General features: G+C 56.8%; 4 protein-coding genes and 1 long non-coding RNA gene across 5 annotated transcripts in view; 2 read left to right on the top strand and 3 right to left on the bottom strand.

The window, feature by feature from the left end:
- Positions 1–498: 498 nt before the first annotated feature.
- On the top strand, positions 499–6,504 carry POLR2C (RNA polymerase II subunit C). Its single transcript, XM_037041642.1, has 9 exons — positions 499–648; positions 817–866; positions 2,002–2,070; positions 2,190–2,242; positions 3,501–3,629; positions 4,049–4,100; positions 4,324–4,492; positions 4,615–4,689; positions 5,260–6,504. The coding sequence occupies exons 1-9, from the start codon at positions 563–565 to the stop codon at positions 5,402–5,404; spliced, it is 828 nt and encodes a 275-aa protein (XP_036897537.1). The 5' UTR covers positions 499–562; the 3' UTR covers positions 5,405–6,504.
- A 95-nt stretch (positions 6,505–6,599) lies between these two features.
- Positions 6,600–19,189, bottom strand: DOK4 (docking protein 4). The gene is made up of 9 exons (XM_037041641.1): positions 19,071–19,189; positions 13,763–14,020; positions 9,812–9,919; positions 9,549–9,663; positions 9,153–9,272; positions 8,870–9,059; positions 8,024–8,162; positions 7,715–7,838; positions 6,600–7,600 (listed from the first exon to the last, which is right to left on the bottom strand). Exons 2-9 carry the CDS (start codon positions 13,826–13,828, stop codon positions 7,482–7,484), a joined length of 981 nt encoding a protein of 326 aa, XP_036897536.1. The 5' UTR covers positions 13,829–14,020; positions 19,071–19,189; the 3' UTR covers positions 6,600–7,481.
- On the bottom strand, positions 6,600–27,910 carry LOC118983939 (uncharacterized). Its single transcript, XR_005065821.1, has 3 exons — positions 27,898–27,910; positions 20,218–20,222; positions 6,600–6,833 (listed from the first exon to the last, which is right to left on the bottom strand). It is a non-coding gene; the product is annotated as an uncharacterized LOC118983939 (long non-coding RNA).
- A 7,905-nt stretch (positions 27,911–35,815) lies between these two features.
- On the bottom strand, positions 35,816–54,840 carry CCDC102A (coiled-coil domain containing 102A). Its single transcript, XM_037041640.1, has 9 exons — positions 54,271–54,840; positions 47,978–48,719; positions 45,641–45,867; positions 43,071–43,179; positions 41,101–41,217; positions 40,538–40,747; positions 39,501–39,671; positions 38,446–38,549; positions 35,816–36,348 (listed from the first exon to the last, which is right to left on the bottom strand). The coding sequence occupies exons 2-9, from the start codon at positions 48,566–48,568 to the stop codon at positions 36,219–36,221; spliced, it is 1,659 nt and encodes a 552-aa protein (XP_036897535.1). The 5' UTR covers positions 48,569–48,719; positions 54,271–54,840; the 3' UTR covers positions 35,816–36,218.
- A 4,595-nt stretch (positions 54,841–59,435) lies between these two features.
- ADGRG5 (adhesion G protein-coupled receptor G5) overlaps positions 59,436–60,948 on the top strand; it is a 15,582-nt gene continuing 14,069 nt past the window's right edge. The window contains exon 1 of the mRNA XM_037041639.1: positions 59,436–59,595. The gene's annotated coding sequence lies outside the window, so the exon portion shown is untranslated. The remainder of the gene's footprint in view (positions 59,596–60,948) is intronic.

Genomic DNA, 60,948 nt, shown 5'->3' with positions numbered 1-60,948 from the left:
GCCCAAGTCTCTCGGACAATTTTTACTTCTTTAATTATTATTTTTTTGATTTTTAGAGGGGGGAGAGAGAAACATCGACTCATTGATCCACTTATTTGTGCATTCGTTGGTTCCTTCTTGCATGTTCCCTGACTGAGGATGGAATCCTCATCTTTGACTTATTATTTGGATGACACTCAAACCAACTGAGCTACCTGGCCAGGGCATTTTTGGTTATTTTTTGATATTACAAATTGCTGCAGTAATCTTCCCTGTAAATGTATCTTTGCTTACAACTTAAGTATTTCTGCAATATGAATTCGAGGGAATGCTGTTGCTGAATCAAGTGTGTGTGCATATTTTGCAAAATCGCCATCCAAGGTGCTTGAACCCGGTGCATTTAAATCAAGGGGCGGATAGAAAACGGCGGGCCTGGTGCAGTCCCGGCCTCCGGGCAGCAGGTGGCGCTGTAGGGGCATCTTCGAGGAGGCGGCGGGGACCGAGCTGCCTGAGTTCCGGTAACTTCTGGTGCCGCGGTGCGCCGTAGGGCAGACGCTGGAGTCCGCTCAGAAGGTGATTCGCCATGCCCTACGCCAACCAGCCTACCGTCCGAATCACGGAGCTTACCGACGAGAATGTCAAATTCATCATCGAGAATACGGACCTAGCGTAAGGCTGCTGAGGGGAGCGGCTGGTGGCTGGAGCCCCGAGGGCCGGGCGGGGAGGGGGTCGTGTCTGCCGGCCCCCGTTTCCTGACTTTCACTTAGGGAACCGGGAGGCGCGGGATCGTCCTGTCGAGGCTGCGGTGACCTCAGCCGTTTGGTTTTAATCCTCTAGGGTGGCCAATTCTATTCGGAGGGTCTTCATCGCTGAGGTGCCCATAATAGGTAAGCGACCCCCGCCTTCTCGTTGCCAGGCTACCAGTACCCTCCTAGACTCACCCCCAGCCCCCCGACCACACACACCTGGGACTTAGGCCTCCAGCCCTTGGTTTGGGCGAGGGGTGAGGGCCTAGAGAAAACACCAGGGCCACTTCTGGCCATGTCCCTGGCCTAACCGTTCCATGCTTCCGGGCCTCCGTTTCATCCAGAGTACAATGAGGGAGTTGTACTTGACCGTGTAGCTCTGATATTCCGAATCGAAATGTCACCTTTCCCACAAAGTCAGTTCTGCCAATAATTGAGAACCTGCTACACTCCAGGCCACAGCTGGGAATGCAGAAGTTAAAACACCTGAAGACCCTGCCCCAGGAGTTTCCAGAGCTTGAGGGAGAGACAGGACACACAAAAACGTAACACAAGGCGCAGTGTGGCAAGTGTCTTAAGAGAAGTCTGGGCAGCTTTTTTGAGGGAGGGGCTCTACCCGTGTCATGGATGCTCAGAGGGTTGTAGCCTGCGCCAGACGGTGTAAGGGCACACCAGGGCAGGGACAGAGAGGGGCAGAGACAGGAAAGGTTGGCTCTTGGTCCTTACTTGATTTGGGTCGCGGAGGCAGTAGGAGGCATGGAGCAAAGCACGATGGGGCCTGGCTCTGTCTGGTCCTTCTCTGACCTGTTTCTAGCATCCAACCCTCATTGGGCAGGTGGGCTCCAAGGCCATTTGCTTACGTGAAGATGTGATGAATGAATATGTGTTTAAGTCAAATGTATGTGAGCATGCAGTCCTTCTTGTCCCAATAGCTCATTGCTGGAAGGGATTGGATTTTATACGTAGTATGCCTTGCCGGTTAAAGGTATGCCATAAACGTTGGTTGATTGAGTGACGATAGTATTAAGTAAGTCACTGTTTTCTTCTGTACAGGGAACCCCCTGCATGAAACCCTCCTGGGGGTGGGGTTGTAGTTCTTGCTCAAATGCAGATTCCTGGGTCCCAGTCTAGAGCTGTGCGAGTCAGAAGCAGGAAGCCTGGCCAGGCCCCCGTGGGTCAGGAACCTCAGGTGGCTCCTGACCCTGGAGAGCTGCTGCTCCCAGTCTTCCCGTGAATTTGGTGGCTCAGCTGCCTGTCTGCCTCCTTCGCTTTTTAGCCATCGACTGGGTTCAGATCGATGCCAACTCCTCAGTCCTTCACGACGAGTTCATCGCTCACAGGCTTGGTGAGTGCCGGGTTTGGGAAGGCGAAAGGGTTGGCGAGGAACCCTCCTCACTCCCACGGGGACTTCTAGGTTGGCCTGGCCACTTGGCCTTCTTCAGAGTGCCTCTCTGTGTCTTCCAGGATTGATCCCCCTCACTAGCGATGACATCGTGGACAAGCTGCAGTACTCCCGGGTATGCTGGGTGACCCGGTGGGCTGTGGGGCGGGCAAGGCAGGAAATCAGAGGGGATTTCCTGCTCTCCTGCTTCTAGTCCTTAGGAAGACAATGTGGAGAGAGTGTCCGGGCCCGAGGCCAGCACTGTCTTCGCTTCTGAGGGGCCTCAGATCAGTCAGTCTCACGGGGCGTCAGGAAGTCTTGGTAGTCCGTGCCACAAGAGGGGCGGACACCGGAGTGCCCGTTCATGCCAGCCAGGGGCTGCCCCTCTTCAGAGTCTGGTCTGTTCAGGCGCTGCTTTCTAGAACATCTCTTCCTGGTGACAGGGGCCTAGGACGCTGCAGGGAGTCAACAGAAGGTTGGGGGTGGGGGAGGACAGGACAGGGGTGAGAACTGTCCCTGGAGCAGCGCCCGAGGGACTAGGGTGCTGGCATCTGCCGGTTTGTGGCTCACCCCATAGGCGCACCAGGGTGCATTTTCCTCACTGCTGTGAAGGGAGAGCAGTTTGCTTGACTACATTGTAGTAGCTTCTTACCAGGGCCTGGGGCGTTTTAAGAACAGCAAACTGGGGGCGACTGCTGAAGCTGAGGGATGGTCTCGCGGTGGCAGTCTCTCTCTCACACGTTTCTTGGCTTTTGTGAATGTATGCAGTTTTTCATAATGGAACATTTTTTAAGTTTATTTATTTTTAGAGAAGGGAGAGAGAGAGGGAGAGAAACATCAATGTGTGGTTGCCTCTCGTGCGCCCTGCACTGGGGAACCCCGCCCACAACCCAAGCATGTGCCCTGACTGGGAATCGAACTGGTGACCCTTTGGTTCACAGATTGGCATCCAATCCACTGAGCAACACCAGCCAGGGCCTAGACATTTTTTTTAAAGAAAAGGTCAATAGCCTAGAATGTGAACGGTACTTTTTTCTATAGTTCCCTTTATTTTGTCTTAAGTGGTGATTACGTTCCCAAACCCGTCCACTTAGCCTGTGGGAGGCTGCGCTGAGCATCACGGTGGTGCTGTGGGGAGGAGTGCTCCCAGGGCCAGGCTGAGATGGGTGTGGAGGGATGTGTGGGTGTCGGCGCCCCTGGGTTGCCCCTGGGTTGCACTTTCCACTGGGAAGTGCCTGCACCTAAGAGGGCTACCAGAGCAACACAGCTCCCGAGAGCCTGGAGGCTGGCTGGCCCTCGCACACAAAAGGAACCGGAAGGAACAGGATCCAAAGTGGGTAGCTCGGGTCTGCTGGCTCTCCATGGACTCACTGCTGCTTGTCTTCTGGCCTTAGGACTGTACATGCGAGGAGTTCTGCCCCGAATGCTCTGTGGAGTTCACTCTCGACGTGCGGTGCAATGAAGACCAGACTCGTCACGTCACGTCTCGAGACCTCATCTCCAACAGCCCCAGGGTCATTCCGGTCAGTGTTAAGGACGACCTCCCTGCCAGGACCGTGGTTCTACCTGCAAGTGGGCCAGACAGGGTGGACCCGTACGAGACACTGTCCTTCCCCAGGCCACCCTCTGGTGCACAGAAGTGCCAATCTGCACCCGTCGGGGGAGGGCAGAGCTGTGTTGGTTCTGTGTCCTCTCTTGCCCCAGGACCCATGTAGGAGGCCATGGTGCTGTTGGGGCCGAGCAGGCTGCCACAGAGCTGCGAAGTAGGGGTGGGAGGGTCACCAGCACAGACTGGGTCCTAGTAGGCACTTCTGCCACCTCATTCCCAGGCACCCTGTCCCTGGTTTGGCAGGTTGTGACCTGCAAGTCCTGGAAAGTCATTTCCAGAAGTGGTACCTGGGAGATGAACAGATAATAAAGGTCTGTCTTTGGGCTCCTCCAGGTGACATCCCGGAACCGAGATAATGACCCCAATGATTACGTGGAGCAGGATGGTAAGGGGCTGGAGTGCGTGTGCGTCTGCCCGAGCCGCCGCTTCGAGGGCCAGCAGGGAGGCAGAGACCCGACCCAGGCTCCTTTGCCTGCCGCCCAGTCTCCTCCCAGCTGGCCTTTGATCCAATTTTCCAGATGTCTGTGATCTTCCAGTGGCACCCCGGGTCAAAACTGGGAGGGCCGTGCCTCTCCCGGCCATTGACTGACTCCCACATCTCCCCGCAGACATTCTCATTGTGAAGCTGCGGAAGGGCCAGGAGCTGAGACTGCGAGCCTACGCCAAAAAGGGCTTTGGCAAGGAGCATGCGAAGTGGAACCCGACTGCAGGGGTGGCTTTCGAATACGATCCTGACAATGCCCTGAGGCACACGGTGTACCCCAAGCCAGAGGAGTGGTGGGTCCCAGCTGGGAGTGGAGGCGGGCCATTAGGATGGGTGGGGTGGGCAGCCACCCTGTGTGCAAAGGGGCCCTGGAAGCAGCAGTAGCGACCCTTTGCTGCCCTGTGCTTGACCCCAGGCCAAAGAGCGAGTACTCGGAGCTGGATGAGGATGAGTCACAGGCGCCCTATGACCCCAACGGCAAGCCCGAGAGGTAAGAGGCTGCCTGGTTCGGGAAGGGGAAGTGTGTGAGAGCCTGTCGCTTGGGTGCAGGCTCTGAGTCAGGGAGATGCTTTCCCTGTTCCCAGTTCCCATGGGCTGAGGCGGGGTTGATGACCACCGAGCCTCCCCTGTGCACACACCCCTTCAGTCACCTGGGAAAGGGGGACCTCCAGTTACTCAAGCCCTCCAGATTCTGGGTTTCAACCTCCAAAGAAGGGGTCAACCTGGGGCCAGAAAGTGACTTGTCTTCTAGTGATGTCCACGGAGATGCTGGCCCCTGCGACCCTTCCTGTGTGTGTTCCACTTTCTCAGTGTGGGGTGCAGCTGCAGGGAAGGGTTTGGGGGTTTCACTGACTGGAGTGACCCGGGGCTGGCTCTGCGGTGGCGGCAGCCTCTGAGGTCCTGTGACTACCGCTGTTACTAAGGTGGGGGAGGTCATCCCCGGGCGGGATGAGGTCCAGTGTGGGGGGAGTCAAGACGCCGAAGGGAGGGAGGGTGGCCACGGCCGAAGCTCCGGCAGCCTGCCCCTTGGGGCGGGCTCTCACCGACCCTCGCCTCTCAGGTTTTACTACAACGTGGAGTCCTGTGGCTCCCTGCGCCCTGAAACCATCGTGCTCTCCGCCCTCTCTGGACTGAAGAAGAAGCTGAGTGACTTACAGACGCAGCTGAGCCACGAGATTCAGAGCGACGTCCTCACCATAAACTAGCCGCAGCTCGCCTGCGCTGGCGCGGAGGGATTCGAGCTGCATCGCAGGTCTGTCTGCAGACGCCTTGCTTCCGGGCCTGGGCAGCGGTCACTTACACTCCTCGGCGGCCCTCTGTACCCTCCAGAGAGGCAGCGGTGGGGAAGGCAGGAGGCCCATCCCGGCCTCGCTTGGTTACAGAGACCACTGGGGTGACGCTGGTGTCCCAGGCAGGACAGTCTTTTCTTGGACATTGAGCATGCCTGGCCTGGCCTGCTGATTGCCAGTCCTCTCCCCGGAACCCAGACCCCCTCCCCCGTTGCCAAACCTGCCTGTAGGGGTCGCACTGCTTCCCTGTTGTAAACCACTGAGTTGGACCCTCCTCTGGTCATTTCAGGTTTGGGTTTTTTGTCCAAAAGTTGGCATTTTCACAGCCGTACCTAAGGTTTCTGGTGTGAGGGGTGAGTGTGAGAACTCCCACTCAGGCTGCCTACAAACCCAGGGCCCACCTGCTGACACTTCACTGGGACTCCCGAGTGTCCCTAACTTGAGAACGGTGTTAGACCCTGGTTGCATGCCCCCCTCCCCCACCCTACAATAAACCTTGTATTTCACTCTCTGCCCCTGAGTTAGGGCTTTGCTGCCAGTGATCCCATCATTTAGTTTGGGGGTGGACAGGGGAGGGGGAGTGCAAGGGCCTGTGTCCTGCAGGGAGGAGCAGAGGCAAAGCAGTTAATTAGGCAGCCTGGGAGGAGGGGGTCTGGAGAAAACCGGCAATACAGTCCAGAAAGGAAGTGATATTTATTAACAGTAGAGTTTTTATTTTTGGCAATAAAGAGCACAACATAATCTCCTTCATGCGTCATCGTGCCACCAGCTGAGCCTGCCAGCTCTGCCTGCCTCTCCGAGGCCCTGGACCAGGCTCTCTTCAGGCTAGCTCATTCCTCCCGATGGTCAACCTCCGGGTCAGCTTCGGAGTGGAGCTGGCTGCGGCCCCTCCCCGGCTCCAGGGCTCTGCTGGAGGGGCCACTTGCGTTATCCTCCTCCTGCCACACCTTGGGTGGCGGTTATTTACATCAGGTAACAAGGTCTGTTCCCACAAATCAGAACCCTAAAGTACTTATTAAAAAAACAAAACAAAAAACATACACGCAACCATAGGTTTGATGTGGATAGAAAGATAGCCCTTCTGCCCAGTAGTCAATAAATACCAGCACTAGAAAATCAATTGCTTTAATTGCATTTCAGCGGAGAGCCTCAGCACCATGTGGGGAGGGGGGGCGGGGAAGGGCTGGTTTCTGAGTGCTTTCTGGCCAGAGGTGGCCAGATGCAGAGAGGGGCACCTGTGCTGGGGCACTGCCCGTCCCAGGTCAGTGGTGGGGGGCAGCAGGAGGGCTCCCCACAGCAGGCCTGCTGCAGCCTTCCCTCCTAGGCTGGCCTGGGGCCTGGCCCCCTCCCCTGGCTAAGGTCATGGCATTTGCCCCCACAGGGCAGGCTTCTCGGCCTCCAAAACAGGAAGGAGCCTGGGCAGACATTTTCAAACCAGACTCACCTGAGGTGTCAACCAGATGTCACCAAGTGGCACAGTGTAGGTTTGGACCCTCCCTGGGCCACTCTAGCCCCAGAGGACCTAAGAAGCTGCCTGCCACCTTAGCCCTTGGGTGGCCCGGGCAAAGCTGGCCCAGAGTTCCTACTGCCTCCCTCTGGCCTGGGCAGCTCACACGAGTCCTGGCAGCAGGAGGGCTGTGCCACTAAGGACATTCAAAACCAGCCTTGACTGCGGCCTGGTCATGGGATTAAAAACTGTGGGGTGGCAGGGAGGGACAGGGGGAATCTCATTAATATAGAATATGTCATAAGCCATATATATTAAAATCATGAACAGTATATAGTCCTGTGGTAGCTCCAGCCTCACACATGCTCAGGTGGTGTGGCCAGCCCGTGGCCTTGGTCCGGCCTCACCCACCGGGGCAAGGGAGGGACAGCAGGCTCCCTTTCTCCAGGCTCTTGGCCAGCAGCCCCTGAGGCCACCCTCAGCACACTGCGGTCGCCCCTGCAGCTGGGCAGCCCCAGTCGTCGTCCATGCTCGCTAGCCCTCCTGTCACTGGGCTGGCGTCTTGGCCTCACTGCCATCCCCCTGGCTGGGCTTTGGCTTTAGCAGGATGAATCGGTTGAGGAGGTCCGTTTCTGAGCTGGCCTGGGCTGCCCCACATGCCTCACCTGTGGACACACAGGCAGGCTCAGGACTCCAGTCCAGGGGGAGAGACCCCTGCCCGGAAGGCCCCATCTCCCACGGCAGCACAGCAGGTGGCTACAGGCACGGCAGGGACTCACCGGTGTAGCTGGAAGCCTCGGTGATGTTCTGGGAGCCTGTGATGTGGTGCCAGTAGGCACTGCGGGGCAGCATGGTGGTGGGCGTGCAGGGGTAGGAGTAATGTTCCGTGCCCTTGTTCAGCAGCTGTGGGCCAGAGGAGGGTCCCTCCTATCAGCCCTGGGGGTGTGACCTACCCCAGCAGCCCAGCCCAAGACCCTGCCTGCAGCCCCCACCTGTGCACACTAGGTGGAGACAACCTGGTGCGCTCCAGGCACGCTGCCTGCCCACCAGCCTCCCCTGCACCCAGACCAGGGTGCCCACAGCCTCACCCTCACGTTCTTCTCCATTTCTAGTAGGACCCGCTTGTGCTGCTCGGCAATGGCCAGGGTGGCACTGTGGACCCTCTGGTAAATCTGTTCCCCTTCCTGCGTCTGGAAGGTGTAGAGCCCTTCGCCAGCATCACACATCCTGGGGACACAAGTAGCAAGGTGGTGGGGACTCCACCCCGCACATGCAAGCACCTGATGGGACTCCCCTGTACACCGGGCCCTTCGGGAAACAGGCTGGGCTGCCGCCTGGGGGCTGACCACACACAGCGTGAACCGACTGGCAGCCTTTTCCGTGGGCCAGATGACGATCCACAGGAATCAGCCCATTCAGTTTTCTCTACCACCTCTTCAGTCCCTGCACTTAGTTTCCTCATTAGTCGGGGTTTCCCAAACCATGTGACAATGAGGAAACAGGCATACAGAAGGTGTAAGTCACTTCACCAAGGTCACAGGGAGGATCACAGAGAACTCAGGTCTAGGCAAGCTGGCTCCTGAGTTCGCGCTGCAGGTACCCAGCCCTCCTCACGGCCCCGTGAGGTAGGTGCTTTTCTCATCTCCTCTGTGACAGATGAGGTAACCGAGACTCTGGCCCACAGCCCCAGAGTCAGTCCGGGCCAGGGCCTGCATCTGATGTGAGGCCAAGCACTCCGGTTTCCGTAAGCCGCCTCCTTGACCTGCCTGCCCGCAGCCTCCATGTGTTCATCTGTAAAGTGGGAACGCTATGTTCCCTTTTGGGTTGCTACGCTGATGGATGCCTTAAGCGCTCAGCACAGTGTCTGAGGCAGGTGAGTGGCAGCCATTGTCATGGCCATGTTGGGACAGGGGCGGTGGGCAGGAGGGTCTTACCGGCCAGCTTCGAAGGTGAAGCGTGTGGCGTCCCGGCCGTAGCGGCGCAGTGAGCAGAGAGGCCACGAGACGAGCTTCACGCGGGGGTTGTGCATGTCCCAGAGGTAGATGTTCTCGTGGGTGATCTGCAGCTTGCACTCGCCATACACGTCCAGGTTGGGGCAGGGTAACAGGAAGACGTTAAAGCGATCTGCAGGGGGTAAGGACAGAGGAGCCAGCCTGGAGCTTCCTGTAGGGAGGCCTTCGCCCCCGCTCCCCGCCCTCTCCCAGCACCAGGCCTCACCTGTCTGCTCGCACTGCACCCCCGGGGCCAGGAGGTCCGGCTCTCCCAGACTGATGTCGTTGAGCCTGGAGCCCAGACACTCCACAGACAGGGTCTTGTACCACTCCTCCGCCTCCAGCTCTGGAGGAAACAGCACCTCGTCACACCACCAGCTCAGGGCCTCCAGCAGCCCACCGCGTCTGCTCAGCCCGAGCTGCCCCACCGCACGAGGCAGGGAGGGCAGGGCCAGCGAATCCTGCCTGTCGGCCCCGCCTGATCCTGGCAGCCTGCGTGGTCAGAGGCACCCCCAACCATCCTACCAGCCAGGCCTGCCCTGCTCTGCCTCCCCGCACTGGACCGCCAAACCACGGCTGGCCCAGGGGCGCTGGATGGAGGCCTGCAGCCCCTGGGCCTCACCTGAGTCGCAGGTGAAGGTACGGGCTGAGTCATCGGTGAATATGATGGCCACCGCCTGCCTCTTGGTCTCCTTGGGGAGCCGCGTGACACACTTCACATTGCTGATCTCAGTCACCTGGGACGGCATCCACAAAGGACTCAGCCAGGTGGCAGCACCTCCCTCAGCACCCTCCCACAGTTTGCCACCCCCCAGCGGGTGCTCTTGGACCCCAGGACTCCTCCCTGCTTACAGGTTAGGGGAGCTAGGGCCCGGGCCCCCTAACCTTGGGGCAGCCTCGGAGGCACACTGACTTCTCATCCGGGTACTTCTCCAGCCGCTGGGGCCCCTTGCTGGAGGATTTTCGGAACACCAGCCAGCACCGGCGGTAGATCTGTGGGGCAAGAGCGCAGGGGATCAGGGTTCCCTGGCCTGCTTGCTAGCCACCCAACAGGGCCCTGCAATTACCCCTGCCTACCGCAGGGGGCAGCACCACACAGTCTTGAGGGAGGCCCCAGCCCAGGGGAAAACCTGGCGACAGCTGACTGCAGCATGACAACCCCTGGGGGAGTTCCCCTCCTCAGACTGTCACTTCTTGGCTGGCTCTGGCAGGCTGCTTCACAGAGGGTGAGCTCCATGTACAGCGAGCTCAGCTCTGAGTGTACAGTTGGCCCTTGAACCACACAGGTTTGAAACACGGGGTCCACTTATACAATACATGGTTGGGTTGGGTTTTTTTCCAATAAATATACAGCCCACCTTCTGTATCCCAGGTTTCACAGGGTTTTCCCCCATCCTCACCCAAGGACATGCTTATTGAATTCAGAAAGAGAGGAAGGGAGGGAGGGAGAGGGAGAGAAACATCAACGTGAGAGAGAAACATGGATCAGAACTGAACCCGCAACCCAGGCATGTGCCCTGCCAGGGAATCAAACCGGCCACCTCTCGGTATATGAGGATGATGCTCCAACTGTGGGCCCCCTGGCCAGGGCTCTGAGGGATTTTTTTAAATCTGTGGTTGGGCATCTGTGGATGTGGAGGGTCTGCTGTCTGCATTGTTCTTATGCCATTTTACAGAAGGGACTTGAGCACCCGTGGATTTTAGTATCTCCGGGGCCATGGAACCAACCTCCTGCAGACACCGAGGGACGACTGAGGAGTCCAAAGACGTTCTACAGTAAGGGAAAGGGGGCCCAGCGCCCCTAACCCCCACATCGCTCAACTGTGACGTAAGTAGCCAACACTGACCAGGTGCCCCTTATTTGTCCTTTTTGGTATCAGCGCTCCACACAGTTAATCTCGGGGTCACTTGAGGTCAGTTCTGTCCCGTCCACTTTATAGATAAGGAAACTGAGGCACCAAAAAGTGAAGTAACAGCTAATGAACGGTTGAGTCCGTCTCCCAAACAGGCTGTCTAGGTCTAGAGCCAAACCTCAGAGCCCCCTGCTCACAGAGTCCCGCCCAGGGCTCCAGAAGCACCAGCGGCCCAGAGGGAGCGTCCTGAGGACACAGGTTGGACCCTTCTCCGCTCCCGGCCTGCGCAGCACCGCAGCCTGGGTCTCAGAGCCACCGGGGCTCCATGTGGGCAACCCCTGCTCCTGACTCCAGGCGCTTCCCTCACCCTCCTATCATTCTCCAACCACCTTGGGGTGCAGGGGGCTGGGGTGAGTTGCCTGTTCCATTTGGGAAACCGGAACCAAGAACCTGGGGTCACCCCAGAGCACAGTGCCTTCCCTGGCCAGATTCCGTCCTCATCCAGCCACTGCCAGTGACCCTGTGCCCACCACCACCCAAATCCGCTACAGCTCCCTGGACTCCTCCCCAGGGTCAAAGTGCTGGGGAGGGAGCAGATCATCCCCTAGGGCTCCAGGGGCAAACTGGTGGGTCAGACCACTTGAGGGGTGGCCCTGGCTGCCTGGCCAGGCTGCAGACTCTTCCTTCCACGCCCCCCACCCCCACCTCAGGCTCTCACCCAGCCCCAAGTCTGGCTAGCATGCGCTGCCCCTCTTGGTGGGCACTCCAGGGCCCACAGACCCCTATCCCCCAGAAGTCTCTGGGACTCCTCACACTGGCAAACAGTGGGGACACCAAGGAGTGGCCCAAGGCCGAGGAGGCGAGGGGGCTTCTGGGCCATAGCCCCGCCCCACCGTCAACCCTGTTCTGCTATGCAGGCACAGGTCCTTGGCAGGCAGAGTCCCAGCGTGTAGGGGGCCTGGACAGCCTGCATCCCATGGTCCTGGCTCAGCCCCTGGCCTATCTACCTAAACGGCAGCAGGCCTCAGCTCTCAGCCAGGAGCTCCTTTAGGGCAACCCAGTAATTTTATTCTCAGAATCCTCACTCACATCCTGGGAGCCTCGTTAACAGAGCTCTGAATGACCATATGACAGGCTGTGAATGAATGGACGGATGGATGCGTGACCCAGATATGCCCTGCCAGGTTGGGCTCCACGCTGCTGCGTCAGGGGCGAAAGGCCTGGGGGGGCCTCAGCACCGGGGTTGCCTGGTTACAGGGATACACACACACTCGCAGAGCCCCAGGGAGCCCCTGTGCTGGAGGGCCCTCCTTCCCCACTTCTCACAGGTCTTTCTTTAATCACTCCTTTGGAAACTGGCCACAGCTCTGCCCGGGAGGAAGGCCCTGGCAGGTTGGGGGTGGGCTCCTGATCCCTTCAGCCCCTCCCCCTCCGCTCAGTGGGTGAGACGTAATGGCTGTCCTGGGGGTGATCGCAGACCCTGGAATCAGGTCTGACTGGGGAAGCTGAATTCCCTGAGGCGGGGCGCGGGGCCTCAGACTAGGCCTGGCCATGTGCCGGGCTTCCCACGCCCCTTCCCCTGGCTGTGCCCACCTTGGAGGTCCCCCATCTGCCAGGACAGGCCTCAGACTAGGCCCACTGGCTGCCCCAGGTGGCTTGCCTTCCAGATAAGCTTTGTCCTGGGCAGGGCCTCAGCCCAGCTGGCCCCTGGGGACCTTCCAGGTCAGAGCCCATAGGAATGAGGAGCCACACAAGGAGCTGGGCCCCCCCACTTGGCCCCCCACCGCAGCTCAGCCTGTCTGTGCTCCCTCGGGGTAAAAGCAGAGCAGCCAAAGGCCACTGGAGCCCAGTCTTCTGGGCTGGGGCCCAGGATGGGACACAGATCCAAATTCAGATGAGGCTGCAAACATGCCCACCCCCACGGGGCCCTCAGGTAGGAGGGGGGACCCCTCTCCAAGGTAACACTGTTCCGTCCTGCACACAGGCGGCACCCAGGCCGGGGAGCTGGTATGGAGCCCTGCTCCTCCCCCACCCCGCTCAGGCACAGCCAGCAAGCCTTGAGCAGTCTGATCCCACCCGAAACCCATCAGGGCCACGGGGGAGGGACAAAGGGAAGGACCAGGGACGGGGTAAAACACTAGACTTGGGCCACCTCAGTCACCAGGGTTTCTTTCCTTCCTGCTGGGAGGGGACAGCCTCCAGGCCCCTCAGTGGAGGTGGGGAGGGTGGGCAGAGAGACCGGAACTGCCCTAGCTCTTGGACAATTCTACCAAGATCATTAAGTTGGTCCCTGAGGTCCCCACGTATGCCTTGTGGGGGGGGTCTTCACCAGCAGGGGGCAGAAGAGGGTGCACACCCAGGTGTGTCTGGGGCTCCATCTTCAAGCCCCAGCTCCAGGCCCAGCACGGAGCACAGGGGGAGCAACTCGGAGCCGGGCCCCAAGTTCTCATTCATAAACCACAGACCATCGGCCGCTGCACCCCTCACACCCCCACGCACCCCCACAACCAGCCAGTCTCCTTTTCAAACACTTCTTTAACCGCGAAAGCACCAACCAAAGAGAAATAAATACCTGTACACAGAAAGCAATGGGAAGCGGGGGTCGAGAAGGCACTTCAAAGAGGCCAGGAGAGGGGAGGGGAGACCTGGGGAGGCAGAACAAGAGGAGCAGAGGGGCCATGAGAAGGGGTCTCCGCTAGGCGCTCCAGGCCCCTGTCAGTGCCCTGGTGACAAGTTCAACAATAGCCAAGGAGCCTGGGCTGCCACCACTGGCCCAGCCGCTGGAATGCCAGCCAGTCCTGCTGGGGTGGGGGCTGCCGCAGGCAGGGCCAGGCCCAGGCACATGCCAGGCAGCCTGCCGGCCAGGGGCCTGGCAACCACAAGTGCACGATGCCGGCCTGCCAGCCGTGCAGCCCAACCTGTCAGGTTCCAGACCGAGTCCTCGGTGCCCGGGCCTCGGCAGGGCCCCGGGAGAGTGGCTCACCCCAAGCTTCCTGCTCTTCATCCTCACATAGCCTTGCTTGACGATGTCGTTGAAATTGGTCGCCATGGTTTCCCCACCTTCTCTTGGGCTCAGGGCCTGGCCGAGGCGAGGAGAGGGATACCCAGGTGGCCTCCGTGTCGGGCTCCTCAGATCACCTGTTCGAGATCCTCCTGTGGGGCTTCCTCGCAGAGGCTGAGCCGGCGCTGCTCACCTCGCCCGCCTCAGCATTGTTCTAGCAGCTCCTTCGCCCGGCGCCTGCTGGAAATAAAAATGACAGGGAGATTAGACAGTGACATCTTTCTCTTCCCTGGCTGTCTCGCTCTTTTTTCCTTCCTCTTCCCACACTCCTCCCTCCCCTCCTCCCCCTCCTCCCGCCCTTCTTCCTTCCCTTCTCTCCCCACCCCTGGACGACAGAACCATTTAGGAAAAACGAGGTGGAGGCAGCCGGGAGGAAAATGGTCCAGCCCAGTCCCCTCCCTCACGGCTGGAGCTGGCCGTTAACCCCTTACTGGGAGGATGGGCGCTGGCACCAAGTCGGAGGAAGAGGTGTCGGGCCTGATCTCCTGTTTCTACTTCGGGGCAGACTTAGGACACTTTGTTCCCTCTATGAGCAGGAGCCCCGCAGAAGCCTCCCAGAGACGGAGGGGTCCCCAGGAGATGGCACAGAGGTTAGGAACAGTTCGCTTTGTCAGTCTCGGCAGATGCCGCCCCACCCCCAGCCCCCAGTCCTGCTACCCACCCCATCCTATGCCAGTTCTCTCCAGCCCCAGGCAGGAAGCTGAAAGTATCACCTCCAGCCCACTGAGGCCCTGCTCCAGGCTCCTGGAGCTCTTTAGCAGTTCCTCTGGGTGTTGCTTCTTGGGTGGGAGGGCAGAGTCCAGCGGGGCGGGCCCCCAGATAAGACTGAGGAGTGTGCGGCCGGCTGGAGGTGGCCCCTGTAGCAGCAGATGCCTCGCCCTGGCCCTGGCGCTAGGGTGGCGCTGGGCCAGGCCATGCAGTGCCCCCACGTCCTGAGGGCGGCAAGACTTGATTACAGGGAGAACTAGCAGTCACCTGGGCCTGGGACCGAGGGCACAGCCAGATGGGCAGGAGGGATGCCAAGGGGAAGTTCACGTGGGGCGGGAAATGCGAGTGCCAACAAGGTCCACCCAGAGTCAGATCATGAATCAGCAGATAATAAAGACGCAGATTTGGGAGCAAGGGGGTTGGGGTCTCAGTGATGACCCAGTTCAACACCCATATTACAGATGAAAAATTAAGGCTGCCCAGAAAGGCTCAGCAGCATGGTCACACAGGTGACACACGGACAGCCAGGGACAAACGAGAAGTTCCTGAGCAGGGGATGGACGCAGGCCTGGGGGCGGAATGTCCCACGGACACCTCTGGCTGCTTGCCCCCACCTAAGCCCTTTCCTCGGTTTAGGCTCAGGACAAGGCTGTGCCAGCGGCAGGCACCCGCCCCCCGGCCCCGTATCCCCAGGATTGCTGGGGGGGAATGAGCGGCATTTCTGGGGTCAGCTGGGCATCGGCGCTGCCGGAGCAAAGCCTGGGGCAGGTGCGCTGCTGGGTCTGCCAGCAGCTTGGCACTCATCAGTCTCATGGAGGCCTGTCTGTTGAGTCCCCAACAAGGAAACAGATGGGACTAGCCCAGCGGGCACACGCAAACAAGGGGAGCAAAGAGGGGCACACCCCCTACCCAACTGATGCCCTGACAGCCTCCCTGCCCCTTTACCCCCTCAATCCCAGCCCCCTGGGATCCAGGCCCCCACCCCATGGGACACTCAAGTTGCCTGCCTTCCTCCTACAAAGTCCAGTTTGGGGTCCCCTCCCTCGCACTGGCCCCCAGCAGCCCTGCCACCCTGGGCTCTGGCAGCCAGAGATGGGGTAATTCTCCCAGCTGTCTCCACCACCTGCCCCAGGGGCTGCCTTGCCCCGGAAGCAAGGCCCAGCTCCACAAATTTCCCCTTAAGACGGTAGCAGGCTGGCCGCTGACTTTGGGGCCACAGCAAGAAGGCCCCTCTCAGGACACACCTGTGAGAGGACCCCAGGACCCTGGGTCCATTCAAGGGTGGACCTGATTGGGGAGCAGCCAGGAGTGTCAATTCAGCTGGCCAGGTAGTTTGGGTAAGCCACTTAATATCCCCATGCCTCGGTTTCCCCATTAGTAAAAAACAAACAAACAAAAAAAAAAAACCAGACCACCACAACCCAGCGGGCCTCCCTTCCTGGTTCCACCAGCTCCCTTCCCAGTGGCACCCCCCCAGGGACCCAGCTCTCAGGAGCACCCCTGCTGTGTCTGTCGATAGGTCCACCCCCATCCCAGAGCCCAGACCCTAGAATTAGCCCCACACAAATACACCAGCAGAAAAGCAAACTTCCCTGGCCAGCTGAGGGCCTGCCAGCTCACTCTGGCCCTGCGTCCCATACGCAGCTCCTAGCAACTCTTAGTGAGGTCTGCAAGAGCAAGACCCTGCTTGCAACCCCAAATGGTGCAGTAAAGGGGACCAGGGAGGCAGGGGGGAAAGGGGATGGGCCAACAATGGAACCACAAACTTGACAGGCAGTGGGATCAGGTGGGGCTGCAGTTGGGGGGGGGGGGGGGGGCCTGGAACCAGCCCAGCCCCCGGAAGGCCTGCCCTTGTGCTAAGCTAGAGAGGTGGCCCCAGGCTGAGCCTCGCAGGCCCAGTGGGCACAGAGGGGAATAGCAGGGCTCAGCGGGCCAGGAACCGGGCTGAGTCAGCCCTGACCCTACCATCATGGCCCAGGCCATGTTCCCCTTGGCTCCTGAACCACCACCAGCTCTGCCTCCCACCAGCCTGCAGCAGGAATGACAGCCCCACTCAATTCAAGAGGACCTGAGGTCTCGGGTCTGTGAGCTCAGCTCTGAGCACCCAGAGAAGCCAAGCAGGGTGACCAGCAGCCCCTTCCACCCTGCAGGGGGAAATGAGGGCCTCCCATTTTTTCTCCCAGCCTGGCACCCCCGTCGCTGAGGCCCTCAACCAGAGACAGAGCCAGTCCCAGGCCAGGCCATCATGGGCTCCTTCACAGACAGAGCAGGACTGAACTGCTGCTCCTCTTCCCCCGACCCCCATCCCCAGGGCGGGGGCAGAGGGACTCCCTGGTGCCCAGCTGCGGGGAGGGGAAGGGCCCTCCTGCCCACCTGCCCTACGGGGCAGCCGCATTAAGCGCTCCCTCCCTGCACCTGGATTCTGCCTGGAGGCTTTGGCTCCAGAACAAACGCTACTCGCTGCTGCGGGCAGCCAATGGCTGAGCAGAAGCAGCTGCCTGCCTGGCGGAGCCTCCCCGCCCCCTGACAGATCAGATCTGATCAGGGCTTCAGGGACATCCCTACCTGGACACCTGGCTCCCTGTTGTCTCACTATCTCCGCCCCACAGAGAAGATCCCATGGGCAGGATTCTCCCTGGCACTGAGGACATTGCCCTCCACCTGTGGTCTGGCCTTCTCTCCCCCAGTGTGACTATTACGGGGTCCAGGAGCGGTCCCCACCCCCACCTGTGCAAATCCCCGCAACTGGGCAGAGAGAAACTGGAATGAGGGGCAGCTGAACAGCTCCTGCCTTCTGGGCCCTTAAGTCAGGAAAGCGGTGCTGTGTCTCCATGCCACGGCCACTCTGCTCGCTCCACTCCCCACCCACCTGCTCAGTGCACCTGGCCACGGCCACGCTGGCTCGCTGGCTTTTCTTCTTTCTCCAGGGGCCTAACTCCTTCCCACGCAGCACTGCTGCCGCTGTTCCCTGCCTACAGCACGGTTCCCTCAGATGGCCCCAAGGGTCTTTCTGCCACTTCACTCGGGTCTCATCGCAAAGGTCACCTCTTCAGAGGCTTTCCCTGACCACCCTGGCCAAAGGAGCCCCGCCATCAGCCTGAATGACAAGCTCCGGTCTCATGGTCCTCGCCACACACGTCACTAGAGGATTTGTCCCTTCATCAGTCCATTAGCTACGCAGGGGCTCAGTCTCCTAGAACGCCCTAGAAGGTAGGCTCCTGGGTGCTAGGCCTTGTCTGTCTAGGTAACCGCGCCATCTGGGGACCCAGAATGGCGCCTCATAGAGGGCGGGAGCTCGCTGTTTGGGGACCGAAAGCATAATTCTCTCCAGGATTTGTCCACAACCTTTCGCCCACTCACTGCCACCTGGCCGGACTAGGCTCAGCTCCCAGAGGTGCAATTTCCAGAGGTGTGTGAGCAGGGTGGGCCCCACTCTCGGGACCCTGGGCGTTCCCAGTGCCCCTCCATAGCCAATACTGTTATTCCTGCAGGACCCACAGGGCCCCAGGCCTGCAGTTTGGTTCAGAGCTGCCGGGGCGAGGGGCGGGGTGGGGGGGGAGGGGGGACAGTGCCGACGCTGTGTCCAGGCGTGCTGAGCGGCTTTCCCCACTCCTCCCCCCAACCCCTTCTGCCGCCTCCCCCAGGGTTGTTGGGTGAGGCCATGTCCAGCCCCACTGCCCTGCCCCAGAGGGAAGGGCTAGAAGTAGCCAGCTTCCAGGCACAGAGACCCAAGCACCCGGCCAGGAGGGGGCACAGCTCACGTCCCTCTGAAAGGAGCGAGAAAAGAATCCTCGCCAAACAAGTCCAGCCTGGGATGGCTGCCGCCGTCACCCTGCTGGCCCCTCGCTGCCTGACAGTCGGACCCTTACAGCCCAAACCCTCCCTGCAAGTGGCCTGGCAGCGGCTGCTTGGGACAGGCGGGCTGCACAGAGGTTCTGCTCCGTTCACATCGCCCAGATGCCCAGACTCCTCTCCTGTCCCTTTGCAGGGGCGGAAAGCATTGAACTGGAAGCGGGGCACCCTGGGGAGAAGCTGGACGGACCAGGACTGGGGGAGAAAGGTTCAAGGGCAGCAGTTTAAGTTACAGGGTGGGGACCATTTGCAGATGAGGGTGGGCAGTAGGGGCAGGCGGGGTAGAGAAAACAGTCTCTTGGGATTTGGTAGTACTGAGAGAGCAGGAAAGTGGGGACGGCGTGGGATGGGTTGTGCCCCTCGGTGACGGCAGGCCCAGGAGCAGGGAGCACAGGGCCCTGGGCTTTCTTGGATGGATATATGTGGGGTAGCGCTGAGGTGGGGCTGCGACTCGGGCCCCTCTGTGGTCGGAGAGCTCGGGGGTTCTAGGTTCTAGGGCCTGGGCTGGCTTTGGGGAGCAGGTCCCGCCCCCCGCCGCCCCCTCCCCCCTCAGCCCCCCTGACCCCGAGTAGAAAGGGCCCCGGGCTTGGAGAGTTCTCAGGCTGGAGTTACCCTAGGTCTCCCGGGCTCGGCCTACAGTCCCCTTTCCCATCTCATGCCCCCTAGTTACCTGGGAGCCAAGGCCCGGCCGGGGTCTTTTGCAAGGCGGGAGGCGGGCCAGACTCCTACACGCGTCACTGCGAGGCTGGCGGTGGCAGTGGCGGCGGAGTGGCGGCGGCGCCGGGCTCCGGGTGGGGACCGCCAGGGAGGTGCGGCCGCCGGGCTCCAGCTCCAGCGGGGACTGGGGTGCACTCCCCTGTCCCGCCCCCCTCACCCCGCCCCGCCCCGCCCTGCCACCACCTGGCGCCCGGCCCCTGCCGTATTCCTCCGAGCTGCGGGACCCGCACGCCACCAGCCTCACCTGGTGCGCCTCCTCGACCCCTTCAGATTACCCACTGTACCCCACTCAGCCCGACCGCCCTACCTGAGCCCCAAACCCCAATTTTACATCTCTTCTCAGCCCTTGAAAACTGAACCCCACATCGGCTCCTAGCCCCCAATCTCAACTCCCATCTTCTGCAGGAATCACACCCACCCACTCCTGCCCTTCCCCTAGAACCCTTAGTGACCTCCTTAGGGATCCCCCAAACTGCCCCCCACCACACCCACACACATGCTAGGTAGCACATGTGCTCCTCCATCCATCGGCTCCCCAGAAGTCTGCCAGCCTCTCTTTCCCTTCCCCAGCCTCCCCACCCTCAGAATCTGTTCTCTGTCCCCTTGAGACTTTGCCCTCAAGTCCAAACCCCATTCTCCTCCGCCATCCCCAGCACACACACTTACCTCACTGCCCCTGAGGCCACTGCAGGTGCTGGGTCACTGTCCCAGGGTATCACACTGCACAGGCCTCCTCTGCTGTGCCAGGCAGGGAGGAGGCGGCCTCCCCCTCTGGTTTCCCCCCACACACACCTTCTCAGACCGGTGGCTCTCACAGTGCCCTCCTGGGCCGGGGCGTCACCTTCACCTTGATATTTGTTAGAAAGGCAAACTCCCTGCCCTGCCCCAGCCCAGACCTCTGAAATCGGACTCTGGGAGGAGCACTGGAGATTTGTGTTTAAAAGCCCCCAGGTGTTTCTGACACCCACCCCCCACTGTTTTAGACCAAACATAGAGAACACAACCGTGGCCCAGGCTGCTCAGGGGACGGGCCTGATGGAGCAAGGGACGGAGAATCTCAGCCCTCATCCAGGGAGTCCAGCCCTGTGCCACCCAGTCACGGGGTCTGGGCCTTGCCTGGTGGGCTTAGGGAGTTTATTCTGGGGTGGATGCTTCTCTTCCCCTGAAAATTTTCTGGATGGTCCCAGGATGGTCGCTCTGACCACAAAGGGAGCCCCAGGGACTGCTGGGGATTTCCTGCCCAGGGCCTGAGAAACCAGCCCCACACCCATCCTAGCCCCTGCAGGCCAAGCTGGCCTGGGTCTCGAGACCTCCTGACCTCCCATGCCTCTTCCAAACTTGACCCCACCTGCTTTGCTTCAAACCACAGCCCATAAAACCCCTAGCAGTCGATTCATCAATGCAAATTATTTTCGCCACCAGAAAGCTCTGGAGGAGTTTTGGCAAAACAAAAACAAAAACGTTCTCAATAAAAAGTCATCTTTTCTAGATGTGTTTCCCAAACTTCTTCATTCTCTCATTTTCATATTATTGCTCAATCCACTCTCAGTCTGTACTATAGCCACCTAAATATTTTTTTTAAAATGTGGTGTTGGTTTTTTTAAAAAATATTTTATTTATTTATCTTTTTAGAGGGGAAGGGAAGGAGAGAGGAAAGAAACATCAATATATGGTTGCTTCTCGTGCATCCCCTGCAGGGAACTGGCCCCTGCCGGAAACTGGCCTGCAACCCAAGCATGTGCCCTGACTGAGAATCAAACCGCAATCGTCTGGTTCACAGGCCCGTGCTCAATCCACCTAAATATTTTTAAATTAAACTTTTTGGGATATTTGTATTGTAGATTCCCCGGCAGTTATAAGGTATAATGCAGAGAGATCCAGTGTACCCTGGAAAACCACAGTAGGCTATCAGAGCCCCAGACGCTGACATTGAAACGGTCACGATATTGAACGTTTCCACCACCACAAAGCTGCCTGCCGTTGGCCATTTATATCCATGGTCACTTCCCTCCTTTTCTCACCCTTCCGTTACCCGTGGCAACCACTAATCTGCTCTCCATTGCTATACTTTGGCCATTTATAACTATTTGGTCATTGGTAACATTTTCCAGAATGTGATAAAATTGCAATCATCAGTGTGTCATCTTTAGAGATTGGCTTTTTTATACTCCTCATAATTCTTTGGGGATTCATCCAAGTTGTCACGTGCATCAACAGTTTGTTCTTTTCCTTGCCGAGTAGTATTCCCTGGGATGGATGTACCACAGTGTGTTTATTTGCACAGCCCTCCAAGGACACCTGGGTTGTTTGCAGTTTGGGGTCATTGTGAGTAATGCTGCTATAAACACCCATGTATAGGATTTTATGTGAACCTAAGTCTTGCTTGTTCTGGGGTAAGTGCCTGGGAGCATAGTCCCTGGCAATTGCATGTTTAGTTAACAAACTGCTGAACTGGTTTCCAGAGTGGCTGGACCATTGTTCCCATCGGCTGGCAATGTACGAGTGATCCAGGTTCTCTGCATCCTCACCAGCATCTGTTACCATCACTGCTTTTTCTTAGCCGTCCCGATAAGTGTGTAGTGCTCTCTCTTAGTGGTTGTGATTGGCACATCCCTGATGGCTGATGGGGCTGAACACCTTTTCGGATGCTAATTTGCCGTCTTTATATCTTCTTCAGGGAAACTTGTTCATGTCTTTGCCCCTGTCCCAGTTTGATTATTTGCTTTTTTTACTCTTGAGTTTTGAAAATAGTTTAAAGATATATTCTAGATATTATTCCTTTTTTTGGATACATGGTTTATGAATATTTTCTCCCAGTCCATAGCTTGTCTTTTCAACCACCTAACAAGGTCTGCTACAAAACACAAGATTTTCACGTCCCTGAAGTCCAGATCATCCATTTTTCCTTCTGTGGGCTGTGTCTTCGGTACCACGTGCAGGAATTCTTTGCCTAGCCCTTGATCCTGAAGATATTTTCCTATGTTTTATCCTAAAAGTCCTATAGTTTTATATTTTGCCTTTTCAAGTCTGTGATCCATTTTGAGATCAACTTTGTAAGAAGTATGAGGTGGGAGGCTTAGGTTATAATGTTTTGTTTTGTCTCTGGATATGCAATTATTCTGGCACCGTTGGTTGAAAAGTCTCCCTTTCTTCCACTGAAATGTTTTGGCAGCTTTGTCCAAAATCAGTTGGGTTTATTTTGGGTTCTCTGTTCTGTTCCATGGATTTATGTGTCTGCCCCTCTGCTAAAAGTACACAGTCTTGATTTCTGTAGCTGTGTAAGTTGTGAAATCAGGCCAACTGATCCCTTATCTATACCTATAGAAAAGTTTCATGGGATTCTGGTGGAAATTACATTAGGCTTGTTTATCAGTTTGGGGAGAATCAACATTTTCACTGTGCTGAGTCTTTCCATCCAAGAACACACAGTATGTCTCCATTTATTGGGATCTTCGGTTTCTTTCATTAGCAATATGGAGGTTCATGCAAATCTTACACATATTTTGTTAGATTTACACCTAAGATTTTATTTAATTAACTTTGGCAATTTTAAATGCTATTATATTTTTAAATTTTACTATGCATGTGTTCATTGCTAGTGTGTAGAAATAAATGTTCTTGTGTGTTTACTTTGTACTTTGCAACCTTGCTGAATCCACTTATTAGTTCTAAGAGTTTGTGAATTTGCAAGTAGACTCCTTGAGGTTTTCTTCACCAATAATCATGTCATCTGTGCATGGGGACAGTTTGATTTCCTCCTTCCCTATTCATATCTTTCATTTCCTTTTCTTGCCTTATTGCACTGGCTAGAACTTTCAGCAGTATGTTCAAAAAGAGTAGTGAGAGCTAGTATACTTGCCTTGTTCTTGATCATAGTGGGAAAGCATTCAATTTTTGAGTGAACGTTCTACAAATATCAATTAGACCCTATTAACTGATGGTGTTGTTGAGTTCTTCCTTATTTTCTCATAAGTCATCTACTTCCATCAATAGTTCAGAGAGAGAAGTTGATGTTTTCAACCATTATTGTAAATTTGTCCCTTTCTCCTTCAGCTCTACCAGTTTTTGTTTCACACATATTGTAGTTACGGTGTTTGGTGCATTCACATTCAGGATTACTGTGTCTTCTTGGTAGACTGGCCTTTCCATTATTATAGTTCCCTTTTTGTCTCTGTAATTTTCTTATCTCTAAAGTCTAGTCACTCCTGCTTTTCTTTAGTGCTAGATTGGTGCTTGCATGATGTGTCTTTTTCCATTCTTTGATTTTCAAACTTTGATTATATCTGAAGTGAGTCTCTTAGAGATAGTGTGTAGTTTTTTTAATGTCACTTTTGACCTAGTCTGCTAATATCGTTTTATTAATCTATTTAGACCATTTGCATTTAATATCATTTTTGACATGTCAGAACTTCAATCTCCCTTTTAGTTTTTGTTTTCTGTTTGTTCTCCATTTTTCATTTCTGCGTTTTCTTTTTCCTGCCTTCTTGTGAGTTACCTAAATATTTCTTGGAGTTCTATTTGATGACCTATTATGTTTTGGAGTGAATCTTTTTGTATAGGTTTTTTGTGGTTGCACTAGGTATTACCAGTGTCTTTATAAATTCTCACAGTCTATTGACATGATAATTTTGCCAGCTTAAGTGAAGTAGAGAAATCTTACTTCCTTTTAGGTCTCTTTATGCTCCCAAACTTATAACTGTCTTTAAGATTTGCTCTATATAAATTTAGAACCACATCAGAGAGTATAATAATTTTTGGTTTAATATAATAATTTTAATATAATAATAATTCTTGCTTTAACCATCAAGCATAATTTAGAAAATTTAAGAGGAGAAGAAAAGCTTATGGTATTTTAAAAAAGATTTTATTTATCCATTTTTTAGAGAGAAGGAAAGGGAGGGACAAAGAGAGGGAGGAAAACACCACTGTGTGGGAGACACCGATAGGATGCCTCTTACACGCCCCTAACCAGGGACCTGGCCCGCAACCCAGGCATGCGACCTGACTCAAATAAAACTGGTGACCTCTCAGTTTGCAGGCTGGCACTCAACCCCCCGAGCCACACCAGCCTGGGCACCTATGCTATTTAACCATATTTTTGCTTCCCATGTTCTTTCATTCCTTCTAATGTTCCTTCATCCCTTCTAAGGGTTCCTTCTTTGACAGTTTCCTTTGCAGAATTTCTTTTAGTCACTTTTTTAGGGTAGGTATAAATTTTCTTAATTTTCCTTCATCTGAAAGTTTCTAGTTTGGCCCTTCACTCCTGAAGGTCATTTTCACTGGGCATAGGATTCAGGGCTGATAGTTCTTGGCTGTTAGCACTTTAAAAACATTTGCCACTTGCTTCTGGCCTCTGTGTTTTCTGATAGGAAGTCTACTGTCCTTCAAGTTGCTTTTCCCCTATATGGAAGGTGTTGTGTTTCTGGTTGCTTTCAAGATTTCTTTCTTTATCGTTAGCTCTCAGAACTTTAATTATGATACATTTTGAAGTGTATCTTTTTTGGGTTGTCTTCTTTGGAATTGATTGAATTCAAGCTTCTTGAACCTGTAGGTTTACTTCCCTTACCAAATTTGAGAAGTTTCCAGATATTACATCAAGTACTTTTTTAGCCCTACCCTCTTTCTCCTCTCCTTCAAGAATTCTGATGATACACCTGGCTGGTGTAGCTCAGTGGATTGAGCGCGGGCCTGCAGACCAAATAACCACGGTTCGATTCCCAGTCTGGGCACATGCCTGGGTTGCAGGCCAGTTCCCAGCGGGGGACACATGAGAGGCAACCATACATTGGTCTTTCCCTCTCTCCTTCCCTTCCCCTCTAAAGATAAATAAATGAAATCTTTTTAAAAAAGAGGAGTTCTGGCGGGGGGAAAAAGGAGTTCTGATGACACAAACGTTAGATCTTTTGCTATTGTCTCACAAGTCCCTGAAGCTCTGTTCCTTTTTTCCCCAGTCTACTTTCTCTCTGTTGTTCAAATGAGGCAACTTCCTTTGTGCCAGCTTCCAGTTCACTGATTCCTTCCTCTGCCTCCTTTATTCTGTGGTTGAACTCACCCACTGAGCTTTTAATTTCAGCTATTGTGTTTTTCGGTTCTAACATTCCATTTGGGCCTCCTCCGACCTCTCGTGTGTTTGCCAAGTCTCTCTGTGCTTCATGTGCTTTGAGCACATTTGTAATTGCTCACCGAAGCATTTTAACCACGACCGGTTTAAAATCTTTGTCAGAGAATCCTAACATCTCGAGCATCTCAGTGTTGGGATCCACCGATTGTCTCTTTTTCATTCAGTTTGAGGTCTTTTGGGTTCTTCATATAAGTGATTTTTCAAAATCCAGGCCTTTCCATATAGCAAGACTCTAGACCTGGTTTTAAGACTTCCATTTGAGCGGGTGTTCTCTGGTACTGCTGCAGCGGTGGGGGAAAAGGTGGGGGGTACCACCTGGCTACATCCAGGGGGAGAAAGACGGCCAGGTTTCCTATTTAGCCTCTGTTGACACATCGTAGGGGCAGCCCCGTTCCTATTGGGCAGGGATGTTCTCTACTGACTCTATAGCGGGCATGGCCTCATTACTGCTGAGCGATGGCAAAAGTCCTGCCTGACTTGCCATTAGACCTCCTCAGACCCCTGTCCTATCGCAGTATTTCCCAAACCCCAACCACTCCAGCCACGTCACGAATTCTGCCAGATTCAAGCACCTCCTGAGCTATTATTTGCTCGATACATGTCTTTAAAGAATCACCTCACATTCTTCTATTTGTCTCGAGAACAAATTGCATAAATAAAATACCTTGAAAATAACGTAAGTGCATGCATGACATGCGTGCTGGCTAGTACTGCTTGCCTGCAAAGCTCTGAGGCTTTGATTAAAAAGGAGTTCAGCAAGCGTTAGAGGGGTGCTAAGCCCACACCACCACCCGTCTGAGACTCTCTCCGTAACAACTGTCAGAGGGTGAAAAGAAGACTGAGTATGGAATTGCTTTCTCGTGTCGATTAGGAGCGTCTTGTGGAGCGGGACCCACATTGTTCTACCGACCGTGGTGTGGGCATGAGTCCGTACTTGGGGAAACGCTGTTCTAATCTGCGGAACCTCACGGCAGCAATCTGGAGTAGAAATCACAATTTTCTCCCATTTCACAGGGAGAAAAGCTGAGGCCAGTAAGTAAAAGAGTCTGTCCAAGATGATGCAGCCACGCTAGTGCGTGAAGAGGAGACCATGGAGTCTCTGTTTCTTGGCACCTTGACACCTAGGACACAGACAGGGGTCTGAGTCCATGTCAGTGCCTCAGGGGGGCCCCCGGCAAGGTCCTCACTGCCCCTCGCCTCTCCATCTGTGCAGGCTTGACAGAGCCAGAGCTGGAAGAGGCCCCAGAATCCCTGGTAAAGACTCCCAGGCAATCCTGCCACAGCCATCAGGTTAGTGAGTTCTTTTCAACATTGTGGGTGAGAAGCTGGTGCTCGGGAGAGCCCGGGGCCCCTCTGCTGCACGGGAGTGCTGAGCCTGGGCCAGTTTGTCAGTTAAGATGAAGCCCCGAAGGGCTTCCCTCCCCCAGCCCAACAGTGACACAAAACAGCCTCCCGGAACCTTCACATCAAAGGCACTGACCAGTGACCAGGAGGCGGGTGGGGAGGAAGGAGATGGGGCCCTCTCGCTCCCCCTGTTTCCTCCAAAGGAGGCTGAGAAAGGGGAGATTTCCAATGCAGGCCAGCAGCAGGGAGGTCTCAGGAAGGAGGGGACATCCTAGTCCCACCTCCCAGTGTATGGTTCTCTCTGGCGCTTGTCTCTGGGCTGCAGGGCAGAGCACAAGGGTGATGTGCCTGCAGCAGGTCTGGCAAGTGTTCCCTGGGCGGGCAGGCCAGCCAGCAGTGAAGGGAGGTCCCGGGCTCGGGCCAGCCTTCTCGCCCTCCCTGACTTAGTGATTCATTCAACAAACATCTGAGCGCCATTGTGCCGGGAGCTAAGCACTGGGGACACAGTGGCTGATAAGAGCAACCTGTGCCCTGGAGGCATCCATGGCCTAGGGACAGTGACATGCATCGATCCAAGAACTCGGCAGTTGCAGGCACCACTGTTGGAAGCGCAGAGAGGGTCTGCCAGGTGCTAGAAGAGATATGGGGAGACCTGTCAGGTCTGGGAAGGTTTCCCAAGGCTGTGACTGGTTGTTTTTTTTTAAATCCTCACCCAAGGCACGTTTACTGATTTTAGAGAGAGAGGAAGGGGAGTGGGGGGAGAGAGAGAGAGAGAAACATTGATGGGAGAGAGAAACATCGATCAGTTGCTTCCTGTATGCACCTGAGTGGGGACTGAACCATAACCTAGGGGTGTGCCCTGACCAGGAATCAAACCTGCAACCCTTTGGTGTGTGGGATACACGGCGACCAACCGAACCACCCAGCCGGGGTGGAAATGACTCTTAAGGTGAAAGCAAAAGAGTGAGTTACGCAAGTGAGGAGGGGAGGGAGAGCGTTCTGCGTGGGCGGAGCGTCACGTGCCAAGGCCCTGCAGCAGAGATCCAGCCAGAGCGTGGGAGGAGGCCGGAGTGGCTGGACCGCACAGGGAAGAGGGCCAGCAAAGTGCTCAGCAAGGTCTGTGCGGAGGCGGCTGGAAGGCCAGTTCAAGGGTTGAGTCTCTATCTCAAGAGTAATGGGGAACTAATGAAGGGTTTTAAACAGGAAATGGTAAAGAATCCAGTTAGCATTAAAAAAAATCCTTCTGGCTGCCCCTAGAGAATAGGTGGAAGGCCTCCATGTGAGGAGCAAGACAGGAAGTGAAGGCCACTCTCACAGGAGAGAGCTGGTGTGGCTTGGGTCGTGTGCGGGCTGTTGGCAGGGACAGATCTGAGAGATCTCAGAAAGTCAAGTGTCCCTGGCTCCTAGGTGATTGGCCACTGGAAGCTCGGAAAGTCGGGGATAAAAAAAGGAGAAAGACAATGACCCTGAGACTGACATTATGGCTTTGATTCTTCCACAAGTATAGGGGGAAAGCCAAGCCCCCCACTTACACGATATTCAAATCTGAGTTTTCACGCCCCCTCCGCGGTAAGAAGGTCAATTTTGCTGACTGTCCGGCATCTCCCTGGAGAAATGCACTGTCATTTATTTAACCAGCCCCCACCGATGGCCACTTAGCTGTCTCTATTTTTGCCTTTGTAAACAACGCCACAATGGGCACTTGTGTGGCTAAGTAGTTGCAGCCACACTTGTACATTACGTGTGCTTGCAGACTTCCCTAAGAGGGCTCTGTCTTTGTTGCAGCTGCGTCTTGCCAGGGCGCCCCGCAGGGGATTTCTAGCCCTCTGCCCCGAGAGGAGGTGCCTGCGTGGAGAAAACCTTCCCAGGGCCCACAAGGTCAAAGCAGGGCACCTTCCACATCCGTTGCCCGAAAAAACTCCACATTGACTGAAGGTTGTTGTGAGTTCCACAGATCATTTAGATGAATTCGTACCTCGTTTGCTCAGTGGTCTCCATGCTTTGAGCAGTACCTGTTTGAGGAAACCATACGGATTAGAGGAGCCCCTTGCCTTCCTCTGAGCCCCCTCCCCAAGGTCCGAGGTGCCTGGAAAAGTCATCCTTCACTCATCTGCTCATCCCCTGGAGGGCCTGCCCCTGTAGCTCAGAGATGAGAGCCAGGAGGGCTTCGCAGCTGGGGACAGCTAGGTAAGGTGGAGAGGGGAAGATGTAGTAGGGAGGCCAGTCCTCTGTCGGGACGGGGAGACTTGTCATGGCCAAAGGCAAGGGCGCCGTCCTGGGGACCCACCCTGTGCCCATTTCCTGAAGCAGGTCTCTCCCTTGACAGCAAGACTGGCTTAATCTGGAGCCTGGTGTAAAGTGACCGTGTGAGGTCCCCTTGAAAATTGTTAATAATTTCAAGACAGCCACACCGCAGAGCGTTTTACCAAGTATGGAACGCTTTGAAGTGCAGTACCTGGGTGACTGCGCAGGCCCCACACCCAAGAAGCCGGCCCTGCTCGGCCAGTCTCTCCCTTCCAGAAAAAAGGTGTCAGGAGCGTGCAGCGGCAGAAAGTGAGGGAGGCGGGCTCATAGGCAGCACTGTTCTGAAAGGGCCAGGGGTCGGGCAGTCCAGCCTTGGCCTATTTTTGCTGTAGCTGGGGACCCCTCTGGGGCATCGTTGAGGCTGCCTGTCGGGCTGATGAAGTGGATGGATGGGGCGGCGGGGAAGCAGCCGCAGCCAGAGGCCTGGCAGACAGGTGCACACAGAACACCTCCGCGACCACAGGGCTTGCACCAGAGCGTGGAGGCTGGTTCAGAGGTACCACAGAGGGAGGAGAAAGGACGTGGCTCAGGTCACCTTGAGGGGAGCAGCATAGATTTGAGGGCCACCGCAGAGCCGGGAGAAGGATCCCAGACTTCCTGGCTCTGCACTCAAAGTCACCCCTAGAGATGGCCCCATGTCACCCCACTGGACAGATGAGGAAATAGAGGCCCAGAGAGGGAAAGTGGCAGACCCTAGGGGTCCTGACTCCCACTCACCTGCACTTCCTTGTCCACCTCTAGCCCCTCCCTGATAGGGACAGAGGGGAACAGAGGCCTGGAGCAGTGGGGGACTGGCCCCAAGTGACAGGGGGACCCAGAGGCCCCGATTCCCAGGGCAGGGCTCTGCCTCACGCAGTTGCCCAGCCCCCAGGTGGAGCCCTCATCCCCTGCTCCCCCAAACTTCCCAAAGGATGTCCGCTGGGGCAGGGGCAGGTATGTGTCTGTCCAGGACACACAGGGTCTTCCCCTCTTCCCTGTCTTGGAGCCAAGGCCACCTCCACATGGGGCCATGTCACCTCTCCTGGCCAACTCCCAAATGTTTGTCCCTGGCGCCTGCATTACTTACTGTTTTTGAAGCAGCCCCCCCCCCACTCTATCTGGGTTTGGTTGTCCATGAAAAAATTAATGGTCCCTGTGAATAAAGGAACCTAACAACAGAGGAAGGCTTTTTAGACAATCAATTAAAAGCCTAGGAGAGGGATTATCTCATTGAAATATCAATTTTTAATAGCACTGCATCTTTGAGTTTCCTCTCAAAAAACTTTGCGCAGTCCATTCGCCTGCCCTGGTTTCTAACTTCATCTCTTGTTGCCTTGGACCAACCTGAGCCTCTGGGTCTGGCCTTGGGGTGCCCAGAGTAGGGACCTGAGAGGGGCCATGGAAGGTCATTCATTCATTTGTTCATCCACTCACTCACTCATTCATTCATTCACCGAATGCTTAGTGGGCTCCCATCTGGGGCAGGCATAGGTGCTGGGGGCATCAAGGTGACGACAAGGACCGAATTCTCGCCTTCAGGGAACTCACGGGCTGGCAAGGGAGTGGTGAGTCCGCACCAGGGAGGTGAATAAAGCAGTAATGACGAAAGGAGGAGCCATCTGGAAAAACCCATGTGGAGGGACAGAGATGGAGGTTAACAGGCGTGTTACATCTGCAATCCAGCGGCCTCGGGCACGGAGGCCGCCAGCATCCGCTCTGCAGGGCGGTGGCCCCAGCTCACATCTGCTTCCTGGCTGCAGCTCAGGGTCTCAGCCGTGGTGTTCGCCCCTGTTCATTCACTGTGACCGCTGCACCGGCTGTCACGGTCATCAAAGGAAAGAGCAGGCAGGCTGCCTGGCGTGGCATCTCGTTTTTACTCTCTCACTCTACCCGCTCCCCCACTGCTTGGCAGCTTCCTCAGTTTACCCCTCGGGGACCGGGCAATCAGATAAGCTTTATCTGATTAAGTAGTCTCTCACCAGCCAAATTCCCAGGGGATTTTGTTACACACCTACCTCCAGTTTGTCAGCCAAGGGGGTGGCTTGGTGGGGAGGGGATGGTGGTCCAGGAACAGACACAGGTGCCTGTTCTCTCCCAGTGGTCCTCCCCACCCCCAGCCCCACTCCATGCTGGAATTAAGACACTCTGGGCAACCGGGCAGGGAGCAAGCGGGGGTTTCTGGTGTCAGACTGAGGCTGGGGAGCCGAGTGTGACTGAGTGGAGTGGTCCATGCAGGCAGAGTCAGATCCTGGACAGGGTGGGGGTGGCCTTTTCCTGCCTGGACAACTGGTCTCCCGCACAGACATGACAGGTAGCATCAGACAAAATTGGACAAGCGATACTGCTGGGTGCTGAACCCCATGCTGTGGGCTTGACACATGTCATCGTTTCTAATCCCCAGGGTACCCTGTGTTACATGTGGAAACTGAGGCTCAGGGAGGTGGAGCCTCTTGCCTGGTTGAGGGTGCAAGAGAACCCACAACTGTGTGGCTAGTCGCTCTCTTATTATAACTTAAGTCCAAGGAGTGAAGGGTTGCGGCCCCCTTCACAGGAACTGGGGGTTCCCAGGACACAGTTTCTGGGTGCCCAGGGTTGGGCTACCTGGCTCACTGGAGCTCACTCTACTCATCTAGGTAATGAGGTGCCCACCTCCAACCTGCTCCAGGTAGACCATCACATGGGCGCTAGATGGAAGGGCCTTGAGGGACGACCTGAGAGGAGGAGGGCTGATGACAGGGGTTCTCTCCACCATCAGCTGGCTCCCCCTCCTTCCGTCCCTCCCCACTCCGAGAGAACATGTATGGAGCACATGCTCTGGGCTGGCCCAGGCCTGGGCTGAGGGCTGCAGTCCAGAACACGTGGCCTGTGGAGGTGCCCAGCCGCGATCCTGGCCCTTTGCTGGCCAGCCCCCTTCCTCTCTCGGCCTGGGCTCCCTCGTCCTGTCCTTGTTCACCTCCCAGGCTGTGGTGAGGACTACTGTTAAGTGGCACCACAGAGCAGGGGTGTGAGCTCTGGGGGACACGCCCTCTTTCTGGGGAGATCCGGATTCCCAAGACACAGGACCCCTGTCCTCAGAGCTCGAGGTCCAGGTGCCAGCCAATGAGGCACACCCTGGTCACTGCAGCCTTCACCTAGTCTGCCCAGGCTGTTGGAGCTCTGGCAGGTACAAGATGGTGCTGGGAAAGCCAGTCCCGCCAGTCAGGGAGGGAGAGAGGCCATGGCAAGGGGCCTGGCTGCACTGTGTCTTGAATCAGCAGGTACCTGAGGCCAAGGCCACGGGGGGAATATGCTCAGCAGCCAGTCTGGAGCACTCCACGCACCAGACGTGGAGCGAGACTTTACTGGCCCAGCGGTGGGAGCCACTGCTAGTTTCTGAGTGGGGGAGGGAAGGCCAGGACGTTCCTCTGACCATCCAGTGGGGGAAGCCTGGGACATGGGAAAACTGGGAGGAAGGCTTCACATATACACCTTTTTAGGCCTCCTCCCCCGGGGGTAGGGGGCAGTCAGAGCACCCTGGAAGGCACCCCCAGCGCAGCTGGCTCTGTGTGGGGTTCCAGGAGGACTGGGAGGCTTTCCCGGGAGCTCCTGCTCTTTGGGGAGGCGCCCGCCTGGGGCCTGGGAAGCAGCTGGCATTGGGCAACCCTGCAATTAGCAGGCAGAGGAGGCTGGGTGGTGGTGCAGGGAGGGCGGGCAGCTGGCAGGCTGACAGCTACAGCTCGTGCTGCCTCTGTCTCAGACCCCCCACCCACTGCCCAAGGGGGGTGTCCATGGTGGCTGGTGAGCCCCCAAGCAGTCAAGGCACCAGCGTCTTGGGAGGGGATGCAAAACATAAGAAAAGCCAGAAAAATGATACTAATAGTAAAGTCCTATTATTGGATGTTGGTGTAGACAACTCAGCTGCTTTTGTTCCCATTTTGCAGATCAGGAAACAAAAGCCTAGGGAGGCGTAGGAACTTGCTAGAGCACCCACAACCGATCAGAAAGCAGCTGGGTCTAGAAGCCAGGCTCACCTGAAGGGCTGGGGTGTAAGGGGCTCACTCTGCGGTATAGATTTCACAGCGGGGAACCCCAAGGTCTGCCTGGGAGTCAGGCTGGGCCAAAAACCACCTCAGCTGGAGAGCCAGGGGAGGCCACGCCTTTGGAGGAGATTCTGGGCCCAGAACTTCAGGCTGCAGAGGGAGGGGGGCTGGGTGAGGCAGTGTCTGGCCCGGCCGGTTCTCCAGCCCATCCAGGCCCTGAGAGGAGGCGGGCACTGCTGCCCTTGGGCGGCTCTGGCTCTCTCAGAAGACTTAGCTGACCAGCAGAAAGACCCACACAGAACCAACCAGTCCTGCAGGTACTGCACTGGGGCAGGCGTGGGGGGTGGTGAGGTGGGGTGGCTCTGTCTTTAGCCTTCTACCAGCCCGCCCATCCATCCATCCGACCATCCTGCTTTCCTTCAAGGGTGCCCACTAGGCCCCGGGCCCCGTGCTGGCTGATGGAAGAACTTGTTGCCCTCCAGGAGCACCGGCTGGGGCAAGACAGGCAAACCAGTACATGGCCCACTAAGGTTCTAAAAATGAATGGAACCTTGAAGGGCTGGTAGGACTCTGATGGGGAAGGGGCTGTTCTGGGGGGAAGGAAGAGCGCTCCTGGCTGGAGCTGCAGGGTCTGCGGAATGGGGCCTTGCCCTGGAGGAGGCATCACTCAGGACACGTCGGGTCTGGCCTTGGGATAGTTACTCACTCCTTCTGAGCTTCTGCTTCCTTGGCATAAACTGAGGTGGTGGTAGTGTCTGCTTCACTGGGCTGCAAAGAACATGACATAGCTCAGTGGGTCAGATGTCCTCCCTGTGGGGACGAGGACCCTGCAGGAGTTCTGATTTCACGAGTGACATGTGTACTTGGCCTGGCCTTGGCCAATGCCTCCCCATCTCACTGTTTCCTCACCTTTTCTGGACTAGCTTAGACCATCAACACACATTGCAGGGTGAGGCTGCAGGGAGTGGTGGGGACTGCGGCCCACTGGGGCACCTCTGTGCCCCACAGCTGGGAGCACCTGCCTCCCAGCCCAGCAGCAGTGGCCCTACAGGAGCGTGAGCTCAGTGCCTTCCAAGGGGCTGACTTTTCAAGGGAAAAAAACCTATATTTTTATGAGAAAACCGCATGACTACTATTAGCAGTGCATTAAAGTTTTTAAAGCATCACGTGAGCACAGCTGCCACTTTTGCTGGCAGATGCTGCCACCACGACGACCACTGGGACAGAAGGGCTGCGAGCAGGGAGGAAGCCCGCACTCCAGGCTCAGACAACCTTCCAGCCCCTTGTCTGCGGCTGCACCCGCCTCCCTCCTGGGACTTGGTTTTCCCAGGAATCAAGGAGGTGGGAGGCCAGACCCTCTCCTCACTGACATTCCCAGGAGTGGCCCCGCCCACAGACAGGGGCTGTAATGGGGCCCCTGCTCCACACTATCTCGCTGGAGGTGCCAGGGAGTCTGGGGGAGCCGCCAATGGGTCTGCTCTGTGTCTGGGAATGGCAGGTCTGCCTGGGGGCCCGGGGGCAGCTCTCAGGACTGCTGTCAGTGAGGGCCTGGCTCCCGGCTCCCAGGGGTCAAAGGGCAGCATTTTCAGCCTCTTCTGGGGCCAACTTCCTGTTTGGGAGAGAAAACAGAAAGACCCCTTCCTTGCAAGAAATGATCTTCCTGCAGTCCCTTTTCCAATGGCCCTGGCTTGTGGGGAAGGACCCGCCGGGAGGGGATCCCCATGGCTGGGTGTTCCCAACTCAGTCCTTTCCCCTTGGAGCCCAGAAAGGGACAGGGGCCTTCATGCCATGACAGCAGACCCACCTCACCAGCATGGTTAGTTTAGGTGTGACAGTAGAGCAAATATTCAGTGCCTGTATTTATCACCACCAGCTGGGCTCTTGGGCTGCCTCTCCCCTCCTCTCAGCCCCCCACAGCCCCTGGCACCCCCTGGCTGCAGCCTCAGGGGTCCCTCAGACTGAGCCACAGTAAGAAAGTACTTGAGTGCTGCTTCTTACCCCTGGTTGGGAGTCCCTTTAACAACAGAATTGAACTTTTTTGGTGCCAGCTCCTGCCTGGAGCCCCAGCCTCTCCTTGCACACCTCTGAGCACAGGGAACTCACCACTTTACACGTTAGCACACCTCTAACAGTGCCTCCTTTTGCAAAAATTGGGCCCCAGTGCTTCACATAAAGGTTCTCATCACGGACAGGTGTCCCAAATGCCACCTCAACCTGCAAAGCTTAACAAATGTATGCTGCTGTGTTTTCAATAACCGTTTCCACCAGATTTAATATAAATCTGTTGGTTATAGAAGACTCAAAGACTAAATATCAAAAATAAAATTAAAATGACCTGTAATTTCCCTACCTAGAGCAGGGCTAGGGGAAGGACAAAAGGATTTCTTATTTACTGTGTTTACAGCGACCTCTGGGTAAACCACTGGTGGCCAGAATGTCATCCCTTGTGACAAAATGCAGCTGGCACGTCCCTCCTCTCCGGGGCTGCCCTTCAAGTGTTTTAACAATAACTAACCTTCACTGAGCTCCAGATGAACCCATGTGATTCTCAGGATGGCTCTGTCGGACAGCTAATTGATCGATGGAGAGACTGAGGCTCAGAGAGGGCAAGTCACTTCCCCAAAGTTGCACAGCCAGGAAGGGGCAGAGCTGGGATCTGAATCCATCTGGTGCCAAACTTCAGTCTCCTCTTCTCCAGCTAACACGTGCACCACATTTTCTCATCTCCTCACAGGAGCTGCCTTCCAGACCATTCGGCAGGCAGCTCCGATGTTCGTTCATTCTTTCTCACATTCATCCATTTATTAAGTCACCCGATGTTTTTGAACTCAGGTCTGGTGTCAGGTGTAGGATGCTCTCCACACCTCCCCTGCCCCCCACCTGTTCAGATCTGCCCCTCAGGACCCCACCCCAAGAACCTCAACTCGTTTGTTACAAAAGACAGGGTTTATCACATTGTACTATGAACAGCTCCTGCCAATCCCCAAGGCTCAGAGGGGCAGGCTGGGTTAGGGACTCCACAGCCCTCTCTTGACACCCTCTTCTCCCTGCATGAAAAGTCCTGGGTGGGCGAGGGTGGCCTCTAGACCAGGCTTGGGAGTGGTATTGTGTTTATAACGCCAGGCATGTATATATATAAACACAGGCCATGGCTTTCCTTCCACCATGCCTTGGAGGGCGGGCCATCGATGTACGCCCTGGGAGAAAATGAGCCATTCGTGGCAGGGATTGGGGTCGCTCCCAGAGCGAGCACAGGCAACTGCATCAGTTCAAGCCGCTGGTCCGCCAGGTAACCCAGGGAGCGCTAGGGCCAGTCCTGCCAGCCCTGGGAGTGCTAGGCCACCTGGATCTGCAGGTCCTCGTCCTCGTCCAGGTCGCTGGCTCCATCCCCGGCTTCCTCGGCGCCAAAGCGAGCACTTCGGATCTTCCCGAAGAGGGGGGCGTTCTGCTGCTGCCTGCGCAGCCTGCGGGGTGGAGGGGGGGCGGTGGTGGTGACATCAGGGTGTGGGTGTCATCGGTTGGGGTTGACCAAAGCTAAGCCTACCCTAGCATATCCCCCTGTGAAGCACCAGGCTGGGCCTTTTACACACACTAGCTCATCACCTCACCCTCCTAGAAGTCCCCAAAATGACGGAGGGACTATTGTCACCTCCATTGTACAGACAAGGAAACTGAGGCACAAAGCAGTTGAGTAATTGGCCCAAAGTCCCATAGACAGTAGGGAATGGGGCTGGCTCTAGGGTGGGCGCCATGGGCGAGAGGGGATTGGGAGCTGGGGGCTTGCAGAGGGGAGCCGCTGCTCAAAGTCACGCTCTGGGGTCCGAACCCAAACCAGGCTCCAAAGACCACAGGGAGAGAGTTTAGGGGCTGCGGGGGGTGAGTCTCCTTCATCCCCGGTTTCAGTGAGGAAGTGCCTCACTCTAGTCCCTCCCCACATTAAAGTTCCTAAAGCCAAAATGTGCGAGGCAAACTTGGACCCTGAGCTGCGGAGGAGATGCCCATCCCCCAGCAGAGCGGCCGCCTGGCGGCATCTTACTGGAAGGCATGAATTATTAACACGGCAGGGAGGGGCCCAGGCAGGGCCCTCCATTACTGCGCAGTGATTTAGTGCGCTGTCCCCGGAACATTAGAGCACAAAAAGTTGGAAAAGAAAAAGGGCCAGCGGCCCTGGGTGGCCACGCCCTCCCTGATGGAAGCACTTGAGAGGCTGGGCAGAGCCTGCCTGTCCGTCTCCGGAGTTTTATGGCTCCCAAAGAATGTGGCCAAGAAGGGCAAAAGAGCCCCGGGGCTAGGCAGCCTTTCATGGGGTATGTGCTGGGGGGTGGGCAGAGCTGGCCAGATGCCACCTGATTTGGGCTCCTGCCCGACACCTCATAGTAACATCCCAGGCAGATGGGGAAACCGAGGCTTGGTAGCCACATCACAAGTCTGTTGGGTCTGGTTCCAAAGCCTGTTCTCTTCACGCTCCGCACGCAGCAGCACATAGCACATGTTTGGTAAATGAGGGCCCAGACAGCTGATGGCCAAGGGGTGAGGGTCAATCTGGCCGGACCACACACCAGCTGTGTGGCCATGGAAGGACTCACCCTCTCATGCCTTAGTTTCCTCATCTGCCAACCCCATAGGAAAAATCTTTCCCTTCCCTTCTAACAGGAGAATGATGCTTGTAGCACAATATCTGACCCAAATGTAAGCCCTTTGCCCAGGAGTACAGTGACCACAGCAGCTGACCGTTATTCAGCATTTATGAAGTGCCGGGTACACACTGGCTCCTTTAGTTCTCACAACAACCTAGAGGTGAGAACTGTCCCCGCTTCACAGAAGAGGAAACTCTGACACAAAGAGGGTGAGTGGCCCAAGGTCACAGAGCTGCGGAGCACAGAGCCAGGGTTCCCCCAACCCCAGCAGTCTGGCTGCAGAACCTTGGCTCCCTCCAGTCTGTTAAATAAGAGGAAGCGAGTAAGGGCCTGCCAGGGCCAGCCCAGGAACCAGGTGTGTCGGGGGTGGGGGGGCTTGTGGAGTGGAGAGGGGCTTGGAATTGATGTTTTCTGATAGACATTCATGGCTCCAAGGGGTGTTAGGGGGGAGGGCGCCACTCCCAGGGTGCTCGGATGGGGAGGGGGCAAGGGAGGATGCAGAAGTTGGGTCGCCCAGAGACCCTGTGGTCCTGTTTGAAGGCTCGGGCCCACTGTCAGGCCGGGGCTCCTCAGATCCCTCTGATCCCAGCTGGCCTGCTGCCCCACCTTGGCCCTGACCTGTTTGGCCACCCTTCCTGCTCTCTGGCCACAGGAGACAATTCCAGGTTCTCAGCTGGCCTCACTTCCTGCACTCCCCTTCCCTGGCTTCCTGGCTCTTCCAACCTGGAAGGAACAGGATTTTGGCCCCAGGGAGCCGGGCCCTCTTCCTTCTCTGTCTTCCCCTCTAGCCTGAGCTCCAACCTTGCCCGGAAGGAGGGACGTTTTCTTTGGCTGGAAGTCTCTCTGGCCAGTTTCTGTGTCCTGGGCCCGGAATCCTCTCCCCGCTGGAGCCCGGTCCCCCCCTGGGGTGCACGTGGGGCCCACCTGGACTGCACATGCTCTAGCTGCACCTGCAGGTTCTCGCTCTGCTCCGTCTGCTCGTCCAGCGACCGCTGCAGCTTACGTGCCTGGTTGTGGGCCTCATCCAGCTGCGGGGTGAGCAGGGCCAATAGCATGGGGGTCACCTTGGGCTGGGCCCGCTTGGCCTGCCAACTGCCATTCATTGGTGGGGATGTCCTTCCCAGAGATGTCTGTCCTCTGAGGCCTCGACCAGGGCCCACCTCCTCCAGGGAAGCAGCCCTTTTGCTCCTCTCCCTCCCTCTTGCCCCTCCCTTCTAAACCCACCCATCCTCCAATGCTCCAAGCTACTGACCACCCATCAATTCATCTACCCTCATGGGTGTGTCCACGTGAACATCCATCCATGGAGACATCCACCTGCCCATGGAGATGCCCACTTGCCCACTCACCATTCATTTATCTAACTGTTCAGCCACCCATTCCTCCGGTCCGTCCCCGTGTCCTTCTGCTCTTCCAGACACACCTATTTGCCATCCATCCATCCACCCTTTGTCCTTCTTTCCCTGTGAGTTCATTCTTCCACCCACTGGTCCAGGCGGTTGTCTATCCATCTTTCCACTGTCCACGCAGCCACCTGACTTTCCATACACTTGTCCATCACCCATCTGCCCACCCGCCCACTCACCCAGTCACCTAGGAGACATCTGCTGTCACTCCTCACCCACCCATCCTTCTTTCCTCCCTTCCTCGCCAACCCACCTGTCCACTCAGCCCCTCATCGCCTGTCCATCCATCCGTGGAGTTATCCTTCTGTCTTTCCATTTACCATCTACACATCTGCCCACTCATCCATCCATTAATCTTTTCAACTACTCCTCCACCCTGTCCGTCCGTTCTCCTTCCCACCCCTCTACCCACAACCTATCTCCCTTCCATCCATCGTCCACCCACCCGCCTGCTCTACCCTGGGCACATCCTGGGAGTCAGGCTCATGCCAGGCACCAGGGACCCAGCATGGATGACACTCCTGCCCCAGCTGAGGTCTCGAGGCCGCCCTTCGGGCCCCAGTGGGTGCTCACCTCGTCCTCGGCCTGGGCCAGCTCCTTCTTGAGCTCCTCCACCCGCAGCCGCAGCTTCTTCACCTCTGCCTCGTGCTGCTCCACCCGCCGGTTGGCATGTGCCAGCTCCGCCACCTTCTCCTGGAACTGTTTCTTCAGCTTGCCGTGCACATGCTTCAGATCTGCCAGCTCCTGCAGGGGGGCCGAGATGAGGGGAGGGCTCCGAGTCAGAGGGCACCATGCCAGGGAGTCCCACGGCGTCCCTTCCCGCTGGAATCTCTCCACCTGTTGTCTGAAATTCCGGCACTAGAGGTCTGGCTGAGCAGCTGGAGGCCAGGGGGCCGTCTGGCAAGGTGAGGTCTGGGGGGTCCATGAGGGGAGAGGACTTGGGTGGGTAAGTCAGTGGCCCCCTTTTGGACGTGTAACTCGGAGGTGCCTACTGGAAATGATGCCGGTTGTCCAGCAGGCTACTGGAGCTGAGTCAGGTTTTCTGGGCAGGGATGAGGCCTGGAGTCTTCAGTATCTACAACAGAGGGCAATTAAAGCCCTGGGCCCGGGGATGCTCTAAGCAGGGAGTGGGTGTCTGGGGAAAAGAGATCAGAGGCGAGAGTGGCCGAGAAGAGGATGAGCAGCCAGGAATGGAGACGCCCACCCCCAAGCTCTGTGACTTCTCCAAGCCTCAGTTTTCACATCTGTAAAGTGGGACTGGGCACGGCCTGAAGGTCTCTGGAATCCAGCCTCTTTGTTCCATCTCCTAGACCTCAGCCTGGTCTAGGCCTCCGTTACCTCTTGCTGCCCCAGGGAACAGGGACAGCACTGGCACAGGGCCCACAGGTGGCGCTCCGAAGGTGCAGGCACTGTGGTTATCACGGAGCCTGACCCGGAGTGGGTGCCTAGGAGGAGCGGCTTCTGGGTGATCATCATCTCTGTCCTCAGTTGTTACTTCAGGGGCCTCTGGACCCCTGCGGGCTGCCACTGGACGCACAGTACATGCTCTACCCTGGCTGAACGCGGAGGCAGGGCTGCCCCAGTCCTGGCCACGCCACTCACTGCCCCACCTTGTTTTTCTCGAAGAGCGCAGCCTGGCTGGCCCGCAGGTCGCAGTCCAGCGCGCTGGCTGTCTGCCGCCGCCGCCGGGCCAGGGCCTCCTCCAGGTCCCCGACCTGCGCCCGCAGCTTCTTGTTCTCCCGCTCCAGGCCCAGCTTCTCGGTCTCCAGTCGCTCACGGCGACCCCACTCAGCCGCGTTCTCTGCCTGCAGACGCTCCATCTGCAACAGGGCAAGAGGGGTGAGGGCCTCTGGCCAGGGCAGGACAGCATGGAAGGGCCTTCCCTGGACACTCAGCTCCCTCCACTCCACCTCCTCCTGGAGCCGTTCACTTTTGACGCCAGGAAGCAGGCCCAGCTGCAGTGGCTATAATTAACCCTGGCTATTTTACCGTGTGCAGGATGTGAGGGTGCTGTGGTTTCTGTAAGGGAGGGAGAGTGCCCTTGGTAGATTGGGGTACCCCCCCCGGAGGGGTGGCCGGCCCATCTCAGAGCACAGGCCTCTTTCAAGATGATGGAGGGAGGGTCTCTGTCCCCCACTCCCACCGCCCTCCCAGGTCCTGCCAGCGGCCCTACCTCGCCCCTCAGCTCGGCCATCTTCCTGTCCATGCTGGACCTCGCACCCAGCTCATCCTCCAGGTCTTCGGACATGCGGCCCAGCTCGTCCTGATGAGCCTCCTTCAGGATGCTGAGCTGCAGGACACAGCCCTGCCTGGTTACGTGAGCACCACCTGGTTATACCCCAGAACCAGCTCTGGGGGGCGGGCACTGCTGAGGAGTGCTCAGCAAGCAGGTGATGACCCAACGGGTGTCCAGAGCTGACCTTGAACCTCACCACTGTGCCACTTCCAATACTTCTCATTTCCTACTTCACTATCTCCTAGCCTCCCAGATCCACTCCTAGCCCCCTTCGACCCATTTTCCACAACAGCAGCCTAGAGTGAACTTTAAAAAGATAAATCTAATCATGTCCCCTTCCTGGGCTCCTTAAGGTAAAGACTGACCCCTCCCTATGGCCTCACAAAATCCTCCCACCTATTTCCCCTTAGTTCACTGTGTGGCCTCCCTTCTAATCCTCAAATATACCTTATCCACCCCAGGGCCTTTGCACGTGTGGCTCCCTCTGCCTGGTACGCTTTTCCTGAGGTATTCTGCAGCATGGACGCTTCTCCTTCTCAGGCCCTGGCCTAAACGCGCCTCCCCCATGGAGGCCTCTCCTGCCCTCCCCACCTGGAGAACACCCCACCTCCCTCTGGGATGGGAGGACGGACAGTTTGTCTGTTGGTCTGTCTGTCCAGTTTTGTACCCCTGCATGGCCTCGGCACAGGGGAGCCCTCAGCATATACTGACTGAACGCATCCTGTGGATCTGAACCTGGTTTGAGGGTGGGTGCAGTCTGAGGGTGGGTGCGGGGTTGGCCACATCAGAATTGCCTGGGGTGCTTTTGACACGGTGGTGCCATCAGGGAACACCAACAAACTCCGCTCTGTGCAAAGACAGGGATGAGCCTGAAATACTTAAATGCTGAAGAAAGAAGTCAGATGCAAAAGCAGATCTTTCTAACTGTCCGTGAAGCTGCAGTTTTTTGTTTTATTCACTTAACTGCACTAAATGACTGCACTTCAGAATTTAAACAAACTAGAAGGACAGATAGATTCCTGAACCCAAGCCCTAAGATGCTGATTCAGGAGGGTGAGGGTGGGGTCTGGGAGATTCCCTAAGACCAGTGTCGATCCTTCCACTGGTCTTCTGAGTCGGGTGGTCTGAGATGGGTGGTCCTCCCACCTTCAAGAAATGCAGGCAGTCCAGCCAGCTTTCTCTGGGTGGCTGTGCCCCCTGCTGGCCATGGGGGCCAGCACAGGAGGTGGCAAAGGCTGCCTAGCCTGACCCCTGCCTGCTCTTAGTCCTCCACACTGCAGTAAAGCCAAGTCCCCTTTCTGCCATCTGGGGCCTCAGTTTCCTCACTGATAAAGTGGGGACAGCCTCCTGACGCCACGCAGCTTCAGCGAGCTCTTGCACACACTAGGCGCCCAGCGAATGCTACATCCAGACTCCTCCCCTTCCTCCTGGTCCAGCAAGTTCTCCTTGCAGCCTCCTCTCACTTACTACCCTCCAGACACTCTGGCCCAATTTCTGTACACATGAGGCTTATTCTGGTCTCAGGTCCTTTGTATTTGCTATGCCTTCTGCTAGGAACTTCACCTCCCTCTTCTAATCGCTTTAGGTCTCACCTCAAATGTCACTTTCTTAGCCAGGCCTTTCCTGACCTATTGCCCCATCGCTCTAATACTGTTTTGAGTCTTTCACAGTTTATGAATTTACCTGCTTGGTTTCTGTAGGCCTCCTCTGAGCCCCTCCCACAAGGTGAGCTTCCGGCAGGGACATAGCCTACCCCAGCACTCAGAACAGTGCGTGGTGCCTGGCTGGCACTTGACAGTGAATGAATTCCCTTCTTTCTTCCATTCCCACTTCTGAAATTCAGCCGCACAATGCTGCTTTTTCCAGGAAGCTGCACCCCCCCCCCCGCCCCGGTTTCCAAGACTCACTTGCTTGAGGATCTCCTGTTTGGTTTTGCTCAGCTCCTCATACTTGATCTTCCACTGGCTGAGTTCCCCCTCCAGCTTCTCAATGTTCCTGCTCAGTGCCAGTTTATCCCTGGGGAGGAAAGAGGGAGAGACGGACATGGGGGTGAGACCACTGGGGCCCTCCGTTCAGAGTCCTCCTGTGCAGTCTGCACCTGCAGAACCCACACCCAAAGTCCTTGCCTCGGCATTCAAGGCCCTGGCAGCCCACACTGCAGGAGGCACCCTGGTTTTGCATTTCTCCTGGAACTGTACCCCTCCCACAATGGCAGGTGCCCAGCTTATGGTGTGGGGATGTGACCAGGCCTCCTCCAGGGCCCTGGCCACCCCTGGCAGGTGCCACCCCCCCAGGACCCAAGGGTCATTTGCCAAATATGACCCCTGCCCCTGTTTCATGAACTATGGTTTCTTGGAAGGCTTGGTTTGAAAATATAGTTCTGCAGTTAGAAAAGCCAAAAAACACTGTCCAGTGACTCTCGGACCTAGTGGTCCTCACTTGTCATCATCACTGGGCGGGATTCCCTTGTTTTTCCATGACCCCCCCCCGCCCATGCACATGCATGAAGCACACAGGTAACAACTTGCTGCCTGACACTCCTGGGGGTGAAAATGATCTGAGCCTAGACCTTGCTCTGGTTTACATGTGAATGGGAAGTGCCTTGTGAACTAAGAGTTTCCCAGGGATGGAATTACTGCATAAATTTAGGGAAGACTGCACTTGGCTTTGCTCAGAACTCGACCAAAGGCTGTTCACCTCTCAGGACATCCCATCACCACAGTGACACCCCTTGGGCGTTGGAGTTGCCAGCCCTGCATGCCTGCACCTGCTGCTTTCCTAGGCGTCCCAGCAGGTGACTCAAATGGGCCAACGCACATACAGCTTCAGCACAGGCTGGACTCGGAGCACGTGCTATGTGAGTACCTGCTGTCAAGGTCATCGTCACTATCATTCTGCATCAAGCCACCAGACTCTCCTCCCCTCATTACTTCGTCCAGTAGGGCCGTGTCTAAGCTTCCTCATGCCACAACACAGCACGGGGCTGGACCGGGCAGGTCCACTCACACGCACGGTTTTCAGTGAATACAGAGTTGGCCTTCTGTGTCTCTGGGTTTTGCAGGGTCTTTGATCTGTGGTTGGGAATCTGTGGGTGCGAAGGGCCAACTCCGAGTGGAGCCTCAGTTCTCAAACTTCATTCATTCTAGAAGGCTGAGAACTGAACTGATGGGAGATCTTCAAAAAGTTTGACGGTATGTGCCCTGTTCTAGCGCATTTTATATAAGGAATCCGAGCGTCCGTGAATACCGAGGGACAACAGTGGTTAAGTTTCATGGAGTGATCCCACACACAGATTTTCTTTTCTTTCTAAGATTTTATTTATTTTTTAATTTATTTATCTGTAGAAGGGAAGGGAAGGAGAGAGGGAGAGAAACATCAATGTATGGTTGCCTCTCGTGCATCCCCCACCCTGCTGGGAATTGGCCTGCAACCCAGGCATGTACCCTGACTGGGAATCGAACTGCGGTTGTTTGGGTCGCAGGCCCGCGCTCAATCCACTGAGCTACACCAGCCAGGGCCACACGGATTTTCAACTGTCAATTGAGGGGCTTGGCATCCCTACCTTCTGTGTTGTTCAAGGGTCAATTGTACATACATTTTATTATAAATTATTTTCCTTTCTACTTAACATTTGTTACCACATTAGGTTGATTTTTGTTTGTTTAAATAGAAATTGATTGTCTTATAGTTCTGCAGGCTAGAAGTCCAAGATCAAGGTGCCAGCAGGCTGGATCCCACCTGAAGGCTGTGAGAATCTGCCCCGCCTCTCCCCTGGCTTCTGGTGGTTGCTGGCCGTCTCTGGTGTCCCTTGGTTTGTGGGAGGATCACCCTGACATCTGCCTTCCAGGTTACATGGCATTACATTGATTTTTTAGGAAGCCACGTGTAGCCAGATTATCCTATCCATGTACCTAATTTCTGGATGGAAGAGAGGGATGCTACAACGTACTCATTACAATCCAGCGTGTGCCCTGAGCAAGATCACTGGTGACCTGCATGTTCTTTATTTAAATTGTATTTTAATGATTGATTTGAGAGAACTGTCTCACCAACTGCAGGCTCTTCACATACCCAGCCGCCACCCTGCCATCTCAGACTCAACACATCCAAACCGACTTTGCAGCTGCGACCCCCAACCTCTCTGTCCCTCCTCCCCTGGTTAAATTTTTGCCCCCGGCCCTCTCTCCCCACCTGCACATAAGCTCCACAAAGGTGGGGATTACTGGTCTCATTTACGGCTGTGTCCTCACAGCTAGCACAGCGCCTGACCCAGGGCAGATGCCCAGCACGTGTCACTGGAAGGAATACGAACAAAACGCGCCTGGGGTCCTGGGGTGAGGCACTCACGCTGCCGGACTCAAGCCCCAACAGTACCACTCCCCGTCAGCGTGTCTCAGATCTGTGACACCAACTTTCATTCTGTGATGCTGAGGGTACCCTGCTCCCCCCGGACCCCCTCCTGTCTCCCAGGACTCACTCTCGTTCCTTGAGTAGCACCTTCTGGGACTCATCCAGCCGTAGCCGCAGGGCCGTCAACTTGGAGGTGTCCTCCTCGATGGAGGCAGTGTCCTCCCAGGGCAGCCGGCTGCGCTCCTGGCGGCCCGAGCTGCCCCGTGGGCCCCCGGCCCCTACACTGCGTGCCTCCCAGCAGCCCTCGGGCTCCTCCGGTCTGCTCTTCAGTAGGTTCTCCACCAGCTCCAGCTCCTGCAGGGACCAAGGTGGAAGGTGGGCCAGTGGCTGCTGAGCCCCCTGGGCCTCTCCCAGGACTGGGGTCTGGAATCAGCTTGGTGGGTAACCCTGGGCAGGTCACACAGCCCTTCTGGGCCCCAGCACCCTGTTTTGTAGCCTGGCTCTCCATCCTAGAAAGGGAAGCACACAGTCTCCTCGGCTCCCCCCACCCCTTCTTGTCCTGGAACTGCACACCGAGTCAGCCACTAAGGTTCCTTGTCCCCTGGAAGATTTCTCAGGAGAGGTGATGAGCTCCCCATCACTGTAAGTATGCAAACATAGGACGAGACATTGGTGTGAATGCAGAGGCAGGGAATTCCTACAGCGAATAAGAACAAAATTCCTTCAAAAGGAATTTTGGCTCTAAGACTCCATTTTTCAGGGGCAAACACTAAGGCACTGGGAGCTAAGCACCAAGAATGGTAAGGTGGCCCTGCAAGCAGAACCAGCTCCCAGACAGGAAGCTGTGGGGGGCTATTAACCCAATGCCAAGTCCTGCTTCCCCTCTTGAACCTCCCTTTCCCCTCTGCCCTGTCCCTGTGCACCCCAAAGGCCTGCCTTGATCACAAGCCCCAGATACCCATGGCCTCTATTCCAGCCTGGCTTCCCCATGGCCTTCCCACGTGACTGTGTCAGCCCCTTCCCAGGCTGCTCTCCATTTCCCTACTAGATGGGGACAGTGGCTCTGAGAGTGCCCTGAGGAGTGAGATTCCACTCCTGAAACTCAGAGTCTGGAAGGGGGCCTCAGGTGCCACCTGGCCCAAAGCTCTGCTTCACAAACAGGGAAACAGGGAGGGGAGGGGCTTATTCTGGGTCACAGAGCCAAAAAGTGGCACAGCAGGAGGACAAATTCAGACTGCAACTCCAGGGCTCTCACAACTGTCCCTGTCACCTCCTGGACTGTGACTGACAACCAGAACAAGGACAGGGCAGGAAGACACCGTGGGGCTGGCTGACAGGAACTGCCATGGTCTGCCCCCAAGAAGAGCACTGAATGCCACCTCCAAACACCAGGCAAGGCTGGGGAAGAGGGAGCTTCAGCTACCAGGAGGTAGCGGTGCCCACTCTAGCCTGCAGGGGTGGAGGGAGCAGGGCAGGGGAGGTGCAGGGCAACCAAGAATCTTAGCTAGAGCTTGGGGACAGAGCTAGGAGCAATCTGAACTCGGACTCTGCCCCCAGATGGCCTTCTGGCAACAGGCCTGCTGGTTCAGAGGAGGCTGCCCTCCACACCCACCATTCACGCTCCAGCCATACTGATTATTACCATGGACTCTGAAGTTCACCTGGGTTCAACTCCCCAGCAACTTGTTAGCAGCTGGGAGACATGGGTCCTTAACCCCTCTATGCCTCAGTGTCCTCCTGCATGAAGCAAACCTCTCCTGGGGCTGCTGTGAGAATGACCTAGAAAATGCACCACAGAGCTTAGGGCTCTGTGCAGATGGCCCCAGAATGGCGGGAGCTGCTATTGCCAGTCCCCAAACTCCCCGGGCGCTCTCTACCTCGGGGCTTTGCACAGGCCATTCCAAGCCTGGAGTGCCTCTCTGTACTTCTCACGGCTATTCCTGTGCGTCCTCCTAGTCTCGGTTACTTAAACGGGACCTCTTTCAGGAGAGCTTCAGTGACGCCACCCCCCAAAGACTGGATCCACACTCCTAGGGCCCTGACAGCCCCCTACCTCTCAGCTGAAATTGATGCTTGCTATAAATGTTACCTCCCCACCCTCAATTCAAGTTGATCGAATGAATGGATTCAGCGCTGCTACTAATGGATACCTCCCAGGCAAGTACTTGAATCCCTCTCCTCCTGCTCAGAGTGGGTGATTCCCTGGTTCTGTTGGCTATTCAGGTGTGAGAGTGGAGGGACCACCAGAACTCAGGGTTCTCTGCCCTAGGGGTCTCTGGAAGGGAGGTGACCTGGGACCCCACCAAGTTGACCCACAGGAGTGAAACCTCTTAGGGCACCAGGCCCTTACTATCCTCTTGCTGGGTCAGGCGGCCTCCACCTCTGTGCACAATCAGCCCAGTCCACTTTCAGACCCAGGGGCTAATGAACCTCCCTGCCCAGCGGCTCTGCCTCGTCCACACACCTGGCTGCTCTGGGGCCTCTCTGACCCGACATCGCGCACGGGCTCGTGCTCCCGCTCCGGCTCTGTCTCGGGTCCATCAGGCGTCTGGTCAGCAGCTCCCCGGGCCCCACGGAGCCGTGCCAGCTCTCGGCCCCGCGCCTCACACTCGCCCTGCACCTCTTGGCGTTCGCGGCGGGCGCCGGCCAACTCCTTGGTGAGCGAGTCCAGGCGCTGGCGCAGCTGGCGCACTTCTTCGCGCGCACGGTTGCGCTCTGCCCGCACCTTGCTCCACTTCTCACGCCAGTTGGCAGTACAGTCCGACCACCAGCGCATGGTCTTCTCCATCTGCGCTGCCCGTGCGCGTGCCTCCTCCAGCTCCCGCAGTCGCAGCTCCTCGCGGCTCTCCCAGTCCCCGTCGGCAAGCAGCGTTGAGGGTGCCGGCAACGCCAGGGTGGGGGGTGGCCCCGGGGAGGGCGTGCCACTGGGCGGCGTGGGAGGCAGCGAGTCTGTTGGCCCCATTCGGTCCGGCGACGGGCTCCCTAGAATGGTCAGGAGGCTGCCTTTGGACAACTGCGGGGACTCGGCCAGTCGCGGGCTCGGCCCGTGGCTCATGGTGCAAGGGGGCTCACAGGCTCCAGGCTTGAGCTTGGGCTGGACTCAGGGGAGGTGCCTGAGACTTTTGGCGCATGCGATACCACTGTGCATGACGACCACCTCTGCCCACTGCTCTCCGGGCCACAGGATGGGGGATGCCTCCTGGCACCTGTAGGAGAGCACATCATTATTAGACGGTGGCCACCGCCTGTCCACATCCGTAAGATCAGCCATGGGAAGGGCATAACTGACAGGGAACAGCGTGGGGAGAGGCAGAGGGAGTGAAATGGTCTGCTCCAGGAGAACCCCCGAGGCTGGAGCGGTGAGCAAGGGCCTGCAAACACCTTCTCACTGGCCCCCAGACTCCCCACTTCAGTCCCTTCAATCTACAGCAGCAAGTGCTGATCTGCAACCCTGATCTGCTGCCCATGACCTTCAGGTCCCGCCTCACACACTGAACCACTACTACCCCCCATCTCCACCCTGAACACAGCGCACTTCCATGCTGGCCCTCCTGCCTCCTCCCACGCTGGCCTAACTCACTGCATCCTTAAAACTTATCTGAGATACCACCCCTTCCCAGAAGTCCTCCCGGCACGTCTCAGGCCAGGCCATCAGACCCTGTCCTGGCTCCATCACTGCTCTAACTAACCTCATTGTACCATTTGTGTGGGTGTCCTGTCTGCTCCCCATTCTCACCCCAGGCTGTGAGTTTGCGGAGGGCAGAAGCTGGTTCCTGGTCACTGTTTCAGTCTTAGCACATGATGACCATGACAATGGCAGTTGTGGAGGGCTGGCTACAGACCAGGTACCATGACTTATATGAATTATTCCATTCATTTGTCTCAACAGATTCAAGAGACATGAATGACCTTTACTGAGGAGAGGAAGGCTTGGGAAGGTTAAGTCCCAGGGCTGGGCCAGCCATGGTGTCCAGGAGTCCACACGCAAACACGGGGAGGGGGGTGTTGGTGAATACACGTACACACAGGTGGTACGATGGCGATAAGCCAGTGTCTGTTAGATGGTGGGGGTGTGGTGACGTTTCAGGCTGTTATTCATGGGAAGCATCCCTTTTAAAATAAATGAGACACGTGTCCCTCTCTGTCCCTGACCTGCCACATTCTCCCTCCCTGTGGCCTCACTCTGACCACCTCCAGCAGCCCCTCAAGACATCCTGACCTTTGTTCCCCACTCAGCCAGCCTGTCCCTCACACCAGCCCCTCAGGCTCCACCCTGATCTCTCTCCCTTCCTGTTGAGTGACCAACCAGAGCACTGTCCCCACACTGCCTGGCCACCACTCTGTGTCCCCTCTTCCAGTCTCTAACCCCTCCCTCTTGGCAGGTGATCTGATGTCAGGACTGGCAGCGAAAAGGTGAGCCCGCAGACTGGCACTGCCTCCCTGTCCAGCCCCAGGCCCAAGTCCTCTCTTCTCTGCCCCCAAGAGGACAGTTTCTTTCAGTGCAGTCTCTGGTTTAGACATGAGGCTGGGAATCATATTAATGGTACAAGTTTAGGACCTTTGGGGATTTGGTGATGCCTTGTCCCCACACCGAAGTCCATACACACAAGTGTGTGTGTCTCAGCTCTGCTAACACCTGCCCAAAGTTATGCACCCAGACACGGCCACACAGACGCAGGTTCCAGTTCCCAGAATACCACTCACTCCCTGGCAGGCGAGTGCCGGCTCTGTGACTCAGTTTCTCCACCTGTGCAGTGAGTAGCTGGCCTTGATTCCATGTGCTTTCACAGACAACTGTGCACACTCACAGACACACACACTCAGACACTCACAGACACGCACCCCACCTACACATAAACACAGATACAAAGAGACACAGGCAGGCACACACATACTCAGAAATGAACCCAATGTGTGCAAAACTCTAGAGATGCAGGGAAAGGTGCTCACCTGTAGCTAGAGTCCCAGACACACCTGACACCTGGAGACATACACATGCCAACACAGAGATGGATACACACAGAGATGCAAAGATACTAACAGCCAAGCAGATGCACACGCACTTACACACACAAACATACAGACGGACAGGACATTCACTCTCCTCTCCCCATTTTCCTGGCCAGCCTCCACGTGGACAAGGTCTTGGAAAAGAAAAACAACATGAGAGCCTGCAGGGGAGGGGAAGGGGGCAGGAAATCTGAGTGCCAGCCCGGCAACCAGGGCTGTGCTAGGAATGATGGGTGCTGAGGGGGTCCTGGGGCCTGGGCACCCTGTCTGCTGGGACCTTCCTGTAGCCCCGAAACTGAGAGGGTAGCAGGGAGGGGGCCACTGCCACAACCTCTCTGCCACTGGGAGCCGCCAGGCCTGGCACAGGCTTGGCAGGAAGGGGACGGCCTGCTCCTTCCAGAAATCCCAAGCCTGCCGCACAGGGGCAGGGCGGGCACCACCCAGGCCCCTAATGGCTTCCAAGTGCCCACACTAAAGGCAGGGGTGGGCTGCAGATTCCGCTCCTGTTCCCCTCCTCAGCAGCCTGGCCAGGCCCTTCCCAGGGGCTGGGGAAAAGGATGGACAGCAGTGGGGACAGACAGGCTGTGAAGGGCCCTCCTCCTTTTCCTCCCACAGACCAGGGTCCCCTGGGGACTGTGTATGCATACATGTGGGAAGGAGTGGGGGTGGGGGACCCCAAGGTGGTTTTTCCAGAAAGCTCATCCCCCAGGACACCAGGAACCCTGCACACCCATGTAGATTCAACCAGACCCTCCCAAGCAATGCACGCCTCCCCTTGCTCCCACCCACCCCCGGGCACGTAACACAGCCTTGGGGACAAAAACTCACAAGTGGCCCTGGTAGCACACACACTCACCGAGAGTCAGATGCAACACAGGCTCTAGTTGCCCTTTCCACCCAGACTCTGTGCCTTCTTCCCATTGGGCATGCCCACAGGTGTGCAGGGTGGCCTCTTGATTCCCCCAGGGTGTCACCACCCCTTAAGGAGCAGGTTCATGAGGGACCAGCCACCACAGGCACCAGGGACACTTCCTCACCCCAGCCTCCTCTCTCTCTCTAGCCCTCAGGGTTGCTGTTCAAGCTGCACCCCTGCCGGCCAGGAGTCTGAAACCCCCACCCACCCATCTAGCTCAGTCCCAGCACCTCCAGGAAATGCCTCGATCTCCCCAGCTCCACGCCCGACCCAGAGAGCACGGCCCTACAACCTCCCGCAGCATGACCTGGCCAGCCACCCTCTTCTTGCAGCACAGAAGGGTTCTGCCCACCGAGGCGGGACTCTTATGCCACCCACAGCTTCCAGGATAGGCCCTGATTTGAGGATTTGCTTCTATGTGACCAGTGGGGTGCAAAGCTGAGGCTGAACTGTGACTCGCATCCCCTTAGCTGGGCAGCAGTGCTGAGCGGGACACACAGCTCCTGGGCCCCAGCACGGCCAGCCCCACTGCTCTGGACAGCTGCTGGCCCACTCCGGTACAGAAACAAGAATATTTTGCTGGGACATTTGCCTCTGGCTAGGCTTTCGTCAGGTGTGTCCATGGAAAGTGACCAGTGGCTCCTGCTGCTTGTGGACTGATCTGGAGTATCTTCCCCTTCTTTCTCCATCAGCAAACTCCTACACATCCTTCAAGGCCCACCTTCAGTTTCCCCTCCTCCAGGAGGCCTTCCCTGACCTTGTACACAGATTACATCAGTGCTCCCAAAGCACTGGCACCTCCCTATTCTTCACTAGTGGCCACCTTGTGAAGTCCACAAGGGCGCCTTGGCCTCACTGGCTGTCAGCACACAGCAGATGCTGTGTACATGCTTCCCAAGCTACCGATGAAAGATGGGTAGTTAGGGGTCCCTTTGCAACCAGGGAGGAATGAGCTGTCCTAAGAATCAGCAGTCACTTTGTGGCCAGGCATTGGGACAGACAGGGGTCTGAGACTATTTGTGGTGAAGGTCAGGGTCAGAGGTCATCTCATGGCCAGGTCAGGAGTCAGGGTTCTTACCAGAAGAAGCCTAAAGGGCCCATAAGGCCACAACTTGGTGTTTTGTCCTAAGCATGTTTAGATGACTCTCAATACCCAATGAAAGAAGTGAGCGATGCTGAGGCCTGGATGGAGGCCAGCTGAGGGGACTCGGGGTACGCCTGGAAGCCCAACTCCTCCCTCCAGCTCAGAAACCCCCTGTGTCCTCCTAGAACCTTTCAGGTGGGGCTATGGGGCCGACCCATGGCCACAGGCCTGGCTCTGGGCAGGGAGCAGAGCCCAGCAGGAAACCGCAGAGGACAGCCTGATTGGATAAGTGCAGGGTCTAAGGCTGGTCAGCCCACAAACTGCAGGCACCTGTCTCTCTGACCTGCTGCCTGGGCTCCAGCCACCGGACCTCCGGGAGAGGACTGAGAGGGAGAGAGGCAGGCAAGTGGGGCCTGCAGGCTGGACCTGAGCCCTGGGGTCAGCGCCCCTGGACTGTTTCAGATACCCCCATCTCAGACAGAGGAGCCATTAAGATAGCCTGGAACTCCTTTACAAATGGCCCAACTGAGGCGTAGGGGAGCAGCCCCTTGGCCACATCACATAGAGGACTAACAGCAAAGTGTGTGTGTGGGGGGGGGGGGGGCTTGAGGAAGCAGGAGTGCGGGGGGGCTTGAGGAAGCAGGAGTGCTGAGATTGGATGTTTCTCCTCTTAGGTCATGTCTACTTCAGGGGCACCTCCACAATGGGGTCCTCAGGCATCTGGCCAAGTGGCCCAGCGTAGCTGGTATGGGAGAGCGCGGGAGCCCTTTTGGGGACCGACCCCCAGCCCCGGATCTCTCAGCAACTTCTTGATCTATTCATTCTCGCAGAGCAGACATCCCACTAGTCTCGGCTCTGCCACTGTTACGCTGTGCGGTATCGGCAAGTCTCTGCCCTCCCTGGGCCTGTTTCCTTATCCTTAAGTTGGGGAGAGGCACTAACAAGATCCCTAAAAGTGGGCAGGCCTTGTGCCAACCTGAACCAATCTAACGCCACAGCCCTGAACAACCCCCACTTAAGAAATTGAAGCCCCGGGTGGGGAGGAGGCCTGGCCACCGATCTCCCGTTGGCACCCTGAGAACGGCGCGGAACTGGGGCCCCGCTCCTTTGTCCTAGCACTAGTCACTCCACCTGCTCCAACACCTTCCACAAAGTCACTTTCTCCCCTTTCCAAGGCCTGACCCGCCTTAGGCCGAACTTCCTGGTCCCGCTCCAGGGCTGCCCACGTCCAGCGGGCTGCCCCGCACCCCCTAGCGGCTGGCAGGGGGCGGTAGGGACTCCCCGGCTCACGAGGCACTGTCCCGCCCACCACACCGCGGGGTTCCCATTGGTAGCCTAGCGGGTCTGGGGAGGTGGCTTCGTGCTCCGATTGGCCCACGCCGCTCGTCCATCACTCACTCGCCATGGTGACTGTGTTGGGTCCCCCGGGGAAAGTTCCAAATTCCGCCCCCGCCCGATGCCCCCGCCCGCCCCGTCGGGCCCGCGGCATGCCGGAGGCGGCCCTGTCTCCCCCATCCCGCATTCCCTCCGCACCTGAGGCCCAGGGGCCCAGAAGCTGGGGGAGCCCGCGAAGGGGACTAGGAAGTTCTGCCTGAGTTTGGGGTTGCTGCGGACGCGGGAAGCCCGTAGCCCCCACTCTCTCCAGCTCGTCCCCCAACTTAACCCCTTCTCTCCTGCGGAAGATTCGCGGCCTGGAAGGAGTTCCTGGGACGCCGTGGCTTTCCGTCCCGGCACTATCGCCCCCGCTCACCTCGGCCGGGGACCCTCGAGCTCCGGACGTCCGACCCGCCGCGGCTGGGCGGAGCGGGCACAGGGCTGACTGCGGCCGCCGCCGGCAGGGCCGAGGGAGGGCCGCGGAGTCTCCTCCTCCCTCCCGGGGGGGAGGGGAGGGAAAGGAGACGGCCAGGGGGTGGGGGCTGTGGAGCGCCCGGCAAACTGCGGCCCGGCTGCGACCCTGGCCGCCTGACACCCTGGTCTTGGGGGGGCACCCGCCTAACTTTGGGGCGAGGGTCCTGGGCGTCGGGCTCTGCTGCAGAGCGGGCGGGACCCCGGCAGAGGCCCCACCCCTGCATGGGGGGCCGAGCAGGGGGAGAAGGGGAGGCAGGGGCTGGAGACGCCGCGGGGCTCGGCTTTCCCGCCTCAGGTTTCCCGAGCGCCAACGAAGTGCTAGGCACCCCGCGGCAGAAGTGGGCACCGACTGTCTCGGGCTCAGCACGTGGAGCGTGCTTACCGACTTTTCACTTTTGTTAACTGCTTTCTGCCTAGTGTCAGCTCTGCTACCTAGTGGACGTGGAGCAGCAAGTCGTGGCCGCCAGCTCCCAGAAGCTTTGGGGTTTCCTGCCTCGCTGAGCAGTGGGTGGGGGCGGGGGTCTGCGGTTTGGGCAGGAGGGACCGGCAGACTCTGGGAGGGCCTCTTACCACATCCTGTGCCCTGGAGGGCAGACTGAGGTGAATTTTTCATCCGGAAAGAGAACCAAAAATTCAGAGAAAGAGAGTTGGGGGAAACCTGGCCGAGTTGGGACTTTAGGTCAAAAATAAAAAATGCTGAAGATAAGTTAGTTTTAGCCTGTGGTTAACAATCTTTGGATTATGATTGCAATCACGCACGTATTAGAATGATGGAAGAATCGGCTCTTTGCGACAAAAGGGTCATTTTTTTTTTGCAAAAATATTTGAGGGTTTCAAACCCAAGGGTCACTCTGAATCCTTTAATGGCCAAACACTTCTCTTAAAGGGCGCGGTCATTTCTTCGGCGGAAGTTTTCTTACTCTGTGGTTAGCCGCTGCTCCATTTCCATGGCATTACTTCCATGAACTTCATGAAATCCCACACTTTTTGCAAGATTTGCAGTTTCAAGATTTACACTTGCTGTGTATTCGCACGGTTAAACATGGACAGCGCCAGACACCGGGAGACAGATTCGGGTGCGTTATGTGATGCCTGAGAGGGAAGCTTAGGCGGCACCTTGGACCCGTGAGGCTGAGATGTAGACTGCGTGGAGAACCGGGATGTCCCCATGTTAATGCTCAGGAAACGCCCGGAGAGGCTGTTGGCTCACACACACCCAAAGTCCCATAGCCACTGAGGACAGCCATAGACCAAGAGCTCAGAGTTCCTTACGGTTTCCAGAGGCCCGGTGGGGAGCAGGTGGCGGAGGCTGAGTTGATGATGAACCTAAGTTCCAACTTTAACACCATCACTGTTGGGCTTTCCTTTCTTTCTTTTCTTTTCTTTCTTTCTCTCTCTCTTTTTTTCATTTTATGTATTTTTAGAGAAGGGGCAAGGGAGGGAGAAAGAGAGGGAAAAAACATGCATTGCCTTTCACATGCTCCCTCCTGGGGGCCTGGCAGGCATCCCAGGCCTGTGCCGTGACTGGTAATCGAACCAGCAACCTTTGGGTTCGCAGGCCAGTGCTCAGTCCACTGAGCCACACCAGCCAGGGCGGACCTTCCCTCTTAGGAGAGGAAGCAACATCGTTGTTCTAGGGGTGTCTCTTTCAGGGTGGGGGGTGGGGAGGAGCCACCTACTCTTTGAACTAAGATGTTTGCCAACAGTAGGCTTCACAGTTCTGTTTTACGGCCACCTGTGAGTTGTGTGTGGTTAACACCCTCTCAAAATGAGGTCGGAAAGTCAAATGAAAGGCCCAGGGTCGCCCACTGGGAGGGCTCAGAGCCCAGGTCCGACTCAGTTTACCACAGTCACTCCTGTCCCTAATACCACACCTTCAGGCAGCCCTCAGGATAAAGTGCTGATCTGATGCCTGCTTCCTGGTGCCCCTCCCCAGGGGTTTCTCTCCCCAGCTCCGCACAGAGGGGTTTTTAACTGGGGCCAGTGCCGGTATCTCTCACACTTCAGCAGTGCTCAGCCCTGCATCTCTGCGCCCATCAGCACAGTGAGCTTGGGTCATTACTTATTTAGCAGTTTTTTAGAGTCATTTTACATTTTAGAATAGGCAATTTGTATGCGTCGGCATAAATAGAGGAAAACCATAAAAATAAATATGTAAACATGCATCTTTGATCCCGTAGAAACTTTTTCTTTGGTAGAAAGGGACATGACAGGAACACCCACCTGTGTCCGTCGCAGCGTTACTGCCAGGAGCCAGCAGCCACCTGGGTGTCTGTTGGCGGGCAGGTGGATACGCAAAATGGAGTTTGGACATTTAAAGAAATATTATTCAGCCTTAAAAAGGAAGGAAACCATGACTCATGCTACAGGGTTAATTAACCATAAAGTTGGTGGGAAGTGAAAGCCAGCCAGGAAAGGACGAATGCTGTGTGATTTGCATCCGGTCCCTGGAGTGGTACATCCAGAGAGGCAGAAAAAAACCGGTTGGCTGGGGCCGGGGGAGGGGAATGGAGAGTGAGTGTTGGGTGGGGACGGAGTTGCAGTTTGGGAAGATGGGGAGATGGAAAATTCTGCAGACGGGTGGTGGTGATGTTTGCACAACAGTGTGAGGGGGCTTAATGCGCTGAACTAGAGGCTTAAGAATGGTGAAGATGGTGAACTTGGTTTTGTATTCGTGTATTTTGCCACAAAAAAATCATTAGAAAAATATGTTGTAGCCCTGACCAGTGTGTCTCAGCTGGTTGGGCATTGTCCTGCAAAGGGAAAGTTGACAGGTTCGATTCCCGGGCAGGGCACATGCTTGATTTGTGAGTTCTGTCCTTGGTCTGGGCACGTACCAGAGGTAACCGATTGATGTTTTTCTCCCTCTCTTTCTCCCTCCCTTCCCCCCTCTCTAAAAATAAATAAATAAAATCTTTTAAAAATATGTTGTTTTCTATGTCCAATAAAGTTTGAAGAGTGGGTTGGGGAGAGGACAGAAGGCATCGGTAGACAGGGGTTAGAGAGAATTTACATCTCAAAGGAGGCTTCTGGCTGTAAGCAGGATTGAGAAAAGTATATGAGTTTTTCCAAGGTGTGACTCAGTTTACTGAATGTTCTGTCGGGGATCCCGCTTACTCTCCTCTCACAGATCACCAGCGTGAGTAGCCCCCACGTGGAGGGGCCCTTCCCTGGGATGCTGTGTGGCTCTCCGAGGGCGGGGAGTGGGAGGTGGATTTTCCCTCGTCCTGCCCCAGGCACTGAATGTGGGACTGGCATGCCTCCTAAAGCTGACGCATCTGGAATGGTTTAGAGAGGAGTTGGAGGCAGGAGCCCTAAGGGATGGAGAGGGGCTGCGGTGTTGCCCAGGTACTTGGGAGCATCCCAGCCGGGACAGAGCAGGGAGGTGGGTCTGAACACGGCCAGTGCATCCAGAACCAGGTGGCCGTAGGAGTCAGGGGGCGGGGGACCAGGAAGGCGGGAGGGAGCTACGGCTGGCTGTTGAGCTGGGCAGTGTGTTGGCCGAGTTCCAGGATCTGGAGTGTGGGGCCGGGTAACAAGCACCCCCAACCGAGGTGGGGCCCAGTGGGGGGCTGGCACAGACCCCAAATGGAAGAGAGAAGGACTTGGAGAAGAGCAGGGCCTCTTCTCTGGCCCTGGGAGCAGCCACCTGGGCTCACAGACAGCCGGGCGCGTGGGGAGAAGGCTGCTGCTGCTGCACCCTCAGAGGCGGCTGGGAGACCTCAGAAGGGAAGGGTCTGAAGGTCAATGCCGGGGTGGTAATCACAGAAAACTGATGTGCAGACCCAGCGGGAGTGTGGTCAAGGCATCAGGACGCAGGTGCACAGGGCGCCCTGCAAAGCCTTCGCACCGCAGCCGTTGTTGGGGCGCCTGTGCCCCCCTGAAACCTCCCCACTCTCCAAGGAGCAGCTCTCCTCTCCCTTCTCACACAGGCCACCTGAGGTACCTGCAGGCTGCACTTGAACCAATGCTGGAAACCCCTGGGGTGGGGGCAGAGAAGAGGCGGCTATCTGTGGGCTGTGCTCGGGCTGACCTGGAAGGTCCCTGGGGTGGGGGCGGAGAAGAGGCGGCTATCTGTGGGCTGTGCTCGGGCTGACCTGGAAGGTCCCTGGGGTGGGGGCAGAGAAGAGGCCATGTTGGAATCTGCCTTCTCCCTCCTTGTTGCTACACCCCCATCCCACCCCTCCACGCCTAGAGGGTAGGGGAAGTTTCCCAGGGGCCTGGGTGGGGAGCGCTGTCCCCCCACCAACACACACAGGCACCTCTCCTTGTTCCTTAGAGTCTTCTGGAAGAAGAGGCTGGTGTGGGACAGGCTTGTCCAGACCCCTGGCTCAAGCAGAAGCCGGCCAGCCTTCTAACCCCACTGTTCTGGCCACATTTTCTGCTCCCAGTAAGTCTCATCCCCAGAGGGCTCTGCCCCTGGGTAACTCTGGGCCAGGCCCCTGTCCGTTCCAGGCCTCGGGCTCCCCACGTGTGAAACAATGAGGGCTCTTTGCAGCATTGCCTTCTCTAAGCCCCGCCCTGCCCCGTGGGGTGGCACTTTCCTGGTCTCCATTTTACACAGGGGACACGGAGGTCCCCTCCATGTCGGTCCCCTCCACTGTCGGTCACATGCCCGTAGCCACCCATCCTGCAAGTGGCGGGACCGGCATTTGAACCCAGGCAGGCCAACTAGTCCTCGCCTTGCCCTTCTGGCATGTGGCGGCGGCAGCAGCAGCTGCCCAGGTCAGCCCCTTGGGCCCCTCTATTCCCCACTTTCCCAGCTAGCTGCCCCACTCTGGGGGCTCCCCAGCAGGGGCTGGGCATGCCCCCACCTGGTCCTTACCATCATCAGTTTCATTAGTTGTCAGGTCAGGCAGGGGTCATTCTCCCTTTTCTACAGAGGGGGAAACTGAGGCCCAGAGAAGTGAAATCCCTTGCCCAAGGGTACAGAGCTGAGGTGGGTCTTGACCCAGCCAGGGTGACATTTTGACCAGCCTTCTTCCCCCTCCCCACTGACTCCAAGCACCCCGCCCTGGGCCCTGGGCTTTTAGATCAAGAAGTGAGCTGGGCGTTGCTGTCAGCACAGAGGAAGCACAAGGTTTCTGCCGCTGAAAGAAGAAGTGCAGGCCTGTGGTGAAGAGAGCAGAGAGGCTGCCCCAGCACAGAGGTTCCTGGGTCCCCTTTCTCCTTCCCCTTCTTCCGGCACACGGCGGCAGCAGCACGGCAGGCAGCAGCAGCTTCACAGGTCAGCCCCTCCAGGCCTCACTACTCCCCACTCCCCCCAGCTCTCTGTCCTCCTCTGGGGCTTCCCCAGCAACCTCTGGGCATGTCCCTGCCCAGGTGGCACCGGGCTGGGGCTTCCGGAGAGCAGCAAGCTGGGCACCCGCCTTCATTCTGCACACTGGTTTGTGGGCTTTGGGGGGCAACTTCAAATTGTAGAGGAATGTAGAGATCTGTTTTTGAAAAAAGGTCATTTAAATTAGAGGTGGCTGGGTGCTGGGTCCAAATGTTAACTCCTCTCGTGTAGCCTGGAGCAAGTTATTGGACCTTTCTTTTCTGGGCCTCGGTTTTCTCGTCTGTAAAATGGGGCTGACCCAGTAACCTGCATGCGCTTCAGGTGCCAGGAGCGAGGGCCTGGCAGAGTTTGTGCTGGGCAAATTGGAGCAGGGGCAGTTCCTGTCAGAGGGACCTGGACTGGAGCCTGGGGACAGTGTGTCAGGGAAATGGCTCTGGTGGTGGCTTGGTCTCAGGCTCCCTGTTGGGCTTTGGTGCAGTCTTGCTTTCCCTACCGGTGAAATGGGCTATTAATAGCACCTGTCAGGGCTTTTCTGCAGAAACCCTGGGGCCAGGCTTCACCCAGGCCTGGATGAGGCTGGAGATGGGGCTCCAGCCTGCAGCTGGCAGGAGCAGCTGTTTGGAAGGGGCAGGTGGGGCCACATACAGGAGCATGGCTAACTCCCCAGGCCCTGGTGCTGGTGGGGAGAGGGTGGGCTGCGGAGGTGCATGGTCAGTTCCAGGAGGAAGGCAGGGGCTCCCAAGTCTGGAGCGCAGGTGTATTCCTGGCCAGAGACTTTGGGTCAGGCCTGGAATCCCCAGGCGTGTGAGTCATGGAAATGGTTTTCTGAGGCTCTCTCCCTGGGAAATAGGTCCTCTTAGCCTCATTTCATAGATGAAAAAACGTGAAGCACAGTGAGGTCACGTTACTTGCCCAGGGTCAGAGCCCAGGCACTGAGCACCGGAACTGGTTGTCAAACCTGCATCCTTCAAGGGCTCCGTTCTGCGCTCCGAAGGTCTCCCAACCTCTCTGTTGGCTAGATAGGGTCTGACTTGCCCGCACAGCAGTTCAACCACCCAGCCGCCATCGGGAAGCTGCCACACGGCGGGGACAGCATCTGACCTGGACCCTGGAGCCCTGGGCTGGCTGGAGTCCCAGTTTGACCGCTGGGCTGCTGTACAAACCCAGGCACATCCCTGGGGTGGCATTCCATTTTCCCACGGTCAGTTGGAACCGTTTTGGAAGTCGGGTCAGGGGGTCCCGTTTCCCGAGGGTCCTGCACTATGAACTGTGGGGTGACGTGTCGGTGGTCACGGTGGGTGG

The sequence above is a fragment of the Sturnira hondurensis genome, unplaced genomic scaffold (assembly GCF_014824575.4).
Source record: "Sturnira hondurensis isolate 20B ecotype Veracruz unplaced genomic scaffold, ASM1482457v3 Scaffold0003090, whole genome shotgun sequence".
Classification (NCBI taxonomy): Eukaryota; Metazoa; Chordata; class Mammalia; order Chiroptera; family Phyllostomidae; genus Sturnira; species Sturnira hondurensis.
This window is presented reverse-complemented; position numbering and strand designations above follow the sequence as displayed.

Excerpts from the sequence above, each read along its gene's own strand:
- POLR2C (XM_037041642.1), top strand. The coding sequence starts at position 563 with ATGCCCTACGCCAACCAGCCTACCGTCCGAATCACGGAGCTTACCGAC. Across the intron at positions 2,071-2,189 it reads GTTCATCGCTCACAGGCTTG|GATTGATCCCCCTCACTAGC; the intron begins GTGAGTGCCGGG and ends TGTGTCTTCCAG. Across the intron at positions 4,101-4,323 it reads TGATTACGTGGAGCAGGATG|ACATTCTCATTGTGAAGCTG; the intron begins GTAAGGGGCTGG and ends ATCTCCCCGCAG.
- DOK4 (XM_037041641.1), bottom strand. The coding sequence starts at position 13,828 with ATGGCGACCAATTTCAACGACATCGTCAAGCAAGGCTATGTGAGGATG. Across the intron at positions 9,273-9,548 it reads TACCTTCACCTGCGACTCAG|AGCTGGAGGCGGAGGAGTGG; the intron begins GTGAGGCCCAGG and ends TGTTTCCTCCAG. Across the intron at positions 7,601-7,714 it reads CGAGGCTTCCAGCTACACCG|GTGAGGCATGTGGGGCAGCC; the intron begins GTGAGTCCCTGC and ends GTGTGTCCACAG.
- CCDC102A (XM_037041640.1), bottom strand. The coding sequence starts at position 48,568 with ATGAGCCACGGGCCGAGCCCGCGACTGGCCGAGTCCCCGCAGTTGTCC. Across the intron at positions 43,180-45,640 it reads GTGCTACTCAAGGAACGAGA|GGATAAACTGGCACTGAGCA; the intron begins GTGAGTCCTGGG and ends TTTCCTCCCCAG. Across the intron at positions 38,550-39,500 it reads TGGCCCAGGCCGAGGACGAG|CTGGATGAGGCCCACAACCA; the intron begins GTGAGCACCCAC and ends CTCACCCCGCAG.